Source organism: Camelus bactrianus, chromosome 6, assembly GCF_048773025.1.
Source record: "Camelus bactrianus isolate YW-2024 breed Bactrian camel chromosome 6, ASM4877302v1, whole genome shotgun sequence".
NCBI lineage: Eukaryota > Metazoa > Chordata > Mammalia > Artiodactyla > Camelidae > Camelus > Camelus bactrianus.
In genome coordinates, this window is record NC_133544.1 from 75,830,320 (window position 1) to 75,902,076 (window position 71,757).

General features: G+C 44.3%; 1 protein-coding gene across 3 annotated transcripts; it reads left to right on the forward strand.

Moving 5' to 3' along the window:
- Positions 1 to 14,491: 14,491 nt before the first annotated feature.
- SQOR (sulfide quinone oxidoreductase) lies at positions 14,492 to 56,999 on the forward strand. 3 transcript variants are annotated; one of them, XM_010965267.3, is made up of 10 exons: positions 14,498 to 14,810; positions 33,319 to 33,569; positions 36,084 to 36,254; positions 41,574 to 41,627; positions 44,825 to 45,019; positions 46,592 to 46,801; positions 51,903 to 52,086; positions 54,909 to 54,976; positions 55,260 to 55,438; positions 56,683 to 56,999. In XM_010965267.3, exons 2-10 carry the CDS (start codon positions 33,336 to 33,338, stop codon positions 56,738 to 56,740), a joined length of 1,353 nt encoding a protein of 450 aa, XP_010963569.1. In that variant the 5' UTR covers positions 14,498 to 14,810; positions 33,319 to 33,335; the 3' UTR covers positions 56,741 to 56,999. The 3 variants fall into 3 exon arrangements, with proteins under 3 accessions (XP_074222157.1, XP_010963569.1, XP_045380108.1); XM_045524152.2 differs by lacking the exon at positions 14,498 to 14,810 and adding an exon at positions 28,558 to 28,695; XM_074366056.1 differs by lacking the exon at positions 41,574 to 41,627 and having other exon boundaries at positions 14,492 to 14,810.
- The last annotated feature ends 14,758 nt before the right edge of the window (positions 57,000 to 71,757 follow it).

Genomic DNA, 71,757 nt, shown 5'->3' on the forward strand with positions numbered 1-71,757 from the left:
GTGTGACTTTTATTAGGACTTCGGCAAAGAGAGTCAAGTGTATTGAACACTTGGTAAAGGGACTACTAAGAAACAGAAGTGTATGTATGGACTTGAAGGTTCCTGGCTCTGCTTTGATCACAGACCTTTAAATTTTAAAACGTAGAGGACCTTAGTCCCGTGGTTAATATCATGTACTGAGAAGTCAGACTGCTGTGGTTTACATTTCTGTTTGATTTAGGGCCTTGGACTTACTTAAACCCTGTGTGCCTCTCAGTTTCCTAAACTGTAAGGTTGGGATAAGTGTTTCTGGCTTTATAAGGTTATGAGGTTTTGTGACGTCCATATAAAAGCCCTTAATCAAATAGTAAGAGCTCAAAAAATGTTGGGTGTTACAGTATCTTGAAGTCACATATCTGCGTGTGGTGATGCTTGTTTTGCCCTTTGTGCATGTCTGTTTTTTGCTTACACGGTTTCCTCTTGGATCCTTCGTCCTGTAACATCTTCCTGGTATACATCTATTTCCTCTTTGAAACTTAAATGCTACTTCTTAAGGTTTTTCAAACCACCTCCCAAAGAATTTCTTTAATACATTTGCCTTAACATTTACAATATTGGTTATATGTTCCCATCTTGCAAGGTTAAGGATATTTTTTAGTCACTTTTTTAATACTTCATGCAGTAGTGCCTGGCCTATAAGTTGGTGTGTGGATCAGGGTTCTTCAGAGAAAGGGAACCAAAAGTGTGTGTGTGTGTGTGGAGAGAGAGAGAGAAGGGTGAGGGAGGGAGAGAGGGGGAGAATTTATTTTAAGGAATTGGCTTATGTGATTGTAGGAGCTGACAATTCCAAACTCTGCAGGGCAGGCCAGCAGGCTGGAGAGCCAGGGAAGAGTTGATGTTGCAGCTTGAGTTCAGAGGCATTTGAGGCTGAATTCCCTCTTCCTCAGGAGACCTTAGTCTTTTTTTCTTAAGGGTTTCCACTGATTGGTTGAGGTCCACCCACATTATGGAGGATAATCCTAAAGTTTACTGACTTAAACAGTAGTCTGATCTGAAAAATACCTTCACAGCAACATCTAGACTGATATTTTCCCAAATATCTAGGTACCATGGTCTAGCCATGTTACTTACCACTTAAACTTAACCATCACAGTTAAGACTGAATTGAATCTAGTAGGAGAGAGAGAAACAAAAGTAGCTATGATTAAAAAAAAAAAAAAAAACTGGATTACAAAAATGTCAAATAAGGAATATGACAATAAAAAGATTAAATTCCTGCAATTCAGACATGGCTTGGGAGCCTGTAATCCTTGGATAATCCAAGCCACTGTGTCTATCCCTGATTACATACTCAGTTAGACTGAAAAAAATAGTGATAGCCAGTCCCAAGATCTTAGGAATAAAATGAGCTCAGAGATCATGTGTGTACTGGAGTGTACAAAAATAGATGCCACATCTGTGGTTCAGCTTTATTCCTTCTCTGTCAAGTTTTCTTAAAAACAGCTTCAAGGAAGAGGTGGACAGCTTTATCGCAGGCTCAACATCTTTAACTTCAAACCTGAAGTGCCAAAGGGACCATGCTGCCATCTTGTGGTGCTCTGTTCCCGAGTCCACAGTTCTGGCTTTTGTGCCTCAATTCATTTGGCGAAGTTTGGCCCAAGTGTTTTCAACTACAGTTTTTTTTGGTAAGTCGGGATTTTCTGTGTAGTCTGAACATTTATTTAAACAGTGAGATGTTTGAAAGTGATCTGTGAAACATTTGATGAGGTTTAAAACTACATTTTTCTAACTTTTTGCGTCTTTTAGTTTGATATTGGGCTTGAGGTTTTTTCATTTTTTTTTTTTTCCTTCTCCAATCAAGTAATCTGTCATCATCACTCATGTTCAGAATCCTGTTCTAAGAAAAATATTCCAGGCCAAAGATCTTGCTGTGGTCAAAGGCCCCAGGAGTTCCGTGCTTTTATTCACCTGACCCTCCATATTGGGCCTCTGCTGATAGGATCTGGGGTGAGCATCTGACCCAAGGGCAGCCAGTCCACGGGCCAAGTGGTGAAAAATTAGTTTGGCAGGAAAAACTCTGCCTAGATGGAAGCATAGAGAGTCTCCTTGGCTTAGTCAGTTACTGTCTTGGGACTGTGTATGAGAATATGCACTCGGACAGAATCAGTCTTTTGGTAATTGAGGGAGAAATGAGAAGACACACAGAAGCAGACAGCACAGCTGAGTGTTAAGTGGGGGGAGTAGGGATCCATGAACTTCTACTTCTGAAAGGGGACAAGGTCATAGACCCCTCAGAATGTCTTGGATCCCGAGCAGTTTTCCTGTATAAGGCTCTGTGTGACCTGGGGGCTGGGCTTTTCTTAGGTTTCTGTGGGATTTGATTCCTGGGCCAAGATTCCTGTTTTCCACGGATATTTTATAGTATCACCCTCCCATCCCCTTCTTCCCCCATTTATGAGATAACCTTAACAATTCTCTATTTAATGCAACTTTAAGCATCTAATGTCATTGTCTTTCAGGTTGCTCTAGCATGTTACATTTTTCAAGTGTTTTATTATCTCATTATCTCATTTAATAATAAGGATGCTACTGAGGGGATTGTGTGTTTCCATGCCTGCTAATCCAGGAATTTAAGGAAGAAGACGACACTCACCAGCACCCAAGTGCAGCCTTGCTGGCAGCCATACTCTTGTTCCCATTGCTTGCTGGGGTTTTTCCCTGATTTCGTCCAGTTTCTTTTCTTAGAGTATTTTCATCTCTGGCTGCATTTCTAATACCAGATCTCCTTTCAGCTCATTCCCAAGCCTAAAATTCAGAGCCCCAGCTCTGTTGAGCATCTGTTACATGCCAGGTGCCTTATACATGTCATCTCATAACAGCAACCTTAGGAGTTACCACCCTAACACCACAGCCTTATCACCATTTTATAGGTGAGGGCGTATTACAGATGAGGACAACTGAGACACGTTGAATCTGAGTGACTGCCCAGATCACACAGCTGCAAGTCGGGGAACTGGATTTGATTTTGGGGAAAACTCGAAGCTATCACATTGCTGAGGAATTTTCTTGGGTTGGAGACCTTAGGAACAGAGGTAAGAATAGGCTTAGGAGTCTTATTTTAAATCTTTTGCTAAAAGTCTACAATGGTAGGGAATTATGTGGATACACTATTTCATCTGCCTATTTTTTTAATCCAGTCATAATATTGGAAGAACAGAAGTGGAGGAGACATGAGTGTCCCTGTTGGTAGAGAGCCTAGTGTGAAGAATGCACAGAAGTCGTCTTTGATTTTCCTGCAAGGCTGTTTTAATTCTAGGCTGCTGGTGAAGCTCCACATTTCTCCAACAGAAACAAGCAACAGCGGGACTGAACCTGGGTGGGATGTGGTTCATGAGCCTTTCCTGCTGCTGTTGCAGTAGACAGAAGAAAGACGAAGCTTCTGGGAGAAGTGAACTACCCCAGAAGGGCCAGGACATTCCCCTTACGGCTGTTTTGAGCAGTCTCACCCTCACCCCTACCTCGAGAAAGCTGTCATGGACGTTGCCTTGATGGGCCTGCCTTTCTGGGTCCTCAGCCTACCACTCAGCTCCATCTCTTCTGCACCTTTATAGCTTTGAGGGAAGAACACAGCTAGACTGAGAAGCCAGGTTTTCTTACTGGAGAGCCCTAAGCAATGCAGTTTCCTTAGGATAAACGTGCAGGATCCCTGAGACTCTTCCAGCGTTAGCTTTATGAGACACCTTGCATCCGTGGCTCTCAAGGAGTGTTGATGTCTGGGCTCTTGTTTTCACCCAACAGTGGCGCCAGTCCACCTGCTTGGTGCAGTGGCAGCATCCAAGCAAGAGCGCTCATCTCTGATGAGATGTTTCTAGCCTTTAACTGCCTCACAGCCTGGGCCTCGGAAGGATCCTAAGATTTGTGAGTTTACCCTCTCACAATGGGGGAGTGGGGAAGGGGTTGCTTCTGAATGAGGGCAGATGCTCCTCTCCTGTTGGGACTGAAAGAACAATGGCAAGGGGAGAGGCACACAGGAGTTGCCATGTCTCCCTGTGGTCCTTCCTGAAACCCTTCTCTCCCGAGGGAGGTGTCATTCTGAGCAGCAGCTCTTGCCACCTGACAAGTCAGACCTGTTACAAAATATACAGACTGGCCTTTAAAGCAGGCTGTCACACCTGCCCTGATCTTTGTTCTGGGCTCCTCTTGTCGCCATGAGAGTATGTCTCACACATGTCTAACTCAAGGTACCACCGCTGACCAAGGGCCCCATCTACAGTGCTCTGAGACCTGCCTGCATTTGACTGAGGCACATTTCCCATAGGCTGCTCCCAGCCAGTGGTCTGCACCTGGGAGATGTGGGACTTCTCTGATGTCCACTTTGGCTCACGGACTCCCCATTGGCTTTGATGAAACTCTGAACAGCAGTTCAGGATGCTTCCCCCAAACCTTCCTTTTCTTCTTTTCCAGTGTTTTGTTTTGTTTTGTTTTTAGGTGGGGGTTGGAGGTAATTAGGTTTTTTTATTTAATTATTTTTTAAATGGAGGTACTAGGGATTGAACTCAGGGCCTCGTGCATGCTAGGCATGCACTCTACCAGTGAGCTATACCTTCCCCCTCTCCTTTTCTTCTTCACTCCAGCAGACAGTACAGGAAAGAATAAGGATGTTGAGGAAAGTGGGCATGCTGGGAGGGCTCCTATTATGTAAGCCTGAAGAGGATGCATCCCGTGAGAGGACACACCAGTCACCAAGCTGTCAAAATGCCCTGATGAGAGGGGTACCAACATCACTAAGAAGTCCTGCAGGCCAGGGGTGAAGGAAGGAGAGGCGGTTACAGACTGGACTTACCAGTATCTGCGGGGATGACAGAGTCCAAGAGGTGGCATTTACCTGCCAGAAACGAGGAGGCCCTAATTACCTTACTCATCAAAAGGCAAGAGTTGAGGGCAGGCAGGGGGCTTTACCAGCAGGGGGTTGTGGAAATGGTTCCAGGGGCATGGTGTCGATTTTGCACCTAGGGGCAAAAATCAGACAGTTGACAAGGTTGCTGTTTAGCATCTATAATGGGTCAGGCAACTTTTTAGGTAAAAGGCAGGATAGTAATTATTTTAGGTTTTGTAGGTCACATGCTCTCTGTCACAGCTGCTCACCTCAGCTGTTGTGGCACAAAAGTGGCCATAAACAATGTGTAAACAAATGAATGTAGCTATCTTTTAGTAAAATTTTATTTACAAAGACAAGTGGCTGCCTGGATTTGGCCCATGGGGCCATGCTTGCTGACCTTTTATCTATTAAAAAAACAAAACAAAACAAATTTGGAGCAAGAGGCTGAGGGCAGTCACTTTAATAAAATGTCATGATCTCTTGCTCAGTTCCCAGACTTGAGTCAATTGTCAGATCTAGAACCCAAAGAAGAAGTGTCTAGAGAAGGGACCCTGTGACATTATGGCAAGTACATACCATGACAATTCCTTGTCTTTCCTCAAAGAACTCTATGGCCATTTACTTGAGTGACAATTCACTAGGACTATTGGGCAAAGGTTCTGAGTTGACACTTATACTTGGAGACCCAAAGGAGTGTCCTGGCCCTTCTGTTGGATTGGGGGCCTATGAGGACCAGGTGAAAAATGAGGTTCTGGAAAAAATGCAGCTCACAATGAGCCCACTGGATCCACAGACCCATGCAGTGGTCACACTACCTTTTCCCACCACTGACCCTTCCAACACCATGGGGGTCAGCTGGCAGGGCTGCCTACACTGGGCTTGGACCTGTTGCAACAGTCTTTCCTGCTCCAGCCCCGCTGAACGCTGGCAGCTTCTGTGTCACTCAGTACCTGGGTCAAAGAAACATCCCCAGAGAACACAAAGAGGTCTGCTTGCTTTTTTGTGACAGGGTTGTAAGATGCAGTGCTTTTGTCTTCTACTTTAGAAGGGCCTATCCCCAGAAAATGACTGGACTTCTAAAACTGTCACTGAAATGGCCTGCTTCTGACTCTCCATAGGGTTTATTTCCCTATGGAAAGAAGCACAAGCATCGTATTGAGGACTGTGGCTGACTAGCCCCGTCTTGCTTGTCCTGTCCAATCAGCAAGGTCATCAGTGTAACGGATCAGTGTGATATTCTCCCAGATACCAAGGAGGTCCAGATCTCTCAGATGACAGTATGATAGGAGGTGGGAGAGTTAACAGAACCCTGAGGCAAACTGGAAGTGAGTACTGTCTGTTTTTCCTGCCTACAGAGCCTCAGCCAGCACTTCTTTCTGGAGGCTTAACGAATGTCCAATCCACAGGTATGGAATCCCTTGTAGCAGAGCAGCCCACCAGGGACTCTAACTTCAAATGGAGGGTGTGTGGGAGCGGGTCATGAGCGAGGATCCTCTGGTGCTACGTACCACACCACCCAGAGCTCACTGGCCGTATGGGTTGTTGAGAGGACCTTCTAAAAGCACAACTGATGAACTGGCTCTGAGAAATCTCTCTGAAAGCATGGAGTGCCATCCTTCAGAACCTGGGGTATTTCTTAAATGAGAGACCTGTATGGTGCTGTGTCCTCAGTAGGAAGGATACAAGGGCCTGGAAACCAATGGTAGAAGCAGGAATGGCCTTGTTTCCTGTCATTCCTAATGACCCACTGTGGGGTTTTGTGCCACCTTTCCCTGCACCTCTGGGCTCTGCATGGTTGGAGTTACTGGCCCCCAAAGGGAACACATTCTTGCCCACGGGCACAGTAAAGGTCCTGTTGAACTATAAGGTAAAGCTGCTGATGGGACACTTCGAACTTTTTGTGTCCAGGGAGCAGCAGGCCAGAGAGGAGTTGCCATGCTAGCAGGTGTAACCGACCCTGATTACCTGGAGGAAGGCTGCTTCTACACAGTGGAGCAGGGAGGACTATGAGTGAGACTCCAGTGATTAAGGTGGGCACCTCCTGAACCCTCTTGCCCTGTTATAACTGTGAATAGATGCCTACAGCAACTCGGCCTGAGGAGGGGGTGATTATCAAGGACCCCTCAGGAATAAAGGTTTGGGTCACAGCGCCAGGTCAGCCACTGAGAGCTGCCAAGATGAGAGCTGAGGCCGAAGGGAGTTAGAATGGGCGGTGGTGGGGGAGAGGGGAGACGTGAGTGCAGACTGTGGCCTTGGGCTCAGCTGTAGTGGTCTCGGCAGCCTGTAACTTATCCAGTGACTCCCTCTTCTGAGTCGGCCGCAGGAGGGAAGGCCCACAGGCCCCTGAGGAGCTGCTCCCTGCCCCTGTGTGGAGAAGTAGGTCTACATGGTGCAAGGGGTGACTGTGGTGGACAGGAGACCGTGGCTCCCAGCCCCCAGCATGCGGGGTCTGCTCAGAACCTTTCCTAACTTTGAATCTGATTCCACACCCACCCAGCCAGCAGCACATCTCTTGTGATTCTCTCCTGCCTGCATCCTTCACATCCAAACCAGGGTTTCTTTACTGGGTTGGGGAGAGTAGTGGGACTAGGAGGTGGGGTGGGGAATTTTGGAAATATATGGGGGTGTTTATTTATCAAAAGGATTGGGATAATAATCTATTGGCACTTAGAGGGTGGGAGCCAGCAGTGCTGACATCCTGTGCTGTGTGGATAGTGCCATATACAATTAACTGTCCTGAGTCCTGTGTAATTTTTGGTGTCCCCTTTTTGCCCCCAACATTTAAGTCTGCAAAAAAAAAAAAAAAAGTGGGTTGACTGAAACACATAGAGGACGAAGAACCGAGGGGATAGTGGAGGTGGTGCCTGCAATCCTGGTCTTCTGACCATAGCGTCTGAGTCTACAGCCCGAGAGAACCCAGTAGTAGCAGGGGAGGTGGTACACATGACTCTGGCCTCCTGCCCTCAGCAGTGCCTGCAGCCACAAGCAGCAGCAGTGGGATCTGGGACTCCAGCTCCCTGCTTTACCACCTGCAGTGTTGGACCCTGTGAACTTGACAACACTGGATATGGCAGAGGTACTTGCACGACCCCAGCTCCCCCCTCTCCCAATGGTGACAGAGCCTGTGGCTCAGGGGATCCTGGACGCAACAGAAGAGTCCACCATCCCAGTGCACCGGTCAGCCACACCAGCAACACTGGCAGAAGCAAGGCACCAATGAACTCAGAGGCTCAAGAAGTGATAAGGAGGATGTGGGCCACAGAGGTGGTAGAGGGTGGAAGTACTTATTCTCAAATATAACGAGGCAGTGCAAGGAATAGAAACCAAAAACTTGTGCTATAGCACCACCTACTGGAAAACAAAAGAAAGGCCTCTAATCTCTAACCTGTTGAATTGTTAGAATCAAGCAGAAAAGGTGTTGGCTACTTCAAATACACCCACAGAGAAATAATTCAGGGAGCACCATGAAGAACCACAGTAACACCATACCACAGAAGGAAAATGGCAGTTACCCAGAAACCAAACTTAAAGTCATAGAATGTTGTAATCTAACTGCTAGAATTCAAAATAGCTGTTATGAAGAAACTCAATGAACTATAATAAAACTCAGGCAGTTCAGTGAGCTCAGGAATAAAATTAATGAACAGAAGAAATACTTCAACAAAGAGACTGAAACGCTGAAAGAGAACCAAACAAATCTGGAGCTGAATAGCTCAATGAGATGAAGAATGCATTAGAAAGCATTGGAAATAGAGCAGACATATGGAAGAGAGAATTAGTGACTTTGAAGATGGAAACCTAGAAATGATACTAGTAGAAGAGGAAAGGGAAATGAAATATTTAAAAATGAGGACTTTCTGTGAGAGCTATCTGACTCTTTTAGGAAGAGAAATACTAGGGTAATGTGTCTCTCAGAAAGAAAAGAGAGTGAGAAGGGAGCAGAGAACTTATTTAAAGAAATAATAGCTGAGAACTTCCCAAACCTGGGGAAGGAACTGGATATACAAGCCCATGAAGCTAAGAGAATACCTAATTACCTAAATGCAAAAAGATCTTCTTCAAGACACATTATATGAAAATGGTCAAAAGTCAGTGACAAAGAACAAATTTTAAAGGGAACCAGGGAAAAAAGGATGGTAACCTACAATGGAACCCCATTAGGCTATCAGCACATTTCTCAGCAGAAACTCTACAGGCCAGGAAGGAGTGGAGTGACATAATTAAAATACTGAGAGATTAAAACTGTCATCCAGGAATACTCTATCCAGCAAAGTTATTCAGATATAAAGGAGAAATGCACACTTTCCCAGACAGACAAAAGCTGAGGGAGTTCATTGCCGGTAGACCTTCCTTACAAGAAATGTTGAAAGGAGCTCTTCTACTGGAAACAAAAAGGCAAAAGTACAGAAAACTTCGAGCAAGGTGATAAGTAGACAACCAGAAAATTGCAACTCTCAATCAGAATTTATTATGGCATAAAGGTTAAGGGGGGAGGAAGCAGGAAAAAAAGAACTACAGCTACTTCAATTTTATAACAAACTCACAACATAAAGAGAGAATTTGAGACAACAAAAATAAAAAAGGGGAAGAGGAAAAGGATGGAACTCATATGGGTAAATGAAGATAAGATGCTATCAGCAGAAAAAGGACTATTTTACCCAAGAAACACTTTATACAAACCTCATAGTGACCACAGAACAAAAATCTAGAGCAGAGACATGAAACATAAAAAAAAGAGGAAACTGAGAAAAATATCATAGAAAACCACCAAACTTAAATGGCAGACAGAAACACAAGGAAAAAGAAACCAGAATGAAGCAACCAGAAAACAAAAGATAAAATGGCAGTACTAAGTCTTCATCTATCAATAATCATCCTAAATGTAAATGGACTGAATTCAGAAATCAAAAGACACAGAGTGTCTGGATGGATTAAAAAACAAGATTCAACTATATACTGTCTCTAGGAGACACACCTCAGCTCTTAGGACGAACATAAGGTAAAAATGAAGGAATAGTAGATGATACTCCACGCAAATAGCAGCCAAAAGAAAGTAGGTGTATTCATACTCATATTAGACAAAATAGACTTCAAGGCAAAAAAGCTAAGTGACAAAAATAGGATAAAATGATAAAGGGGAAATTCATCAAGGAGACATAACAGTGATTAATATATATGCATCTAACATAGGAGCACCAAAATATATAAAACAATTATTATCAGACCTAAAGGGAGAAATTGACAATAACACAATAATGGTAAAGGAGTTTAGCCCCCCATTTATATCAATGGATAGGTCGTCCAGACAGAAAGTCAACAAGAAAACAGTGGCCTTAAATGATATATTGGACCAGTTGGATTTGATAGATTTGTACAGAACATTCCATCCACATGCAACAGAATACAGATTCTTCTGGAGTGTGCATGGATCTTTCTCAAGGATAGCCCATACGCTGGTACACAAAACAAGTCTCAAAAAATTTAATAAGACTGAAATTATATCAAGCATCTTATGATCACAATGGTATGAAACTAGAAATCAACTACAAGAATAAAACTGGAAAAAATCACAAATATGTGGGGACTGAACAACATGCTCCTGAACAACTATTGGGTCAATGAAGAAATCGAAGGAGAAATCAAAAATTACTTGAAGACAAATGAAAATGAAAATATGACATACCAAAATCTATAGGATATAGCAAAAGTGGCACTAAGAGAAGTTTTTTAGCAATAAAGGCCTACCTCAAGAAACAAGAAAAGTCTCAAATAAACATTCCAACCTTATACCTAAAGGAACTAGAAAAAGAACAAATGAAGCCCAAAGTTAGTGGAAAGAAGGAAATAATAAAGGTCAGAGCAGAAGTAAATGAAATAGAGACTAAAAAGACAATAGAAAAGCTCAATGGAGCTAAGAGCTGATTCTTCGAAAGATAAACAAAATTGACAAAACTTTAGCTACACACACTAAGAAAAAGAGGGAAGGCTCTGATAAATAAAATCAGAAACTAGAAGGGAGAAATAACAATGGATACCACAGAAATATGAAGGAGTATAAAATACTATTATGAACAGCTATATGCCAACAAATTGGACAACCTAGAAGAAATGGACAATTATTTAGAATCATACAACCTTCCAAGACTGAATCATGAAGACATAAAAAATCTGAATAGACTAGTAACTAGTACAGAGATTGAAATGATCAAAAAGTTCTCACAAGGCAGGAGGGTATAGCTCAAGTTGTAGAGTGGATGCTTAGCATCCACAAGGTCCTGGATTCAATCCCTGGTACCTCCTCTAAAAATAATAGAACTAATTGCCTACCCCTACCAAAAAAAAAAAAAATCTTAATAAAGGTTTTGTATTTCTTAAAAAAAAAAAGAAAAAGAGCTCCCACAAAACAAAAGTCTGGGACCATATGGCATCATAGGTGAATTCTACCAAACATTCAAAGATTAAGTATTCTCAAACTATTCCAAAAAATTGAAGAAGAGGGAATGCTTCCTAGCTCATTTTATGAGGCCAATATCACCCTGATATCAAAACCAGACAAATATGATACACACACACACAAATCACCTGATGATATTCAACATTCACTTATGATAAGAACTCTCAATAAAGTGGGTATAGAAGGAATGTACCTCAACATAATGAAGACCATATATGACAGACTCACAGCTAACATCATACTCAATGGTGAAACACTGAAAGCTATACCTCTAAAATCAGGAGCAAGACAAGGATGCCTACTTTTGCCACTCTATTCAAGATAGTATTGGAAGTCCTAGCCAGAGCAGTTAGCCAAGAAAAAGAAGTAAATTTATCGCTATTTGTAGATGACATGATTTAATATATAGAAAACTCAAAAGATTCCACCAAAAAACTATTAGAAATGATAAAGTTGCAGGATACAAAAATCTGTTGTGTTTCTATATGCTAACAATGAGCTAGCAAAGAGAAATTAATAAACAATCCCATTTATAATCACAACAAAAAGAATAAAATACCTAGGAATAAATTTAACCAAGGAGGTGAAACTACAAGATGTTGTTGAAAGAAATTGAAGAAGACACAAATAAATGGAAAAATATTCCATGCTCATGAATTGGAAGAACTAACATTGTTAAAATGTCCATGTTACCTAAAGCAATTTACAGATTCAGTGCAATCCCTATCAAAATCCCAAGGACTTTTTCACAGTAGCAGAATAAAAAGTGCTAAAATTTGTATAGAACTACATAAAAGATCCTGAAAAGCCAAAGCAATTCTGAGGAAAAAAGAGCAAAGCCAAAGGTATCACATTCCCTGATTTCAAACTGTATTACAAAGCTGCAGTACCAAAATAGCATGATACTGACAGAAAAACAGATACATAGATCAATGGAACAGAATTGAGAGCCAAGAATTAAGCCCACACACATACAGACAATTAATATATGAAAAAGGAGCAAAGAACATACAATGGAGAAAGGATAACTTCTTCAATAAATGGTGTTGAGATAACTGGACAGCCACATGCAAGAAAGAAAAGAAAAGAAAAGGAAAGAAAGAAGGAAGAAAGGAGGGAGGAAGTAAGGAAAGAAGGAAGGAAGGAAAGAAAGGAAGAAAGAAAATAAGAAAAAGAAAGAAGAGAGAGAGAAAAGAGAATAGAAGAAAGAAAAGAAAGAAAGAAACTAGAGCACTATCTCACACCATATACAAAAATCAACTCAAAATGGATTAAAGACAAGTAAGACCTGAAACCATAGAACTATAGGAAAACAGGCAGTATGCTCTTTGACATCGTCTTAGCGTATCTTTCTAGACATGTCTTTTCAGGCAAGGGGAAAAAAAGCAAAAATAAACAAATGGGACTTCATCAAACTAAAAAGGTTCTGCACAGCAAAGGAAACATCAACAAAATGAAAAGAAAACCTACTGAATGGGAGAGGATATTTTCAAATAATATATCCTATAAAAGGTCAATATTCAAAATATGTAAACAATTTGTGCAACTCAACAACAATAAAAAAAAAAAAACCTGATTAAAAAATGGGCAGAGGACCTAAAGAAACATTTTCCAAAGAAGACATACAGATGGCAAGAAGGCACATGAAAAGATGTTAACCATCACAAATTATTAGGAAAACATGAATTAAAACCACTATGAGATATTACCTCATGCCTTTTAGGAAGCTAATATGAAAGAGACATGAAATAAGTATTGGCAAAGATGTGGAGAAAAGGAAACCCTTGTGAACTACTGGTGGGACTGTAAATTGGAGTAGCCCAATGGAAAACAGTATGGATGTTCCTCAAAAAATTAAGAATAGAACTACCATGTGATCCAGTTATCCCACTTCTGTGTATTTATCCAAAGAACATGAAAACATTAATTTGAAAAGATATATGCACCCCTATGTTCATCGCGGCATTATTTACAACAGCCAGATATGGAAACAACCTAAAGTGCTCATGAACAGATGAATGGATAAAGAGGGATATATATATATATATATAAAACGCTATGCTACTCAGCCATAAAAAACTATGAAATCTTGCCATTTGTGACTACATGGATGGACCTTGAAGGTATTATGCTAAGTGAAATAAGTCAGATGGAGAAAGACAAATACTGTATGATTTCACTCATATGTGGAATATAAAAAACAAAATAAATAAGCAAATCAAACAAAAACACTCAAATACAGAGAACAGAGTAGTGGTTACCAGAGGAGAAAGGGTTAGAGGGAGGGCAAAATGGGTAACGAGAACCAAATGTATGCTGACAAATGGAAACTAAATTTTTGGTGGTAAGCACTCTGTAGGGGAATATAGCAGTAGAAATGAAACATATAATGTCATAAACCAACGTTACCTCAATAAAAAATAAATCTACAACAAAAACAAGATCAGGGGGAGGACCCAGAAGTTCATAGACAACTTTATTAGGTTGCTTTCCTGAGCTCTTACCCTCTATGATTGCCTCAGTAAACTTTTGGTTTGTTAGAGTTACTCTTTAAAAACAAAAGACTGTTGACTGAAACAAAAAAATAAAAAAAAATCATTATTCACAAAATGAAATCAGTGAAAAAGAAACGTTAACAATTACATGTTAAAGGGACTTTTTAAAGGAAAGGTTCTAACTCACCTCTGAAGTTATTAACGTTTAAAATTGCAGTAAGACTTTTAGGACACCTTGTATATATTACAAAAAGGCTCTAGATCTGATGTTGTGGAGAACCACCAGCCTACACTTCGCACCTACTTAGAGCATCCAACTGAAAACGTCTGGTCATAAAAGTAGTACTACACGGAGCTGCTCCTGGCCTCCGCCCTGAGGGAAGAGTACTGCTCCAGCGCTGACTGAGACAGTTTGGGGGCTTCTCTGAGCCTCATCAGATAAGGGCTACCTTATCTGTGAAATGAGCACGGAACAGCTGTCTCGATGGTGTGGGGAACCAGATGAGAAGCACAGGGCGCTTGGACGACCCGACGCAAACCGCCAGGGCCCCTATCCACAGCACCACCTTCACCTTCGTCCCTCCCAGTTACGCAACAGTGTAGGCACCCGGGATGAGGGGAGCGACAGGTGGCCTCCGTGCCCTCCGCCGTCTCTCCGAGAGCGGCGGGCCGCACTCCAGGGTGCGCAGGGGGTAGGGGCGACTGTGCCCGGCAGGCAGCGCCCGGGGCCCGCTGGGCCCGCGTCCCTGGCGTCCGCTGCGCGCGCTCAAAGCCCGAGTATTTTCTGCCCTTGGCCTTGGTGCCGGGGCTGCGGCGCCGGGCGGGGCAGCGGCGTGACTTTTCCGGAACTTTCCGGGGGGGTGGGGTGGGGAGGACTTGCTCTCCCCGCCTCCAGCCTCCGCCCGGCGGCCGGGCGGGGCCCCAGCCGAGGCCGTGAACCCGTGGAGGGAGCAGTAGTTTTTGCTGCGCCAACACTGTGGCCGGAGGTTCTGCGCACCTCTGGGTAAGAAGCATCCCGCGGCCGATCTCGGGCCCTTGCCCAGGGGAGGGGGACCGGGTGAGGACAGAGATCACCCCTGAGGCTGGTTGTTGGCCCACCTCTGTCCCAGCAGCCGGGACTGCGCGGCCCCTGTGCGTCCCGTTCCATCCCGCTTCACACTTTCCTTCCCCACTCCGGCATCCTCAGCTCTTTGCTGCCTTTGCTGGAACCCGGGTCCCGGGACTCCTGCTTCCTTCTCAGAGTGTGCAAGGCCTCAGGGTCCTGGAGAGCCCGACCTGCGAGGGGCATTAAAAACCGAAGAATCCGTTGTCTTGTGTATGGGAATTTCTTGATACCTTAGTGTGTGGGAATATATGGCGCTTTCCACTTGTTTACTGTGTCACGCAAAACGGTTCCCAGAGCGCAGTTGGGTGCTCAGCCCCTGCCAGTGGGAGGTGACGTCTGCCCACAGCGGGGCACATTCATCCACCCACGCAGCTTGTGAGACCGAGAGGTGCTCAACTTTAGCTGAACCAGCAGAGGAGAGCATTTAGGGCACATGATGAACAGGAAGTGGTGGAAGGGTAGAAAGGGTCTTCTGCTGGAATTGGGGTCCTCTTTCCTCTTCGTTTCTCTCTTTTAATTATAAAAATCCCAATCTAGCTTCTTACTCAAAGACAGAGCGAGCAGAGCCTCTGGCTTTGCCTGGGCTGCCCATTGCTGTAGGATTCTGACCCGTTTTTTGTGCCATGTACTCCTTTGGCAGTGCTGTGAAGACTAAGGACCCCTTCTCAGTACAATGCTGTTAAAGGTGTAAAATAAAAGGCAGAGTATTATAAAGGAAACCAACTCCAAAACACTTGTCAACATATTGAAAGAATTTATGATGTAATTTTTGGGCCTTCAAAAAAAACGAATGCTGATGGGGATGGTATAGTTTAGGGGTAGAGTGCATGCTTAGCATGCACAAGGTCCTGGGTTCAATCCCCAGTACCTCCTCTGAAGTAAGTAAATAAACCTAATTACCTCCACTTTTTTTTTTTTTTTTTTTGAGAAAAGGAATGCAACAACAGGATCTAGCAGTGGATCTACATTTTGAAGTAGTAATGAATATAAATAGCATTTCCAGATTTAGGAAATACCTGTAATATAAGAAAGTATCTATGATTTCTTTTTGTGACAAAGTCCTAGGTACTGCTAGTACTGCTGGGGTTTATTGCCTGTGTATGTAATTGAAGAGAGTGCTAAATTTCACCTAGAGATTAGTGAAAATAAAGAAGAAAAGTTTTACTTTACATCCAAGTTCATGATTGAGTGGAAAGGGTACTGCCCAGGAAGTCAGGTCACATGGCTTCTGATCTTGACACTTCCATTTACTAGCAGTGTGACCTCGTCTTTTGAACTTCTAGTTTCACTTCATCATTGTACTGTGGAGATAATTGTGCCTTCCCACGTATTTCCAGTGTCTGGCACTGCACCTGGCACAGAGGGATGAAATATTACTTCACCCAAGAGACTGCTAGCGGTTTGCCATATGACTTAAAATTTGGGCTTCTTTTTTCCTACTGGCTGAACAATGTATAAGCACATCTGGAACTAGATTGCTTGAAAGGTCAGTCAAGGCCCATGGATCTGTGTGTGTATAGATGTGTGGCTGGTGTTCTGCCAGAGAAAACAAAATTGTGTTGATAGGAAACCATGATTCCTTTCCCGAACAGTTTCTCCTGCATCTTGCCTGTGTCTAGGCTTGTTAATCTGACGTGATGTAACACAGGAAATGTCTTACAGGGAGTGGCGACAGACCCGTGATGAGGCATTTCTGGACATAATTGCACGTTTCTCTTTCTTCATCTCTTTTCACCTTGCCCTGCCCCACCACCCACTGCATAACTCCTCTCTTACCCTGAAGATTTGGTGAATAGGAGCAGTAGGTAGAAGTTGCTAGAAGCTGCCCAAACTAGACTTGAAGCCAACTAGTTGCTTTTTAATTCCAGCCTTAAAACTCTATGTAGTTCATCAAATGTTGATGGAAATAGGAAGAAGAAAGGTAGATCCAGCTAGCCATCCCTGTGATTTGCTTTGTAAAATTGCTAAATTGAGCAAGAAAGATGGGGAGAGAACTTGGTAAAGAACAGTAAATTTAGAACACACTGGAGCTATCTATGCCCCAGTAACTTGTGGAAGGGCAAATACTGGCATTATGGACTGAATTGTATCCCTTCAAATTCATATGTTGAAGCCCTAATCCTCAAAACCTTAGAATCTGACTATTTGGAGAGAGGGCCAAGGTTAAGTGAGATCATAGGGGTGGGGCCCTAACCCATTATGACTAGTGTCCTTATAAGAAGAGGAAAAGACACCAGGGGTGTGTGCAGAGGCAGGACTGTGCGAGGACATAGCAAGGTGGTGCCCTGCAAGCCAAGGATAGAGGCCTCAGGAGAAACCAAACCTCCTGACGCCTTGATCTTGAACTTCCCGCCTCCAGAACTGTGAGAAAATAAATTCCTGTTGTCTAAGCCACCTAGTCTGTGGTATTTCGTTATGCCAGCCCCATAACTGGTAATATAACTGGGCGTCCTATTCTAAGTCGTGATCTCAAGATGTCCATCACTTTCTCCTAGGACCTCTCTCCCTCTTCTACCCAGGAGACGCCTATACTCTCTTTCTATGGACACTCTTTATAGTCCATGAGATCCTGTCTGAGACCATTAAGGCCTGTTCACCTTCATGATCCTGACTGTTAGGGAAAACAGAACTTGCCATCTTAAGCAGACGACCAGGCCAGCTGCCTGGCCTTGTACAGAGCAGGTCCCTTATAAATGCATGGTGGGTAGTGGGACGACGGTGCTGGTGCTCATCCTTAAGTACCATGGAGCGATTCCTTTCTAGTCATAATGAATTTCCAAGTTTTGACTCTAGCCCAGCCCTCAGGGAGCTTTTATTCTGTACAGCCCTGTCTACAGTAATGGAGAGGACATTTCTATGTCTTTATCTTGTGACCAATCCCTGACTTCTGGAAGGGGGGCTTCAGTAGTGGGGCCTGTGGTGATTTCACCTTGCCATGCTTTCTTTTTGCTTTGGCAACTTGCTCTAAGGCAGCCCATGATGTCTCCATAGGAAAATGATATGTTTTAACAACCATCTTGTTTACAGTCTAGATTGTGAGAGCATCTCAAGGAGCTGCTGTGTTTAAATGTGGTTTTGTGTTTCTGTGAGCTTGTAAATGCTGCTTGAGGTAGGTGAGAGGTCATCCTGTTTTGGGCCACCTAGGTTTGCATGGTCATTGTGAGCCTTTCAAGATGTGGGTGATCAAATCTAAGCTTGCTTTGAGTCATAGAGTAGGAGGGGGCTTTAAAGTCAACTGGACGCATCCACTTACTTTACATTTGTGGAAATGGACTCAAAGTGGTTGTGACTTGCCCACGGCTCCACGATGTCTGTTTCCTCACTTATAAAATGAGGATAGTAATACCAACCTCTCAGGTTGTTGTTAGTACAATGCGTAGCACAATGCCTGTCATCCAGCAAACCTTCAGCTGTTTTTTCCGACGTTTTTATTATGCCTGGGATAGGGCACAGCTGCTGCCCAGTGAATCATGGCCAATCATGGTCCAGGTGTAGGACTCTGGGGACGAGAACGGGAGATATACTTTCCAGTCTGATTATGTTCTAGGCCTGGTTATAAACCTCTGTCAGTCTTTGCTGCAATAATTCAAAGGTCCGACCAATTTAAGGAGTTAGTAGAACAAGTATTCTCATTTGGGTATCTGCTTATGAACTTCCGTTTCCCTTTTGCTCTTATTTAGAGGACCATAGAGTTTTAGAAAAGGAAGGGACCTTTGAAGCTACCCAGTTGAGTCCTTTATTCCATTGATGAAGAAAGTGTGACCTGGAATAGTTAAGGACGAGCCCTACCTGGCACTACCTGGAGTATGGGCCTGGGTCTTCTGACTCCTGACAAGTCCTCAGACGAGGCTTTTGCAGGAGCGGGGAACTGTGTCATTTGGTTAGACGTAGGAGCCTGGCACACCCGCTGCCGTGTCTACTCCTCATGCTGTCCTAACCATTAAAGGATTGAGTTTGGCGTCTCTTCCATCCTGTTCAAACAGTAGATGTATATAACTTGTAATTTAAGAAGCTCTTCTCACTGTGTGAAGACCTCACACCCTGGAGTCCAGGGGACACTATGCTTGACTAATTGGCCAGTCAGTTGTCTCTGTTTATAATGAAACTCCGCTCCTCAGAGTCTTCTTGTATGTGAAACTGAGTGGGGATTCCAGCACTCCTGAGGCTGCTGAGCAATTTTACTGTGATCATTGAATGGGTTCAGGAGACCAAGGTGTAAGCTGGATCCCTGCTGTGTGATGGAAGCCAATTCATTCCACATCGGGCCACGAGGCCTCCCTCTCCAGTGTGCCTTGCTCTGTCTTCTCAGGATGGACACAGACAGGCATATGCAAACGTTGAATAGAAACCTTCAGTACACTTGACTAGAGGCCAACTGTGGATGATGGAGTTGAAGGAGAGCTAAATCGTGATGTTTTAGACACTAGAACGTGAGCGCCCAAGCTCCCACTGGCTAAAGCAGGCGGGGAAACAAGGCACTCTCCCCATAGAATTCGGTCAAAGCCTTTAACTTTCAGTTGAATATTCCAATTGACTGACTTCTTTTTTCCTTTTCTGGAGCCATAATGTGAGAGAATTCTCATTCTGTAAACATAATTTTTGTTTTCTGCTTAGCCGATGTAAGGTTTGGTGCAATTGTCAGCCCCTCCCTCTTATGTGGCTTTCTGGTCATACAATGAGTGTGGGCTAGGGAAACTTGTAGGAAAGGGAGTCACGCCTCATGGACACATTCCCATTAGTAACTCTTAATTAGTAATTCTTTAAAGAACTTGACTACTGTTTGCCCCTAAAGAGTCAGGGAACTAAAGAACCCCAGTGTGGCTCTAATCCCTGAATCACCAGGGAGCTATAGGTGATTGCTTCTGTTTCCTGGATGATTTGCTTCTGGTCCACTCCCACAGTACTGGCTCTGCAGCTTAATATTTAAACAAATATTTGCCACTATAACAGCTCTGGCGATCGAGTTCCAACATGGCCCTGCAGGCCTGAATGAAGATTGCTCCATTTTCTTTGTTTGTTAACAAAACAGTCATCCAGTTCCTGAACATATGCACAATGCCATTACTCCCGGGGAGGCGAGCCAAGAAGAAGGACTCTGCCTGCGTAATCCCTGCAGACGGGCTCATTCTGCTCTCAGAGGGTGTGGTTTCCCTCCCTCTCTCCCTGCTTTGGACCTTTCCTTCACTTTGAGTAACTCCATACTGTTACTTCCACCCTCTCTTCAGTACAGCCACCTGAACAGGGTCCTAGTTCACCATCTTCCTTCTTTATCTCCTATAGCTAATTTGTCACAAAAATTCCTTCAACATGTGTTTTGCATTCACACCTTCACCTCTGTTCTCATCGACTGATCCAGGCCCCCACTGGTGCCTGAATGTCTGAAACAGCCACTTAATGGATCTTCATATTCCTGGTCTCTCCTGTAACAATAGTCAGTTTCTTCTTCATCCCAGGCTCCGCAGTGCTTAGGACAGTGCTTGGCACGTAGTAGACCCGCAAAAAAGCCGAACTCAACTGAATAGCTCTAATTCAGCCTCTCACGCCGCCCCTCTTCCCAGGGAGGGAGGGTCTTCTTCAGTTTCATTGAGAACTTCCAAGGGCTCTCACTGCCTTTTGTGGGGACCACAGCTCACATGCATCCAGGGCTGAGCAGGTGACAAATGATTATCGTGGGCCACGTGGGGCTGGATGAGCTGGAACCTCGTGTGAGGTCTAGCTGGGCAGGGACTGCTCAGCTCCAGCTAAGTGTTGACACATGAGAATGTGGGCTCAGTGTTGTCAGGAAGGCCAACCATCTGGAATTTTTGGGGTGAGATAGCCAAAATTTTTAATGTTGGCACTAATTCAAAATGTAAGCAAAATTTATGAGTTAAACAAAACACTGGTCTGCTCTGGTCTGCATTGTGACCCCAAAATGGGATTACAGTTGTCTAGGGTTAAGCTTCTAAACCGGAATTTTACTTGCATCTGCCCATCCAGTCTTATTTCTCCCTCTTCCCGGTGGACACCAGCGTAGGCTACCTTCCTCCTTGTCCACAGTTATGTGATGCTCATTCTAAGGGATTCTGTTTCTCAAATCTCAAACCTAACTGTCCCAAACTAGCCAGGGCAGGTCCATGTCTAGGCTGCGCTGTTTCTGCCCACCTAATTCCTCTCTCTTAGGTTACCTGAATGTCAACTTTGGCTTTTTTTTTTTTTTTTTCCCTCCCTCCCAGGGGCCCTTCCTACCTCTTATCCAGTCATTCTCTTTCCTCCACCTCGGTCTTATCTGAAGCTTTGTTTGTATTTCTGGTGAGCACACCTAATCACTCACACCTAGACCTCTGCACTAGTTTTCTAACTGACTTCCAGAACTGTTTTTTCTTTCCTCTAGTTTAATCTGCTCCCCGACACTAGATTCATTTTCTCAATGCTGCTCCCTCTGTTCTATCACTTCTTAAAACTTTGATTTTTCAATACAAAGCCTCAGTTTCCTCACATGTAGTCAGGCTGTTATGTTTCTCATCTCAGTATCAGGCACATCTGGTTGGCCTCCCCACCACGTCATTCAAGGGTTTCAGGGAAATAGCTGGCACACTCAAAACAGTGTTATTAGGAAGGGTTTAATGAAATAACTATTTATAGGGTTAAGGCAGCCAACAAGAGTGGTGAAGCAGCTGTGTTGATTTGGGGCCTGAAAAAGCAAGGAGAAGGAGAGATTGCTGGAACCCTGACAAAGAACTGCAGCTGAGGAGAGGGTCACCCCACAGGAGCTGAGGCCTTGGGCTGGAGGAATACAGCACTGCCGGGCTGAGGCTCGGCAGGAAGGGGTCTGGGGAATAAATATCCTAATCTTACTCTTTTCCCATCCTACAGTCTACTGGTGCCTCCCATTGGCTGAATCCACCTGGAAGCCAGAGGACAAGAGAGGCCAGTTAATGCCCGCCTCATAGGTCGGCTCTCAGGGCTCAGAGCAGGACAGAGAAGGCTGGAGAGAGATCTGGAGGGCAGTCACCATCTCTGTCATCTCTCTGATTCCTTTACTCGTGTCATTTACTTGGCGTCCCTTCCCGCAGCATCTCCACTAGTCTAGATACTGCTGATCTTTAACCTCCTGCTCAGATCCTGTCTGTTTCACCAAGCTTTCCTGGATTATTCTTTCTCTCTTCCAGATGCCTACGGTGTTTGGTTCGTATTAATTACATTACACTTTGCTTCTGCTAGTTAAATCTGAGAGCTGGAATATAAACCCAGATTTTTGGAAGCCATCCCCAACTTTTCTTCCACTAATCCAGAGATTTGTCAGTGGTGGAAAATACAGGTATCCTATTGTTGGCAGCTGCACCTGAGGTGGTGGCTAGTGAGTGCTATAACCTTGATAGGCTTCAGGGATCTTCTGCCTGCTACCACCAACCGTGTGGCCCCCAGCTGGGCCCAGGTACTCCACAAGGGTCAGTGGGGATAGACAGGACCAGAGTCTAGAACCAGAGTCTGAAACCACTGAGAGGTTTCAATCCTACTGAGAAAAGAGATGCATCAGAACACCTGCAAATAACAGTGACCTCAAGAAAGTTTCAAGAAGGGCGAGATAGGTACCTTACGACTTATAGCTGGAGGGCTGGAGGGACTAGAGGAGCTGGGACTGGGCTGGACTTGGGGCCACAGCTAAGATGAGGAAACAAAAAGGCATTTCAGGCGGGTAGAGCAGTGAGGGGATGAGGAACTGTATGTACTCCATTCCAGTAGAATCTAAGTTCTGTCAGCACAAGGACCTGGGGTGACACGTTCGCTATTTTTTTCCTGGCGTAATGAAGGGCAGGATCCCAGTAATTGTCTTGATCTACTTGGGCCACTCTAACAAAATCAGTAGTCCTCTCTTTTCCCAAGGTCGCCCAGTGGGTGCCTGAAACCACGCATAGTACTGACCCCTGTAGATACTATGTTTTTTCCTCTGTGTACATACTTGTGATAATGTTTACTTTATAAATTAGGTGCAGTAAGAGATTAACAACAATAACTAATAATAAAATAGAACAATTATAACAATATACTGTAAGGAAAGTTATGTGAATATAGTCTCTTGCTCTTTCAAAAGATCTTAACTGTATGAATTTAATGCCTTTTCCATCCTAAGTAAGCACTTTTCACACACTGGGGCTGTAACTTTTGCAGTTTGAGGTGCAACAGCAAACTAGCACAAATTTCCTTTCCTTCTTCACAATTTCATGGAGAGAAGATTTGTTCTTACCGTAGATCTTAGCAATCTCAGCATATGATTTTTTTTTCCTTATTAAGTCAACTACTTTCACCTTTTCACTTAAAGGAGACACTTTATGGCTTCTCTTTGGCATATCCAAACTGCCAGTATCACCACTCTTGTGCTTTGGGGCTGGTGTTGAGTAAAATAAGGGTGCCTTGAACACAGGCACCACAATAGCAGACAGTTGAGCCGATAATCAGGTAGCTACTAAGTGATTAACAGGCAGGACACTCTGGACAAAGGGAGACTGACGTGGAGCGGGACGGTGAGAGATTGCATCACACCACTCAGAATTGCATGCAATTGAAAACTTATGGGTTGTTTATTTCTGGAATTTTCCATTTAATATTTTCAGACAAGAGTTGACCATGGGTAACTGAAACCATGGAAGGCAAAACTGTGGGTAAGGGAGGACTACTTCTTGCAGACTGAGTGGCTTAGAAACAACAGAAATCTATTTTTCAAAGTTCTGGAGGCTGGAAAATTCAAGATTAAGGTGCCAGCATGGCTGAGTCAGGGCCGATGTCTTCTCCCTGTGTCCTCACCTAGTAGAAGGGGCAAGGGATCTCCCTAGACCCTCATCATCCCTGAGGCTCCACCCTCGTGACCTGATCACTTCGCAAAAGCCCCACCTGCTAATACCCTAAACTTTGGGAGTTAGGATTTCAACATATGAATTTTGAGGGGACACAGACATGCAGACCATAGAATGATGAATGGATTTATTCAATGCCTTTCCATGTCAGATGTGTACACAGTGAGTGAAGGTGGAATTTAATTTATTCAAAAAAATGAATGAGTGTGGAGGAAAACAGAAAGCATTAGGACACATCCCTACTCAGGCTAGAAAGAGAAAGATTTGCACACATCTCACTACCTTTTACATTCCAGTATTTAAATTAGACCTTCTAACATTAAAAAAAAACCCAAACTTTCTCCTGAAATTTGGCTCACCTTACTCTTGGCCCACATTATTGGAAGTTGGCAAGCTCTGCTGTTCTTCCATTGGCACCTAAAGCTACTGTGCTGGGAGTGGGACCAGGACTGGGTGGGGAGACTGCTGTGCGTCAGCACAGGTCCTTGTATATAGTGGGTACTCACTGAGTACTTGTGAAAGCATTCTTAGATACAGCAGATTTGTGACCATGCAGACTTCGTGTAACTCTTTGTTTCCATAAAGATCTACTTGCACATTCAGCATAGCTAAATGTAATTTAATTTGCATACGTTTTGTATAGATATAAATCTGTAAATAAAAGTACAGCTTAGGTGATGTTTTCTGAGCACTTGTGGCTGATGACACTTCCCTTTTATCTAGGGTAAATGGATGAAAGCGATGTAAAAACTTTCCTTGGTGGATTAGATAGCTCAAGCTTCAGTCCAGCAGGAGATAAAGAGTGTGACCAAAGAAAGGAAGGCAGGGTGCTGTATTCTTCAGGAGTAATTTTCCCATTGAAAAATCATACTGTAGCTATGTTATTTAGTTGCAAAATTTGGCCCACTCACTCACCTAATTATAACATTCGACAGTAATATATAATTAAATGGCTTTTTAAATGTCACCTGACAATGAAGCGGATATGTAAGGAGAAGGCGCATAGCACAATTTGTTAAGCATGTGAAATCCTCCAGCAGGCTGAACAGTCAGTGAATGCATCTTAATGTCAGTGTATTAAAATGTACCTGGGGTTTGTTTTCCATCGGGTCTGGTGAGGCCAGCACATCAGGAGATGACAGCCATGAGGGAAGAAGTTTTGACTCCCAGTTTCCTAGGAACAGGAGGCAGGGTACACCACGGAGGGCCACATGGGGAAGCACCTAGGTTGGTCAAGAGGTGAAAAATTAAGGGAAAAGCATGTGCAAAACCTGTAGTGTAGTTTTCGTGAGGCAGGGGGAACAGACCGATCAGGTTTGGGATTGGCTAATTTGAATATTTTAGTGAGCTCTGGGGTATAGGGGCTCTCCTGGTTGTCTGATGTCTGGCCCTGGGATGATTAGGGCAGAGGAATGCTGCCTTCTGGAATGAAGAAGCCAGAGAGAGGAAGTGGTTGAGGTACAGGCTCGGGGTTGGTTGGTTTACTTACCAAAGGTGTGAGTTGTTTACTATCTTTAGGAGTTAGCTAGCCCTGGGAGGGGGAGTCTCTTTAGAATTAACAGAGCCCCAGAAGGCCAAACAATTACGAAATACGGAAATTTAAAAAATGGTTAATACAGTAGGATTTGAAATCTCTCTAGAAAGGTTTCATGAAGTGTCTAATCCAGTGCCATTTGTAAGTGCCACAAATATGCCCACATACTTCCCTTGCATGTACTTCAGATTAAGATGAGATCATTAAGGAGCCAGAGCATTTTTGGGGCAATGTTTGGCATTTTCTTGGCACCCAAAGTGGTGCAAATTCAGTCACAATGATCATTTCCCTTCTGAGATTTTTGCAGATTTGGACCTGCCCTTTTATAGTTTAAGTCAGAGGGTGTGATGGTTAATTTTATGTGTCAGCTTAACTGGGCCATAGGGTGCCCCGACATTACTCTGAGTGTGTGTATGAGGGTGTTCCTGGAGGAATCGGTAGACTGAGTGAAGAAAATTGCCCTCCCCAGTGTGGGTAGCCTCATCCAATCACCTGAGGGTCTGAATAGAAAAAAAAGGGCTGACCCTGCCACAAATAAGAGAGAATCCATCCTGTCTGATGGCCTGGGAGCTGGGACATTAGTTTTCTCCTGCTTTTGTACTGGAACTGAAACAGCTCTTCCTGGCTTTTGGGGCTGCTGTTCCTTTGGACTGAAACTACACCATTGACTCTCCTGGGTCTCCAGCCTGCTGACTGCAGATCTTGGGACTTGTCAGCCTCTATAACCATGTGAGCCAATTTCCAGGAGTGTCCTTTGTAAAATAGGGAAAATTACATTTGCTTTGGTTCCCTCCCTTGCTCTTCTCCATCCCCTCCAGTTGAATCCTGGTTTTGTCCTTTATTGGTTCTTGGCCTTGAGGATATAACCAGTATCCTGGAGCCTCACTTTCTTCAAGTGGCAAAATGGGAACAGAATGTCTACTTCAAGTGCCTAGCACAGTGCCTGGCACATAGGGGTATGGGTTGGGGCAGTGATGAGCCAATTTTACAACAGGGATCAGGATGGAGCTTCAGATGGTCCAGCATAGCCATGTTATGCTAGGAAGGGGTGGGAAGGGCTTTGGTAAAGCTCAGGACTGGTAGAGGGAGGGACTGACCTGTTCAGTGAGTCCCAGACAGGCAGGTGCGCAGAGAGCCCTAGAAGACCGCTGTAAGCACTAGAGGTGGATTTACCCAGAAGCAAATGAAGTTTAAGCTTCAGGGCCTCTCTGGCACAGGACTGTGTGGGTGCAGGGAGTGCCAGGAGTGGAGAGGTAGCCAGGTTCTAACCAGGAAGCATTTCTATGCTGGGATTGCTGACAAGTTGCCTAAGAGAGATCTCGGAAGAGTCCTGAATCACCAAGGATCCAGACATTTATTGTGATTTATTTTCTCATTCAAAATTATTATTAACTATTGTGTCTAATTGTATATTTGTAATTTTGGGTCCCCGGATTGTATAGGCTTCAGTGCCCAGAAAGCCTGAATCTGCCCCTGCCCAGAGGGCTGCCCTTCTGGGAGATGGCGTGTGGGGCCACTTGGGGTTGCAGGGCTCTTCTGCTTTGCCTGGCCCAGCAAAGAGGCCATCCCGAGATCCAGAGCTGGAGGAAGATCAGACTGGGAGCTTCTCCTCCTCTGAATTGCTGCCTCCTGCTAATCCTGCCTTGCTGCTCCAAAGGGCGCTCAGAAAAAGTTGCTGTTCACAGAGAGGTCTCACAGTAGCTCTGGACCCACTGTGGATTTAAGTGACCTTTAGAAAATCACCTCGCCTCTCTGAGCCTCAGTTTCCCCATGTGTAAAGTGGTAGCAGTACCTCCAGTGTGGGCTCATGCGTGGGCCCTGTGAACTGTGAAGCTCTGTGCACGTGGGAGGGAAGAATGATTATGATTGTGTTGCGGTTATTTGTCTGTCTGTTGTCTTGCTCTTACTTGAAATATGCTCAGACCTTACCATTTCAGTGACTAAAGATCAAAGCTAATGTCCACCTTGCACACTGTTTTTTTGATTTTGCGTTTTACAGTTTTATTCATTCATTCATTTTAACTTTTTATTGTGGAAACTTTCCAGCATATACAAAAATACAGATTACCACAAGGAATGTGCATATGTAAGTTGGCTTCAAATTATTATCAACCTGTGGCCAATCTTGTGTCATCTGCTCACCTCCTGTATTTTCAAGCAAATTCCAAATCATTTCAACTGTAAGAATCCCAGTATGTATTTTTAAAATTTAAGAGCTCTTTGAAAAATTACATTAATATTATTATTCTACCTCACCCATCCCCCTCAAAACTTAATTTTTTGCCTTCCTATTTGCTTAGTAAGCTAAAATTTAATACCGTATTTTTCCCTCCCACCCCACTCCACGGGGGATAAGCTACTTTACATTTGAATGTAAATAAAATTCAGCTGGTAGGCATTTCCCTGAATTATCTCACAGGTCTAACACTGTGAGAACTCAATTGAGGAGTCAATTTGAATTAAATTCTGCTGCTTCAGTTAGTGATGTGACCTTAGCAAGTGCTCTAACCTTACACTCCACTTCAGTTTTTGTCTGTAAAATGGGGATACTAACACCTCATTTACAAAGTTACTATAAGGAGTCCCTGAAACAGCGTAAGTACAACTAATAAACAATAAATGTTAGCCATTATTATTATGATAGTTTCTCTCTACTTTTTCTTATCAAATCCTGTCTTCTGGAAGTAATTTGGTTGAGAGATGTAAATAAGTGATGGTAGCCTTGACTGATTTAACTTAAAAGGCCCAGCGAGCCCAAGGGGGAGGAGCTAAAGGAGGAGGCGGAGCCTTCTGGGAGTCTTGCCACCTGGGCACTAGGTGTAAGCCCAACGTGTGCTGTGCGGGCAAAAGGGTCACTTGTGTCTCAGACACTGGGACCCGCAGGGATCCAGACCCTCAGGACATCACAGCTCAGCAAGAGCTTGGCCCTGGAAGCTGGAGGCAGAGGTCAGGTGGGAGGAATGGGGTGGGTGCCGAGAGCCGGAGGCTGTTTGTTTTCCGTTTTCCTTTTTGTCTTTGGAAGTCTGCCAAGGTAGTACATTAAAGGTTGGCCTTGTGGTTATTGAACCCCAAAGCGCAGAGGGCCCAGCCTGGTGTGGGCTTGAGATAAAACAATTCTGACCCATACAAAGACCCACTGTTTCCTCAAGAGCAAAAATAGCTGAAAGATGGACTGTAAGTCTTGTTGGCCTGATGGCTCTCTCATTAAGATGCTCTGAATAATCCTTGCTGAGAGGCCAGCTCTGCTTGAACTCAGCCAAGTGTCCTAGCTGACACCCAGTGAGTGGCATGTCACGTGGCATAAGATTAGGGAGCCTGTGACACTGGCAGACTACACTGCTTGTCCCAGAAGAGCTGATTGTGGAGAGGTGTGGAGTCCCAAAAACCAGGGAGCCCCGAGTCAGCGGCCAGTGATGTGAGTAGATGCCCGGCAGGCTGTCTTAACTTTCAGTCAGCTGGGGTTTTACTTCTCCAGTTAAGCCGCAGATACAGCAAAACATTTATTTTGATTCTTTGAATGAGGCACTCGATTGATTTAGGATTAATTGAGGACTTTTTAATCTAACTTTAAAGCTTGGCATTATTTGACTAGAACATTTGTTAAATGAAATACATTTGTTTCAATTAAATAAATGAGTCACTTGTTAAATGAAAGTTAAATTTGCCTTATTTATTGATTTTTTTAAAAAAGTGTGTGTATGGTCACCTTGTTGGAATGCACAGAGAAAGCAGCGGCATTCTTCTGCATCATTGGTAGTTAATTCTTATTTCTTAACCTAACAGGTGGATGTGTTTCAGGCTACCTTCTAGGGAGACTGAGACTTAGATTTATTCTTTGTGTTTTGTTGACAGAGATTTTCTATTTTTGTTGACTTCAGGGTCAGGTGTGGCTTTTCTTTCCTTTCTTTTTTCATTCTGGTTAAGATTGTGTGACTTGTTTCCTTCAATTGTCTGTTTTTTGATTGTTGCTACAGACTTGGTTTAGGTCAGTGTCAGAAATTTCTCTTGGTTCCCGTGCAATGTTTTCTGACACTGCTTCTAACACCAGATGTATGGTTTTTCTGACACCAATTGGGTGTCCAACAATTCAGTTTTGATGTTCACTTCCAGAGCTACAGATGGGGTCCCAGATGACCCACACTTCTGCCTGACTGGCTGACTATAAATTTTAGGGTGCCAGGATCCCCTCTTAGGTTTGATAATTTGCTAGAATGACACACAGAACTTAGGGAAACACTTTACATATGCTTACCAGTTTCTTGTAGAGTTGATTACAACTCAGGAATGGCCAAATGGGAGAGATGCATGGGTCAAGGTTGGGGGTGGTGCATGGCACAGAGCTTCCGTGGCCTTTCTGGGTGTGTGGTACCACCCTCTCTCCTGGCACTTTAACATGTTCACCAACCCTGAAGCTTTCAGAATCTCATTGTTCAAGAGTTTTTATAGAATTCAATCTCCAGTCCCCCTTGCCTCCCAGAGGCTGGGGGCGGGGCTGAAAATTCCAACCCTCTAATGACATGTTTGGTCTTTCCGGTGATCAGCCCCCATCCTGAAGCTATCTAGGGGTCCCACCCTGAGTCACTTCATTAACATAAACTCCGTTATGGTTGAAAGGGGCTCGTTATTATTATTTGCTATTGAATAACAACTCCTATCACCCAGGAAATACCAAGGGTTTTAAGAGCTTTTTCCCATGAACTATATATATATATATATATATATATATATATATATATATATATATATAGTCTTTATTCAGAGCTGTGGTGTGTATATAAATGTGTGTGTGTGTGTGTGTGTGTGTATACATACAGTTCCAGAGTGGGATGTTGGAAAGTTATGACTATGCATTATTGTCCTGGGTTGTTTCTGGTCTTTGACTTTGTATCACGCCCTTCCTTCTCCACACATAATATTAGATTATAGTTCTGGTTTTTCTGATCCAAAAGTTGGAATGACATTACATTGTTAGAATGAGAATGTTAGTGAGATTTTCAAGTGTTTCGCAACTTGGAACATTTCCTCCAACACATTCTTTTAAGTTCTTGAAATTTTTGTTTACAATTCACAAGTGAAATTTGACTGCAAAGGCCAGAACGTTCTGCTTGATGCCTATTATTAATGAACTTGATAGAACTGGTTCAGAGGACTTTGTGTTTATAAATACTGAATCCAGAAACAGGCTACGGGTAACGGCTGAAATGAAACAGAACTAGCCTTCTTGGCCGAATGAGGGAAATATTTGCAAAAACTCTTCCTCTTTCAAGAGAGGAATCAAGGGAACTAGGAGGTTAAACAGGCTCAGATGATGTGGCTGGAAGTCACAAACTTAGCCAGGCCTCTTTCAAGATCATTGCTTGTTAACTCTTTCTGTGGAGTTAAGATATCATGTCGGGACTATGAAAAAACAGTCTCCCTTTTCTGGCAAGTGAGGAGTTTTGTTGTGATTCTGTCATTCTGTGGACACACAGAAAGGCAGGATGTGATGATGACTATTTACCGTCAGATCATTTCTTTGTCTACCAAACAGCAACATCCTACTTGGTGATTTTCTCCACTCTTCAGTCATTGAAAAACAAACAAATAAAAAACCCAACCAACCAAACAAAATCAAATTGAGTGATTCTTAAAATTTAAAGTTCACTAAAGAAGACTTGAGAAAAGTACACACAAAGAAGAGGAAAAAATCCATCACAGCACAACATTGCTAATATTTAGGTGTCTGTACCGTGAAAAAATGGTTCCCCTTTTCTGGGAAGTGTGGAAAATACACCTGGGTTTTTTTCAGGTAATGTTACTGTATGAGCATTGTTTTGTTGCTGATAAAGATCACAGATACAGTAGATGAAGTGGTTTAAAGTTGAGGCTCTGGCACTAAGGTGCCTTGGTTCAAACGACAGTCTACCACCTGTGTGCTCCCTGCCTCAGTTTTATCATCTGCAAAATGGCGCTGATAATGACAGCCAACTTACAAGGGAAATACTTATGTGAAGGACTTAGCACATATTTGTTATTATCATAAAACAGATTTTATTATTATAACATTAATGTATATAGTAGAAATTTTATAGATATGGAAAAGCAGCAGAAATAAAAATCATCCATTATTCTAAAACCCAGAGAAAACCACTTACCCAGTGTTAACATTTTACTATCTTTTTTAAAAAAATGCAATTTTCTCTTACATAGTTGAGCTCATAGTGTATTTCCAATCTATATCCTGATAACATAAGCATTTTATATGTTCTTTGTAAACATAATTGTAAAAGACTACATAGGTCATCTTGTGTAACCATACTTCACTTAACCTTTCGCCAAGGTTTTGACATGGAGGTGGCTATCCCTGCCCATCCCCTGCCCCACCATATTCAATATGAGTGATCATAAGTTAGCCCTGGTCAGAGCGTTTGGAGCCTGAGCCTTCCATGGCCAGTGTGGCGCCTGCAGTTTGTTTGTTCTATAACCAGGACAGAATCAGATCCAATCCACAAACCAGTTAACTCAGCGTTGACCGTATTATGAATGAATCTGTGAGATACATCATTGTAAAGGCTTGTTGTCCTCCATAGTAGGGCTTATTTCCTTAGACCAGAGTCCCAGAAATGGGTCAATGGGTGATAAATGTTTTTGATAAGGGTCATACTGATTTAACCTTGTGGCGACAGTGTATGAGCCTGCCCCACTTTCTGTAGCTCCCATGCCCCCTGCCCCTCCCCCAGCTTCTTAGATCTGAAATATTGAGGAAATTGTCAGGGGTGCCAAGACACTGGAAGAGAGTTAATCCTAATTAAAATCAGCACTCTGGCTCCTCCTTCTCTCGCCCAGTGACTTCTCTTCCTTCAGGGCCCTTCCTTCTGCCTATCATAGCCTGTTTCCCTCTTTGCTTCATCCAGTCCCCTCGTGTAGCCCTCCTCTTCTCCAGCAGAGGGGAACTCATATAATTAAGTCGTCCCCACTGAGAAGTTAGTGCCCTTAGCAGCTTGAAGTGTTATCCCCTAGCTTGCATTTTAATAAAGGGTTCCTGGAGCATTGTTGAACCCAAAGGACTGAGCTTGATGGTGGAATCTGGGACACTGTAATACACAGGGAGGGAGATATTTTGAGTCTGGGCCCCTCACATTTTACAATAGTTGATGTCCAAGATGCGGGGTCCATTCTGTGAATGGGGTGATGCCAAGGCCAGTTTCTGAGACTCCTGCATTTCCTTACTGCCAAAGCACTGACTGCTCAGAGCAGAAACATCTTTTCCTAAAGGTAGAGTGTGTCTCTTGGAGAAACTATTAAAAGGAGATTATCTACTTAACTGGATATAATAAAAGACTGGTCAGCAGATTCTTTACATAAAATATAACTTTGTGATACCAGGCAGGGCTCCTTTTATGGCTTTTTAATCACATGGTTAAAACTGCCAAAGGTGTGGCAGGCCTTTGCTTTTATGTCTGTAGCCAGGACTTGATTGAATTGCATGTCCCTGGGCAAGCAGATCGAGGTACTTCTGAGGCCCTGATTACCTGGGCCTGAACTCTGAGTTACAGAAGGTGGCTTTCTTGCTGGACTGTTTCTATTTCAGCAAGGTCTTAGGTGCCCTTTGTGGCGAGGGATTGTGGACTCATTCATCTTTGATGGATTGAAAAGCCAAAGAAGGAGCTGAGGAGTGTGTCTGAGAGAAGAATGGGCCACAGCGGGATCCCCTCACTGATGCCCTAGATTTAGGGATGGACAAGGATAGGTCCAAGCACTTTATGGGAACTTAAAAGGTGGGGCTGACCTGGTTCAAACAAAAAGTCCGTGATGTCCTGAAAGGAGGAGGAAAGGGAGAAACGGAAAGCTTAGCCAATTGTTAGCTGTTGGTGGAACATTCCCCAGGAGACATTTGACCACAACATGGGGGCCAGGGGTTGGGGGGTAGGTGGTCTTGAAATGGTGGGAACCAACTAGAGCCGGCCAGATGCTGGCCAACCCCTTCCTCTGTGAAAGAAAATGCTTTGGTCCCGTTGTGGTTCCTTTCTGACCCGTAGCCTTCTCTGTTCCTTGCTAGCCTGATCCAGCCTGAAGATGACCCCACTGGCTGCGGTGATGTCCGGCTCCCGCACCCGGCTCTTTGCCTGCTTCCTCAGGCTGGGCGCTCAGCAGACCAGCCCACTTCAGCTGCACACAGGGGCCGGCCTTGCAGCCAAGAACTACTATGAGGTGCTGGTGCTGGGTGGGGGCAGTGGTGGCATCACCATGGCCGCCCGCATGAAGAGGAGGGTGGGCGCAGAGAATGTGGCCATCGTTGAGCCCAGCGAGGTAAGTCTCCCCCTTTTGCGTGCGTGTGTATGTGTGTGTGTGTGTTGTGCATTGTGCATGTGTGGGTTAGGGGTAGGGTGGGGGTGACTGTCAGGCACTGAGCCATCATGTTCCCAGGTTAGTGCTTCTCTTTCTGGGCATAAAAAGTGGGCCGTCTGAAAGAACTGGGAGAAGGTGCGGGGAGGGAGAGAGCAAGGACAGATCTTTTGGCTTCTTGTGTTCTCTGTTTTAGTTTCTTAGGGCTGCCATAACAAATTACCATAGGTGAGGTGGCTTAAAATAGCAGATAATTTATTCTCTCGCAGTTCTGGAGTTTAGAAGTCCAACACGAAAGTGTTAGCAGGGCCATGCTCCCTCTGAAGGCTGTGCAGGGGAGGGGAATCTGTCCCATGCCTGTCCCCTAGCTTCTGGTGGTTGTGTATAGTCCTCGGTGTTCCTTGGCTGCTGGTTCATCACTGCAGTCTCTGCCTCCATTTCCATGTGGCCTTCTCTCTGTGTGTCTCATGTCTTCACCTGACCTTCTTATATAAGGACACCAGTCATTGGATTAGACATGAGAGACAGTCTAATGGATGACGTTAGAGAGTCAAGGACACTCTAGTCCAGTAAGACCCCATCGTAACTTGATTATATCTGCAAAGACCCTGTTTCCAAGTAAGGTCACGTTCACAGGTCCCGGCATGAGGACGTCAGCATCTTTTTTGGAGAGAGACCATTTAACTCACATCACCCTCCACCTTCAGTCTCATGTCCAGAGGAAAGTCTGGGGCCATTGCACTTCCCTTTCCCTGTTCCGTTCTGGAGAAAGGGTGATGAGTTATGGGACTGGGGGGGGCCTCCAAAAAAGTGTTAGTGGGTTTGATAAATTTAAGTGCAAGGGATTATAAACAGAATATATAGCAGAAAAGGTAGCAGACATCAGGCGGGAAATTGGAAAGTGTTTATAAGGCACTATCATGAAAAACATTTTAAGACTGTCCAAAAGCTTCAGAAAAATAGTCAAGATTTTTGGCAGTTTGCCTAATGTTTCCTAAGGGATTGGATGTACACCAGCTGGGAGCTGTATCCTTGGAGGGGAAAAAGCAAAGTGGATCTGGTGCCTATTTGGTGGAGAGGGTAGAGCAAGGAAGGCACACTCCTTTTCAGGAGGTCTTCCCTGCACCAGATGAGGCTGCCCAGGGCTCCTTGCAACCTCCGACTGGTGTGGTGTGATCTGTGGGGAGAGTAGAGGGCCCTGCCTGTCACTTTACTTTTTAAAGTAACTTTAATTCAGGGGCAGCATTTTAAATGGCAGTGGTCTTAGAGCTGTATCCAGTGGCCTCTGGTGGATTGTAGCTAACCCACAGAAGTTCTCCCCGTGGGGCTGCTCTCTGTAATGAGACAGGCTCCTCCAAGGCACTGGACGCAGTTCAGGAGGCCAGGATGGAGTCTGTGCTGCCCTGTGAGGAAGTGCAGGATGGGGGTTCTTGAAGGAGCTGCCAGTGACTCAGACGTTTGGCGCTTTCTCTCCTGTGTCTGGTTTAGTGATTGCTGGAGCTCGAGCTTGCTTTGTAGTCTTAAAAAAAAATCGGAGCTTGTGTTTTCGTTCCCTTTTCTGTTCAAGATGAACTTGAAATTCTTGAGCCCTCACAGCTGGAGACGTCTGCCCTCCTCCTCTTTGATCACACACATTATGGCTGTCGGGAGATTGCAAAGCCGTCCCTTATATCCTTGTCACTCTCTGGGGGTGTCGGCAGTTCTGTTTGGCCGGTTTGAGATATCTTGGCGAGATTGAGATCTCTTGGTCCCCTAGGCTACTCTGTGATTGAATTGGAATTTTCAGAGGCCATTAAATCAGTCTACCCTCTGGCCCCCAAGCCTAGAACTTTCACAGCTAATTGAGATCAAGAGTGGACCATCTGAACGAAGAAAGCTGCAGAAAATTGTGGAAATTTGGGCATAATGGGGTAGGATCTGATGCCTCCTTGCTTTGGGTATTAAACCTCTGAGAAAGGAGAAGAGGGGAACTAGGGCTCATATGGAACGTCTGCAGTCCTCCCCATGGGCTTGGGAGCCACGGTTGGAGGTTAAGTTTCGAGCATCCTCAAAAATGGCTGTCAACTTTTCATACTCACCGTAGTCCCCGCAAACTCCCGAGGAACCATATTTAGGCTGCTGGGCTTAATTTTCTTTATATCTATGCACATAAATGTATTTATAATATGTGTATATATGCATGTATATATACCATGTATATGTTAAACACCAAATCTATTTTCAGCAATAAATAATACAGTGCTCACTAAAAACAGTGTATGGATTTTTTCACCAAACTTGACTGCTCTTCAGAGCTTAACATAGTAGAAGACACCAATGGAGTCACTGGGGGGAAGACTAACCTTCTGGAGACTTTTGTATATGATGCTCCAAGGGTCAGGAGGGAGTAACTGAGAGAATCTAGTTCACGTACTTTTAGCTATGACCCTTTTGATCAGCTTCTCATTGAAATGAATCTCCAAATACTTTGTTTCTCAGAGACATTTCTACCAGCCAATCTGGACCCTGGTGGGTGCTGGTGCCAAGCAGTTATCCTCATCTGGCCGCCCCACAGCGAGTGTCATTCCATCGGGTGTGGAATGGATCAAAGACAGAGTGGCTGATCTGAACCCAGACAAGAACTGCATCCACACAGACAGCGGCAAGGAGGTAACCACTGGGGTCCTTTGGCTTTTGTTAATCTGAGGGCTTGTATTGAATGCACAGCCATTGTCAAACTGGACGGCTTCATGGGGAGAGGGTGGTGTATGTGCACATGTGCTGGACACTGCATGACATGGGAGGGGCTGTGGTGAGTGGAGGGTGGGATGGATGGAAGGATGGAGTGATGCTAAATTAATCGATAAACAATGAAGACAAGAATTTGTTGAACACCATTGCTTACCCTATTGCTTGGTACAGTATCTCGTGCCTGAATTTTTATTGAACAAATACCACTGCTATGTGCTACTTATATATGTTAAAATACCAGGTACTTCCCTCCTTTTTCTTTTGAAGCAGACCTCTTCTCCACCTGACAACTGGCCCTGCAGAGGAGGGGGATGTTGGAAAGCATCCATCCCAGTCACTCTAGGGGGCGCTCTGCCAGAGTTGTAAGGGAACCAGGTGACCGTGGTTGGTGTCTGGGCCAAGAACTGCTGCTGCTGCAGCTTGAGGCTCATAATTGCTCAGCACCATTTGGGAGTCTCCTCCCACCCCCACCATCCAGGGATCGAAGCTTTTCAGAAACCGTAGTGTTTGACTGAGGGGATGAGGGCAGGATGGTGAGAAGACAGGCTCAGAAGGCATCAGCAGCGTCTTGTCCCCTGATATGCTGCTGAGCACGGGACGGCCCTCGTGCTGCACCTGGCCTGTTCCCGGCTCCCGTGGTTCTTGGGCCCTCGGGTGTTCTTGGTCTTAATACCCTGACCCGTCTCCCCCATATTGGGCACTCCGGCATTGTCACATAACTGTGGAACTGAGAGTTGGTGGGGATCCAACCTTGCCCTAAGCAGGAACCACTGGCTGCAGGCATCTTCAGCCTTCCTTTAGTCATGGATCTTTCTGAGCAGGGATCTTAGCCTGCTCTAGAAAAATGCTTATATATCCTAATTTAATTTCAAGGAGTTTAGAGATTCTTTGTAGCCTTTCCCTGAACCTTGGTCAAGATTTCTGCCTACCTTCTGGCCGGTCTTCCTTCCTTCCTTTCCCCCCCCCCTCCTTCCCTTCCTTCCTGCCTGCCTCCCTTTCTCAATATTTATTAAGCACCTACTAAAGCCTAGGTATAATTTTAGGGATATACAAGTGAACAAAAATAGGCAAAAATCCTTATTGTCCTGGATTTTATATTCTAAGGGAGGAGGAGACACAATAAACAGACATAATAAGTGGTTATATAGTGTGTTAGAAGGTGATGAATATTAATTTAAAAAAATAGAGCTAAGTTACTGGGATTGGGGCATGTGAGGGTAGGGGGTTGGATTTAAAATGGGGGAGTATTTGTGTATCCAAGAGCCAAGGACATCTCTGACAAGTCATCCCTCTTCATTTTTTTAGACAGACAGGTTATGTGAGAGTTCTGCCTTTAATAAGTCAGAATCCACTTTCCTGTAGCCTCTTTTTTTTTTTTTTGCTTTTTCTTGGGCCTCCAGGAGTGCTTTTGGCCATAATACCTGTCTTGTTCCTTATTCTTGCTACAGCGTGGGAGAGAATGCCTTCTCTCTTTTCTGAGGAGAAACCTTCCAACTATTTGAAGATGGCTCTTACAGTCTGTCCTTAGTCTTCTCTTCATGTTGACTTGTCCCCCTGTCCCTACTTTCCTCATATTTCATGGTCTCCAGTCCCCTCCCTACCCCCTTTACCCTGCTTTGGACGTCATCTGGCTTGTTAGTGCCCCCAGGATCTGTGGCCCCAAGAGGTGCCTGGAAGAGTAGCCAGTGCTACAGAACCACCCTGAATAGAGTGGGACCATTCTCTCCCACAACTGGGTATAGTCCAAGCAGCATTTGCCAAGCGACAACGATCATAATGCTGATTCGTGCTGGGCCAGAGGTCAGTTCAAACCACTGGGCCTTTTTTTCACATGATCCACTGTCAAGTCAGTCATCCCCCATCCTAAAATATATACATACTTATTTATTTACATTAAATTTTAAAATATATCTTATTTTCCCCCTGTTGACAAACTTCCTTATTTCCCTGTATCTTCAGGAAAGCAGGCTGAATCAAACACAAAATGGTTCTCAATTCACAACTCTGAGCTTTGGGGCTCATTTCCCTTGCCTGTCTGCTGCCAGCTCACAGGGCCAGCAGACTTGTATCCTAAAATACACATCACCCCTTTGTGCAGCAGTGCTTGCCTCCTAGTCAGATCCCTTTGCATTACAGGAATTGCTCAGAGTCCTTATGGTTGGGTTTGTGTACGTCTTAAGAACCACAAACTTCTGTCATCTCTTGAGACTGAAAGGCACTGGTAGGTTTTCTCACTTCTGAGCCCTGCGTAGACATCTAAGGCCTAGACCTTTGGGATAGCTGTAGTGTCTTGTTTTAGGGCTGAGAAAGAAGTTGGTAAAGCTAGTAAGACTTTCGTCCAGGATATTTTAAACAGAAGTCTTCCATAGCCAGATATCAGAAACCTACATATAATGTCTCATCTTGTTGGTTTTTCCCAACTTGCCTGGATCTTTTGGATCTGTGATTCTGACACCCGATTAGCAATTTTTCCTAGCCATTTTCCATGATGGCTTCATTTAAGTTCAAGGTTTTAATTATTTAACATGTCCCTAGACAACTTTTTCTAGCTTATGTAAATCAATCAGTATCTTTTGAAGATAATTCAAAAATTTACCAAATCTTTCCATTCTTTGTTTACACTTTCCAATCCTGTTTACAGTGTGAAAGGCTGAGTTGAAGGTACTGCTGAAATCCAGACTCAATGTGTCTCTGACTCTTCCTGACCCAGGAGTCTGTTTGTCTGGAATGTGTCCCACAGGCCCTGTATAGACTGGTCCTTGCTCCTTCTCAAGTCTTAACCTGGTTATATTCTCTTCCTTGTTCCTACTCCAGCACACTGAGCTCTCATTTCATCAAATACCTTGGTCTCCTTCTTCCCCAGGACATTTGCACATGCCATTTCCACCTCTTCCCCTAGCTAACTCCTACTCATCTTTAGCTTAGATATGACCTCTTCAGGCAACCTTTCCCTGACCTACCAGACTAGTTAGGTTCCCCCTTGATGTCCCATCACAGCATTCTGTGGTTCAGTAATTGTTTGTATGATTATCTGATAATGCCTGTCTTGCCCAGTAGACTGAGTTCTGGAGAAGTAGGAACTGGGTCTTTCTTGTTCAGTGTTGTAGATCCAGGAGCTGGCACAATATCTGTCACATAGAAGGTGTTCAGTAAATCTTTGTGATCCAGTTGTGTCTCAGTTTCTTCATTTATAAAACTATGCTACTAATAATACCTACTTCATTGGGTTGTTGTGAGGATTAAATGAATTAAAACATGTAAAACATTCAGAACAGTGCCTTGTACAAAGTGAGCACTCAAGAAATGTTGCTGTTATTATTTTTTAATGAATACATGGGAAAAAAAGGAAAAGAAAGTATTTATTGAGTATCCACTCCAGCCAGCAGAGGTTTGTGATCTGTGAATCCATGTTGTTGCTCTTCTTGTTCTAAAATTTTAAGACACATCTATTTAGTAGATGTGCCTGGAATTTCAAAATGGATAAACATCCTGTTTACTAAGCCATTAGTGTCAGAATTTACCTCCCTCACCCCTATATAAAATGAGAACACTTGCCCATATTTAGGTTTCTGGCAAGGTCTGCACTGTTCTCTGAAATTGCTCAAAAATTTTGTCTACAAGTTTTTGCAGTTCCTTAGAGTTAAGGTCATCTGGCCTGGAAGCTTAAACTCATTCAAAAGGCTTGAGGCTTTCTTTTTGTCCTTTGCTACTTTAGGGTTTATTCTTCCTCAATGATTTTTAAAAAAATGATCTTAAGCTTAATCTGTTACTTGTTCTTAAAAATAATCAATATTATGCTCTAACAGAGCCATCAAGGCATACGCAAACCCAAGGCTTTTCTTGTTGACAATGTTCGTATGTTTTACCTGTAGAACATCGCCTCCGGGCCCCATGCTGTCTCTGACCTCACATCCTGAAGACTCAACACTGTTCACTCAGCCATTTAATGAGCCCAGTACACTTTTCTACAGAATAAGAAATTTAAGGGCACCTAGTCTCTATGGGGAGGCAAATCATACAGAAGATGTATATATTATCTGTCCACTTTGATAAACTATTTTTCACATTAACTGAAATCAACCATCCACCTATCCTTTCATCCAACAAATATTAGTGAGTTCCTCTCTTGAATCTAGTGACTGCCAGATCCTAGGACTATGAGGAATAAGACATCACCTTTATCCTCTGGGAGTGTTTGACGTAGTGGGGGAGGGCTTTGCTACTTTATAACCCGACAAGTGATATAAAGCATTGTGTACATTGTGCTAAGGGAGCTCCCGGGAGGGGCCAGCAGGGAGGGGGACTGAGTCATGGGGAGGCCTTGTTGTGGAGGTGACCTTGGAGCTGAGTCTCCTGGGTCCCAGGGCAGGACCTCTTCAGCGACTTGCCCCCATCAGCTCCCCAGGCCAAGCCAAGCACTCTCAGGTCTTAGAGTCCCCTCTCTCCCAGGGTGGTCTGCCCTGCTCACCGCTCTGCATCTTTGTCTGGTACAAGACTGTGGCAGTCACCCGCTGTGGTTCTGGACTCGAGGTGTTCACTGCAATCATTCTCCAGTTTTCTAGGCAAATTTTTTTACTTTACATCCTTCTTGTTTATACTTTCATTCAACTTGTCTTCCTTCCTGGTCCCAAACCCACATTTCCATCACAATAAATATGGGTATTTTTGCCCTTAGCATGAATAAACACAATGCCTGTATTTAAAGAGGGGAGTTTTAAATTCCAAACAGATCATTGAGTAAGATCAGGTAGCTTACATCACATCCTTCTCAGTGACCCTCAAAAGAGCCACTTTTCAGTTAAGATATTGATCCAATCCATACAACAGTTTAGATTTGCTTGGGATTCACACATTACCCCACAGATTTTAAAGAAGGTTGGTGGTTTTAAGATTAGAAAGCCATCCTCCCACCCTTCAACATGAAAAAGTGTTAACACAGGCACTGCGCAAATAACTGGGGCCTCTGCTGTTGTCCTCTGTCTGAAAAACAGGCATCTCACGCTCCCAGGGGCCAGGCAGGTGATGGAGTATTTGTGGAGCGGGGAGGTGTGAGGTGGGCAAGATGGGGACCTGGAGCCTGGGTCCCTGCCTGCTGCCCTGCTCACTACCCTCAGCCCCAAGTCAGTCACGTCAAAAAAGGGAAACACAATGTTGGCCACACACTTCTGGGGTCTGAGTCAGCCCTCAGGCTGCCACTTTTTGGGTCCTGGTCTAAAATGTCATTGTTTTGTATTGCAGATCTCCTATAAATATCTTATCATTGCTCTCGGAATCCAGCTGGACTATGAGAAGGTACTGTTTTAAACTTCCGTGGTACACTGGCCTACTTAAGCCAAGATCAAAACTACAGTTAGTTGCTTTATATTCTCTTTGACAGGAAAGTGTATTAAGAAATCCTCTTCTAGGTTTTTCTTAGCAGCCTTTTTGTGGTTTTAAAAAAGTCTTCTCTAAGAGTCTGTCACTGATAATGATACGGTCTAGCTTTAAACTTTAATCAGAATTCTGCACACTGATGGCCTGATGGTAATTCTTTCAAAACAGCAGCCTTTTCCACACTTAAAAGAAAAACTAGCTTTCTGTGTAGGACTGAGTTGACTGTATTACAGATTAAATTTTCCTTTGAAAGTAAGATCTGGCTTATAAATTCCTAAGCAGACTTTAAGGGTAGAATACCCACAGTTAGTTTATCAGTCCCTGGAAGGATGTCTGAGTTCTGTTGCATAGAGGCTGGGTGTTTTGGTATGGAGTGGCTGATACAATATAAAGGCTACCCTAGGGGTTCCTTAGACATCCCTCTTCAGTGAGCTAGGGAGCCAGATGCCCTCTGACAACTGTGAGATTCAAATTTAATTTTCTAAAACATAATGGAGTAAGTTAGTAATTGTGATTTCCAGAAACTTGTTGGGGAAGGTGGATAAACAGTTGGAGCACAGAAAAGCAAAGTGATGACCAGGTCACAAGTTTCAGGAATGTGGTCCAGGCGAAGGCCTATCTGAGTTGGATCAGTTAGGTCTTTGAAGTGTGTTTCTTGGTAAAAAACCAGAATCATGACATGTCCAAGGTAGGGGTAGTGAAAAAGACCTGGGATGTGTTCTGTGACAGTCCAGAGAAGCCATGAATTGGTGTGAAGATGTCATGAGTTTGGCGCCATGGTCGTGAGTCTCAGAGCAACCAGCTATGGAGCAGACTCCACGGACAAAGATGCCACTTACAGTTTCTGGGAGGTCCTTGCTTCTCAGAAGCCACGCCAGTGTTGACTTAGCAAGGAGAGCCCATCTCCATGGTCCTGTCTTCCTGGCAGCCCTGTGCCATGTGAGGAGGACTGTGTGAAGAGATCAGTGCTGAGAGGTCTTCACAGCTTCTTGCAGTAAAGCAAGAAACAACAGTATTTAAAAGTAGCTGTTCCTATGGGGTCTCTCCTCTGTGCCAGGGACCATGCTAGGAATCTCATGTTGACTTCTCACAGCTACTTGTGAAGTAGGTATTTTTATCTCCTCTTAGTAGTTAAGGAAACTGAGGCTACAAGAATGTGAGTAACGTTACCAGGGCTACTGTGTTACTTGGCGCTCTTTGCAGATGGTAGAAAACTGCTCAAGTTAGTGCAAACAAAACGGGGATTTATTCAATGAGGATACCAAGGTGTGTGGATCTCAAGGGCAGGAAGGTAGCTGGGCCTCCGGAAGGGCTGGATCTCTGATCTGGGTTCTGTTGGAGCCGAGGCAGCCTCTCTGAGCTGCCTCTGCCTGTTTCTCCCACCAGCTCCAGGTAGGCTGTGCCGCACGGCGCCCTGCTCACTGTCTGCTCAGTGCGACAGGACAGTCCACAGCTCCCACCCTACAGCCTATTGCTGTGCAGCCAAAGTGCGGGGTCGGTTCTCATCTCTTTCTCAGACTCTCCCTGCCCCTTCGGATTCAGAGTTCCCAGGGAAGCAACTTGGACTCAATGGGGGGTCATCACCCATCTCCCTAAAAGGAACTTTTTGTCACCTTTTTCCCTTAACAACAACTTCTTCAGACTAGATAAAAATAATGAAAACAGTAAGAGATCAGCTGTTTAGCTCTTGGAAGGTGACTTTCGCTTTGGGAGCCGGGAAGCACGGCGGTCCTGTGGGGGGAGCCCTCGGCAGCGGTCAGGGGCCTCGGTGACTAGAAGGTGGTAGGTGGCTCTCTCACGCTTGCTCTTCTCCAGTTTGCTCATCTATGTCTATGGACCGGCAATGCTTCCCTCCCTCAGCGGGGTGTCACGAGCATAGTGAATCCCAGCACAGACGCAGAACTGCAGGAACGTTACAGTGCGGGGCGGCTTTATAATAGTGGCTATTATTGTTGTGACTACTCATATCACAGCTACTTAAACTGTAGCAGGAGATCTAGTCCGTTATCAGAGGACTAGTTGCTGTTTGATGTGAGTATAATGGGGGAGACCGTAGGACTCTGTTTCCTCGGGACCTGAGGGATAGGTGTAGGGTGACTCTGCAGGTGGGCGCCCCACAGCCTGAGAACAGCCCGGGGGGGTTCTGAAGGACCAGCCCATCTTGGTGATTTTACGATGGTTCCCTGCTCATGCCTGAGTCCCTTTACTCGCCCTGCGCCATCCTCATTGTGCTGTATGAACCTTCCAGCATTTAAGGCAAGGGCCCAATTACCCTTCCTGGCAGGACTACACTGAATACACGTATGGAGCAGTCACCACGTACGTGTCATTTTTCCAGTCACTTTACACACGTGGTCTCCTTTGCTCCTGCCAGGAGTCCCATGAAGCAGTTCCTTTTATCCCCGTTTTACAGGTGATGCACATAAGCTGCTCAGTATGCGACAGGGTCACCTGGATGGCCTGTGGGAGCAGACTTCTGGGCTTGTCCCCAAGTTTCTGGTTCAGTAGGTTTAGGGTGGGGCCTGATAATTTGGATTTCTAGCAAATCCCCAGCTGGTGCCGTTCTGGGGACTGTACTTTGAGACCCACCAGCTGAGCTATTGGGTAATTTACCCAGGGTCACACCACTCCTAAGTAGAAACACCAGGTCTCAAGCCAGGTCTGTGGGGTTCCCAAGTCCATGCTTTTAATTACCTGCCTTTACCAAGAGCTTGATCTATGCAGCCTAATACAGGGTAATTAAAGTTTGTTATTACTGACAGTATGGCTCTTGGTCCTGCCTGTCATTCTTCTTCCTAGTAAGGCAGCTGGTTCTCCAAGAAGGAGGTACGACTGGCTTCTTGTCCTCACTCAGATGGTGGGATATGTTCAAATCCTGGTCTTCAGGCCAGGGAGGCCGAGATGTTCTGCGGATTGACAGGGGACTCCAGGCATCCAGCTCTGGTCTTGGCAGACCCCTCATCCACCTGCCTGCTCCACTGTGTGTGAGTCCTGGGGGCTAATAATTGTGCTGAAATATTTGACAGGTTGTAGAATTGACAGAGAACTAGGACCCGAAACATGGACTCTGTTTACACTTTTGTTAAAAAATAATTTCTTTGTGTGCTTTGTTGCAGATTAAAGGCCTCCCTGAAGGTTTTGCCCATCCCAAAATAGGGTCCAATTATTCAGTCAAGACGGTAGAGAAGACGTGGAAAGCTCTACAGGACTTCAAGGAAGGCAATGCCATCTTTACCTTCCCCAATACTCCAGTAAAGTGTGCCGGGGCCCCACAGAAGATCATGTATTTATCCGAAGCCTACTTCAGGAAGGTATGCTTCCTTTGCAGGGGCAGAGGTAAGGGGAGCAGATGGCAGAATCATCAGTTCAGTGACTGCCAGAATTCCCTTTTTATCCATGTCAATACCTTTTTTATTTCTCAATTTTTATTACAAACATACAGAATCATATAATTAGAAATTGGTAAAATAGAAGATAGGAAGAAGTCACTCATAGTCCAGTTGCTTTGGCATAGCTGCCGTCACCAATTTGACATGTCCTTCCACTATTCCCCTGTACGTGTGTTTTAAAACGTAATTATAATTATGCTGTAATACAAATTTTGGATGTATTACGGGATATTAAATAGTCTTTGTAACATACTTTTAAATGTGTGTATCAAAGACCACTGGGGAGATGTGTTAGATTGTTTAAGTATTTCTATGGAGTTACACAGTTGCACGTTTTTCATTTTTATATGTAATAATACCCTCAGCTGCTCCGACTCAAGTTCAATGTTATGAATATTTTCTGGCTCTTGATGACAATCCTAAAGGCAAAAAATGTTCACGTAGAACTTCAGACCTTAGTGGCAAGAGGTATTTGGGTGGGGACGCTTTCTCAGCATTCCTCAGACACCCTCAGGCGTGCACAGCTCAGCCGGGAAGCTGCTTTCGCCCTCCTGCCCTTGTGTGGGATGTTGCAGTTGGTTTACAAAGCGTGCTTTGGTGGGAGACAGTGGCAGAATTCAAAGCAGCCTGTAGTTCTGTAAAGGGACAGGTGTGCAGAGGGGAGGGGGAGGGGGGCTGAAGAGGTGTTGAATGGATGCTCGGAGCTGGCACTGGGAGGGCCTTCACCTGGGTCATGTAGACCGGCCCCAGCCCTGGCGGGGAGAGTCGAGGAACAGGTCCACCATTGCTGCTGTTTCTAAGAAAGGTCATTCCGGGTCATGAGAATTCTGGGTTTGCACAGCCTTTTGAGGTTCTTGCCTACTCAGCTTCTTTCAAATAGTGCGATCCAGGTAAGCACATCCTAAAAGGAGCTGAACAGAGGAATAGAGTAAGAGACTAGCTTTCTTCCCTCCCAGAATTCTCTTTTGTGTAACATCTCCCAAGTCTTAGATGGCCTGAGACGACGTTTCTCTTTCAGGTGCCATGAGATCCTAGGCACCTGGGAGAAGACTGGCCTCTCTGAGACACATGAACAATAGTACAGTGTACGAGCCAAAGGGAGGGGAACTTTGTTTTGTTCACTTCTGTCCCCTCAGCACCTAGAACAGTACCCGGACTCCGGACTTCATTAACTATTTATTGAGTGAATCAACAAATGAATATATGAATAAACAATTCAATTCTGTCTTCTCTTGGATTTGACCTTTGTCTCTGGCCCTCGCTGAACGGTACCCACCTCCACCCCTGACTCAAGTGTGCGCTTAGTTGCTGTGTCACTGACGGAAGATCAGAAGGAGGAGTGGATTGGTCCACATCCCACCACACCAGTGCACAGTGATGGAGAAAGCTGGCGAGGTCTCTTCTGAGGGTTTTAATTCTTGTTTAGGTTTAAAAAAAAAAGTGGCTGGAGCAATGCTTTGATGTTGGTTGTTTCTATCCTTTCCTTTTGCTCAGGTCGGGAAGCGATCCAAGGCCAATATCATTTTCAACACTTCTCTTGGGGCAATTTTTGGGGTCAAGAAGTATGCAGATGCCCTGCAGGAGATCATCCAGGAGAGGAACCTCACCGTTAACTACAAGCAGAACCTCGTTGAAGTCCGAGCTGATAAACAAGAGGCTGTTTTTGAGAATCTGAACAACCCTGGAGAGACTCAAGTGATATCAGTGAGTGTTGAGGTTAAGCGGTCAGCTGAGCAGTGACTCAAATGCAGGTGGCAGGGAGGCTGCCACTTCCTTATGCATTGTCATCATCATGTGCTTTTGGAGGCTGGTTACAGTGAGCATCTTAGGGCTGTGATAGGCGAGAAGGTAACCAAAATGAATGGGGAAGAGAAAGAGATGAGGTTGTGTCTATGGGAGATGAGGAGGGTTCACCTTCTAGTACCAAGTGAATTTTTATTCTCTTTTGTGTCTACTTGGCGCTGAGTCACTTGAAGCAGCTGAAAACATTTCACAGCTTCAGTTAAAGCCTGGAGTTTGGGAAGGGCTCCTTAAATGCAGGACTTGGGGCTTGTCTCAGTTTATGGTTTGTGAGAATCAGCGCTGCTTGTGGGTGGTTCAAGAAGGATGGGTGTCTTTCACTTGTGGAAGAGGCTGTCTTCAGACACCTTTCACCTGTGCATCAAAGGAGATGCTTAGAAATCTGTGAAAGATCCGGCTGAGCCACACCCTGTTTGAAAAGAGCTTGCCTTTGTGTATGGGTTTGGCTTCTATGTGTCTGTTTCTTCTTCTGTGAAGGGGGAAAAGTACATCAACAGCAAGATGTAAAGGCATCTGGAGAAGGTGCACAGAGGCATCGTTTGTTTATGTCATTCTGGCAAGGGCTGTTAGCAGTGAGAAAACAAGACACAGTTGCATTTGATTCATTCAGCATTTTTAGAGGAATGAAGGATTCCGTAAAAAGAAATTTTGAATTGAACCAAAGACTAATTTTCTAAACATCTTAACATCATATTTTAAGCTTTTTACTGCAAGCTCTTTCTGCAGTGTATCGCACACATCTTTCCTTTCTTAAATGGTGTGTAATGACAATCATTTAAAATGTTGCTAATGACTCAAGGTCATAGTTTAAAAAACTTTTATTTGGAGATAATCTCAAACTTAGAGAAGTTGCAAAAATAAAAAGAGTTAAAATAAAACTGTATATAGACCTTCCCTAGATTCTCTTACAGAATTTTACCTCATTTGCTTTTTCATCGATCTCATTTTCTGTTTCTCTCTTTCTCTCTCTCTCTATAAATATAATGTAATGTAATATAATATATTTTCCCTAAAGCATTTAAAAGTGAGTTATACACATCATACATCAAGGCCCTTCACCTCTAAATAGTCCACTGTAAATGTCCCAAGAGATAGGAGTATTCTCTTACAGAACCACAGTACAGTTACCGACCCTGGAAATTGAGCATGGGCACAATATTGTGGTCTACGACTTTGTGTTCTAGTTTTGTTGATGGAGAGGCAGCATTTGTACCGCTTTCCCCTCTAGGACAGAAGCCGGTCTACAGGCAAGTATTGCATTTAATTTTCGGGTCTCTTTAGCTGAAGGTTTCCACAGCCTTTCTTTGTCTTCCATGACTCTGACATTTTGGCGTAATACAGCTCCCCTCCCCACAACTTTTATTTCTTAACAGAATGTTCCTCATTTTGGGTTTGTCTGTGTTTTCTTGTGATGAGTGTCAGACTGTGCTTTTTAGACTAAACTACCATGTCAGTGACGTGTCCGTCCAGGGCATCACGTGGGAAAGCACACAGTGTTCGTCTGCCCCTCATTGATGGTGTTCATTTTGATCACCAGTTAAAATATGGTTCAGTTTCTCCGCTGTATAGTTACTATTCTTTTACCTCCTTGCTGCTAAGGAGTTGGAGTGGGGGTACTTCAAGACCGTGCAGATACCCTACTCCCTACTCATTTAAGTTTCCCACTAGACAACATCCATTAATGATTTTTGTCTAATCTGGTCCTTACTATGATGGTTGTAAAATGATGATTTTCCAGTTCAGCATTTTCACCACGTTTATTGGTAGACTCTTGGCATCCTGTCAGCAAAAAGCCATCTCTTCTCAATTAATTATTAGTATGAACTCATGAATTTCTATTCCTCCCCCGCCACCCCCACCGTGGTTTATATTTTCCTTAATTATTTTGGTGCTCAAGTTGTCCCAGATTTGATCAGTAGGGGCCCTTTCAGGATGGCTCCCATGACCCTGTGACATGTTTCCATCACATCTTTGAGCACTTCTTGCTTTCTGGTGTCACAGGATGTCCCAGGCTCATAATTTTGAATAGCTCTTACATAGGGCCTAGTGGGCTGTTAAAGGCTAGTTATCACCTTATAAAATGGGCTCAAACTACTCTGTTTTTTTTTTTTTTAACATTTTTTATTGATTTATAATCATTTTACAATGTTGTATCAAATTGCAGTGTAGAGCACAATTTTTCAGTTATACATGAACTTTATTTAATTTCGTGGGCATCCTCTTTGTAGTTTTCCAGTTTTCTTCTTTCCTGGCTGTCAGGCAGTTGAAGGCATGTTTGGAAGGTCCCTTCAGCTCTTTTAAACTGCTGCTTATTATTTTTTTTACTGGCTGGGAAATGAAATAGCCAATTGTTAAATTCTAAGTAAAGTTAGAGCAAATGGGCTGTGTGTGAGGGCCCACAGCCTCCTATTTATGAGCGGAGTGTGTGAGCCTGCATGCCCGAAGATAATTTTGTTATTTGGTTCTTTTTACTTTGGTTCTCAGCTGTGCTGTGGGTAGTTGAGGCTGCAGATGGAGACTTGGATAAGTAAATGGTTATTGTTCTTCTAAAAGGTTTATAAGGAAAGAAGATTGTGTCTATTTTGGAGTGTATGATTTCAGGTCAGATTTTCTTCCCAGACCCAGTTCTACTCTTCAACATACAAGTTTCAAAAAATCTATCAAAAGTCTTTAGAGCAGTGGCCCTCAGCCCTGGCTGCACACTGCAATGACCTGGAGAGCTTTTAAAACGTGCTGATGCCTGAGTCTAACCCCTAGAGATTTTGATTAATTGGTCTGGGGTGTGGACTGAGGATTGGGAGTTTCAAAAATGCCCCTAATGGTTCCCATGTGTAACCGGGATTGAGAACCACCACGGTAAAGAATTAAATGTACCCCAAAGCCTGTAGTCTCTGATCCTTCACAGAGAGCTTGTGAACTGGTCCAAGTCGCTATGTTTTTAAAAATCTAAACTTGCTCTATGTCACAGAGTCCTAGAACTGGATGGGATTTTGGAGATTGTCTAGTGCAGCGCATTTCTTTCTAGATAAGGAGGGGTGAAGCGGCTTGTCCAGGTTGCAGCATTCCATTCTTCATTGTAAATGAACCTGTTGCTTCAAGCCAGAGCTGCTAAGACTGTCATCTGTAGGTTTCATGTCTCAGAATCACTAGGGGTTTTGTTAAAGTGTGGATTCCTGTGCTTCTCTCAGACCTACTGGATTGGAATCTTAGGGCCCAGGAACCTGCGTTTTCCACAAATCTCCCAGATGCTGCTTATGAACATTCAAGTTTGAAAATCATCATTCTGAGTAGGTTATTTATGCTACTGAAGGAGAACCAAGTTATTTATCAGATTCAGATTATGGAACTAATGGGTAAAGACCAAGCTACAACTAAATGCCAATGTTATTTTCAATAAATCTGTAGCACGGACCCTAGTGTTTCTTCTGCTCAAGTCGAATTCCATGCCCTTATGATTATGTGGAAATGTTTAACTTACCTTCTAGAAGAGATGTGGGAAATTCATGTGTATTTGTGAAATTCAAGCACGTTAACAGATAGAGATGACTGGTAAGAGTAAGCCCCCAGCTAAAAAAAGTGGTTCCGGTTAACTGCAGAGATACAGACGTGGCCTTCGTAAGTTGGTGGGTCATGACTGTTGCCCATCCCACCCACAGTCCTGCAGACACGTGCTCAGTCTCTGTGTTTATTAACAGACCCAGCCTCAGGGACCCACGCCCCTGAAGAACCATCCAGAGTACCTCACAGAGGAGCGCTCCCATTTGCCAGACTCTTTCTCTCTTATGGTTAATTAAGTTTATGATTATCTGAGAGTGGGAATAAATACAACCCACCTTCCTGACTCCCTCTGCCATTAATGACTGCCATGCCCCGGTGAGGGCACGGGCCTCCTTAGGGAAACCCAGGGCAGGTGACTCTCACAAGGGTAGGATTGTCTGAAGCTGTGAAAGTTTTCACCATAATGAGTGTTCTGTGAACATTTAAATCAATTTGAAATTGCAATATGGAGTTTATTAAAACTACCTAAAAGAATAAACTTTCTTTATAAATAAAAGAATATTCTATGTAAATAGATAAGCAAGATTATACTGTATAGTACAGGGAAATATACACAAGATCTTATGGTAGCTCACAGAGAAAAAAATGTGATAATGAATATATATATATATTCATGTATAACTGAAAAATTGTGCTCTATACTGGAATTTGACACAACATTGCAAAATTATTATAAATCAATAAAAAATGTTAAAGGTGAAAAAAAAAGAATATTCTATGTAAAGAATAAAAGGGTAAATGAGAAAATATTACGTAAACAAACAGAAGAGTTAAATGAGCCGTCAAGATTGGTCAGGTCCGTGCCCTGTTGCCTTGATAGAGGTTTTGGAAAGAAAAGTCCACCCCACCTTCTACTCAGTTCAGTAAACCCAAGGCTGAAGCCGACCCCTCCTTCTCCAAAGTGCTAGCCGATATTCTTACTGTCCTTTTTTTTTTTTTTCATCTTAAATTGGTGTTTTGACGGTTTTTCTTTATGTATTTGGAGAGTTGCCCCATATCTGGGAACAGTGCTCCCTTACCAGCTTCTCACATGGCTTTTTACAAGTTTCAGGGACTCTGAGCACCTCTTTGCAGTCTTTACAAGTAGCGCTGAGGGTCAGGGAGAGAGCAACTGAGATACACCACCCACTTTGTTTTAGTGATGATAGAGACATCAGTGTGTTCTTTTAGAAAGTGAGGTTCGCTGCAGTATTTCGGATTCCCCATGCCTCCTGCCATAGGGATCCCGTGGTCTTTGCGGGAAGACCATGTCCCTTATTTTATCACCACATTGCATGGGAGCACGTAAGATCTTGGAGAGGGTGTGGATCAGTGTGAACACCAATTGTACAGTGTTCCGAGCAGCCGCGGGACAGTGTGTGGGTGAGGGAGATGGGGCGGGACCGGGGTGGGGGTGCTACAGAGATCATGGAAGAAGCACAAATTGGGCTGCTCTCCTTTTCTGTAGTATGAGATGCTTCACGTTACACCACCAATGAGCTCACCAGATGTCCTCAAGACGAGTCCCGTGGCTGATGCTGCCGGCTGGGTGGACGTCGACAAAGACACTCTGCAGCACAAGCGGTACCCGAACGTGTTTGGGATCGGGGACTGCACCAACCTGCCAACGTCAAAGACCGCCGCCGCTGTGGGTAAGATAGCGAGCCATGTTTCCAACCCACTCAAGATGATGTCACCCTAAGGCACCATCAAAACAAAAACAAAAGCTGGGCACAAATGGCATTTCATCATATGTTCATTATATTAATGAAGATATATTTCATTGTCTTCATTAATAACAAAGAAACTTGTGTGGCCTAAAAATGACTTTGGGCTCCCAGCCACAGAAGCACGTCGTCGGTGAACCTAGTGTTGAATGCTTTGCATGAGAGTAACGTGACCTCATCTGCCCTTTCTCCGCCCGAGGGGTAGTTTTCAGGGGAGGGGGCATTAGAGTGAAGGACTGCTCTTCCAGCTCTCTGGACTTCTGTCACTTCTCATACTGCCATGATCACCTCCCTGGCCTTCTTTGCCCCTCATGCCGGGCAGGCTGATTATTTTCCCTCTGCCTGAAATACCGTAAAACACTGTAAAACTAGGGAAGCATTTGTTTGCCCAGGAAACACATGCAAGTCAATGAAAGCTTGTGGACCAGAAAATTGTTCTGTTAAGACAGATACAGTGGAGAGTGCCCTGATTGGTGCACGATTAAGGCCTCAGCCTGGAAAACTAAATCCTTCTCCTCAGTGTTCTGCTCTAGCAGTGATGGGGAGAATTGCCTTTTAGATTCTGTTCTCTGTAGACAGGCACTGTCTTCTCTAGAAGCTATAAAACATGAACCTCCCTGCTGGTGGGTATGGTAGCCTTCTGTGTGAATTACGCACCTGCCGAACATGTTGTGTTAATTTTGCTGACTACTTCAACCTAAGAGGGACTTCCTAGGAAACCACTGAATGTCTTTTTCATTATTAATAGTCATTCCCCCCAATTTTTTATTTCAAAAATCTCAAAGCTGTGAAAAATTTGAAAGAAAGTCCAGTGAAAGCCTGTATGCCCTTCAGGTATTAGTCAGTTATTAATATTTTATGATCAATATAATACTTAACCAATAAATCAGTATTTTGCTTGATCCCTCTATGCACATTTTTTGGTTGAATCATTCAAAAGTAAGTTTTGACATTATGATACTTCACCCTCAAATATTTCAACCTGTATCTCCTAAGTAAAAGGACTTTCTCCTCTATACCGACAAGGCCATTATCATGCTCAAGAAACTGAGCATTGTATTATAAAATCATCTCATATACCATCCGGTTTGAATTTCTCTAGCTTTCTTAAGAATGTCCCTTGTAATTTTCCCTCCTTACCTCCCCCACCCCATCCCCCTTAAATCCACGAGCCAATCAAGGGCCACACTCTGTACTCTGCATTGGTTGTCGTGTCTCTTTGGTTTTCTTTAATCTGAAACAGGCCTCTGACATTTGTTTTTTTACTTTCATGACATTGGCATTTTGAAGAGTCCAGGCTGGTTATCTTACAGACTATCCACAGTTTAGAGTTGTCCAGTGGTTTTCTTATGATCAGATTCAGGTTTTACGTTTTGGCAAGACCCTCCATAGCGAGGCTGTGTGCCTCCCACTGTGTCATCTCAGGAGCCTGCCCTGTTGGTTTGTCTTGTCCTTGGTGAGGGTAGATTTCATCACTGGGTCAAGGGGTGCCCATTGGTTCGCTCCACTGTGAATATCCTTTCTCTTTGGGATTCATAGGTAGAGTGTGGGGGAGATACTTTGTTTTGTATTTTGTTTGTTTTATGAGGGGGAAGTAATTAGGTTTATTTATTTATATTGGGAGGAGGTACTGGGGATTGAACCCAGAACCTCGTGCATGCTAAGCATGCACTCTGCCACTTGAGCTATACCTTCCCCGCTGGGGGAGATACGTTGAATTTACATTTCTCTTAACATAAGCCTGATGAATTTGGAAATACCTGTGATCTATGTGGTGCCCAGATTACCCAACTTCTGGCCACTGCAAATACACATACACTTTATTCAGTGTTCCAAATAGAAAATATTAAGTATGATTAAACAAAAAGTGGTAAGTGAAAAGTCTTGATCCCAGCCCTGCCTTCCATTTGCTCAGCTTCTAACCCCCCTCCAGCCAGAGAGCATTCCTATTGTTTTTACATGTTTAAAAATTCTTTAAGTTTAATTTTATTACTATTTTTTACAACCTATATTCCATTGTATTGTTGCTCCAGAATTTATTTAATTAATCAACAACTTATACGTATATCGTTTGCAGCTCAGTTTTATTTCAAACAGTACTGCAGTGAATGCTCTTCTTTGTACGTCATTTCTTTTGACCTGTGTGAAAGTCTCTTTGCTCTTCTCTATAAGGGTGTCTATTTAACAGGAGTCCTAGCTTTCCCCAGGTGGATCTGCACTTATCACTAGGTTCGCCTCTCCAGGTCCTCTGAGGATCCCTAGGCAATGCTTACACAAGTGCCACAAATCCATCCTTGGCTTTACTTGCCACCAGCCATGTGTCTTACCTCAGTCCAGACCACCATGGGGCTACTTATCTAGGCTGTCTGAAGCAGGTCACAGGGACATCCCAGATACTGGACGCACAGACCAGGCTGACACCCATCGGCCCCTAGGAGGAGGGGGAGTGGCGTTGGGGTAGAGCCACACTCAAGAGTCCTCTTGTTTAAAATTGCTGGCCTTTCTGTTGGAGGCAGCTGGCTCTTCAGTTTCAAACTTACGAGATATCTGTGTGGGCCTTTGGTGACCTGAAGAATCCCTGTTGGTAGCCAGCACTTCGGGTGGTAAGAAGAGTTGTGTTCTGGTTACATTCTAGAGGGATGGGGAATGGAGCCTTCTTAACTTGTTCACATTAAAGTTGTTTGCAAATTAGTTTCATGGAAAATCTAGAAGCTTATGTTTTTCTGACTTTTCCATTTCTCATATAGCTGCCCAGTCAGGGATCCTGGACAGGACAATTTCTCTGATCATGAAGAATCAAACACCAGTGAAGAAGGTTTGTATACCTTGTAAGAATCACTGTCTCCTTTTACCATCTCCCATTCTGCACAAAAACAGTGTTTTCCCATAATTTTGTTGCTTTCTTAGTTTCTCTAATATGGGCACTTCAGGGTTTGCCTTTCATATATTTTTTGTTATATAATTTCTATTTTTCACTATAGAAAAAATTAGAATATACAAAAAATAGCAACTGCTCAGAGTAGATAATAAATTCTAAAGTGTCGAGGTAGCACCATGAAAAAAGCCACTTTGTAACTCTGTCTCACGGACAATTTTAGTACGATGGCTACACATCGTGTCCACTGGTGACGGGCTACAACCGTGTGATTCTTGCGGAGTTCGACTACAATGCTCAGCCCCTGGAAACCTTCCCCTTTGACCAGGGCAAAGAGAGACTCTCCATGTACCTCATGAAGGCTGACATGATGCCCATCCTGTATTGGAACTTGATGCTAAGGTGAGTGCATCGCCCGGGAGAGAGGCACACCTGTTAGCAGGTGGCACGGACTTGTGCGGGGTACTTGTTTCAAGGAGGCCCTCCAGCTTCAGGAGATAAGCCCAAAGCAGGACTGGTGAGAGGGGCCCACCTGGCTGTGCCATTCTCAGGGATCAGTGATGGCAGCCTGAGAAGGGTTCTGGAGCCTCAGCCAGACGTCGCGAGAATGAGGCTGCCCTGGCTGAGGGAGGGGAGCTCTAGCCCAGCTCCCACCCCTTGGCGGGTGCAGCCTCTTCTCTTCACTACTGACAGTGAGCAAGTCCTCTGTCTTCTGTGTTCTGGCTCTCTCTTGCTGCTGGGTAAATCATCGTCATCATATTAAATCACTTTGACATGTCAAGTACTTTATCATCTGCTACCTTACTTTTGTTTTATTATGTTATAGGAAAAAGAAAAGATAGTGATTAAGAGCATAAGCTTTGGAGTCAGACCTGTGTTTGAGTCACGTGTCTGCCGTTTGTTGGCTGTGTGTCCTAGGGCAAGTTGCTTAAACTCTCTGTGTTTAAGTTTCTTATCTGCAAAATGAAAGTCCCGTTGCCTTCCTTACAGGATGGGGATGAATGAGACAATACACAAGGAGACAGTTACACAGTAGTCATTAAGTGAATAGAGTTACAAAATTACTAATTCTTCTTTGTTGCAAAGAAAAATCTCATTTGACTTTCCCAAGCCCTTTGAGAAAAGTAAGTCAAAATATCAATACCAGTGTTTTTCAGCTAGCAATTATTTTGCTCCCCAGGGGACATTGGACAATATCTGGAGATATATTTTGTTGTCACAACTGGAGGGGATGCTCCTGGCATCTAGTGAGCAGAGGCCACAGATGCTGCTAAGCAGGGCAGCCCCCACAACAAAGAAGTATCCGGTCCAAAATGTCTGTAGGGCTGAGGTTGAGAAACCCTGACCTATACTTAGTTTATGAGCAAATGCAAGTAGAGAGGATGGCACTTTGCATGCAGTAGAGGCTTCGTCCAGGTTTGCTGAATTGAGCCAGCATGTTCAGGCTCACATAGCAAGTCAGTGTCAAAGCCAGGACTCGAAGCAGGTTACCCGCTCCTAGTCACGGGCTCTTTCTACCTCACTAGACGTATCTTGCTCTATGGCCTGAGAAGCATTCTCTGTGAGCAGCCTGGCTTCCCTTTTAACATCCTGCTGGCTGGAGTCTTTTCTGATGCAAACATGTTTTCTGTGTCACATCTTAACAGGGGCTACTGGGGAGGACCAGCCTTCCTGAGGAAATTGTTCCATCTGGGTATGAGCTAAGGATGGCTCAAACCCGGCTCTCCTTGGATGGCTTCTGGACCAGAATCGCAGCCACTGATTGACCGAGAGCAGCGTGAAGAACTCAAAGCGTAACCCTGTGAAGAATCCACTGCTGGGTGATGGTGACCCAATGCCTCCCTTTTCAGTACCTCTGCACGGCCTCCATGCGGGCTGCCCAGGAGGAGCTTGAGTCTTTGGAAACATGCAGATGAAAGAATAGACATATATTTTTTAAATAAAAGCTTGCCATTGACTGAGACTCTATGAGAAAATATTATCTTGACTAGTGGCATGAAAAGTTACAGCCCTTGGGAGAAAAAGATGGTGGTAGGGGGATAGCTCACCAGTCATCTACTTTGAGTATTCCACTGGGAACTGGCATAATTTTGGTGAAAACCAGAGTCTGTCTGGATTTGCAGAAAACAAGAGTCATTCCAGGGAGAATATTATTCCAAACAGTGTCTGTGACAGCCCTGAACGTATGCTTTGGGGGCACCGTGGACTGAGAGCCCAGCTGCTGCCCCTCTGTTTCACCACTATGCTCATGCTGAGGCCCTGTCTCCTCCCCGCTGTGACTGACACTGTGGGGAACTCGTGCTGGCCCATTCCTGTAGGATGCGGAGCTCCTCTGCCTGGCAACTTTGGCCCCAGGATTCCACATCAGCCTGGTTAAAACCTTCTGAAAAGTGCATCCCATGTGAGATGGTTCTCCCCACCCCCCAGCCCTCCCCTGTTACTTCCCTTCCTCCCTCCCCATTCCTCCCCTGCCCGCTTTCCCAGGTATCCCTCCCACATCATGGTCTGAAAGCCTCCCTGCCCTCTCCTGTTCCTTCTCCTTTAGCCCTGACAGACGTTTCCCCCACTAAATCTCTCGTAAATCCAATTCTCCCATGGCCCTTGCTTTAGCAGAGAATGTACCTACAGTGAGGATGGCACTGATTCAGTTCCAGTTTTGGCCAGTAAAATTTTGAAGGCGCTCGCATTGGAAATATTGCAGAAGTGTAGTTCCAGTTTACTTGAAGTTCAGCAATGGCTTCAAAATCATTTGTTTCCAGGTTATTCGGAAGCTTATAGTTTCAATTCAATCTGGAATTTGAAAGCTTTGCATATTTTATATTTACTTATTAACCCCACCGACGGGCAATGCCTTCGATTTTTTGGATCTGTTTTATTAAAAAAAATTTTTTTAAATGGAGGACTGGGGATTGAACCCAGGACCTTGTGCATGCTAAGCATGTGCTCTACCACTGAGCTATTATCACCGCACTGCTGCCTGTCACTGCAGTGCCTTAGATTTTTATAACAGTTCTAACCTAAACAGTTACCTAGTTTATGTAATAGTGTTACCTAGGATTGCCAAGTCTCTCTGCTTTCCTAAAGTTCCCCATGATTCTAGAGACTCTGCTCACGAATTCATTCATTCATTCAGTCAGCAAGAATTTACTGAGCATCTCCTAGCTGCCAAGCACTGTCCTGGCCCAGGGGATGCATCGGTGAACCAGACAGGTAAGGGCCCTGCCACATTTTGTGGCTCCTGTGATAGTTTCCGCTCCTTTCCCTGGGATGCCAGGGAGCTTGCTGAGTGAGGCCTTGGTTTGATTTGGAAAGATTTTCTTCGGTGGCGCATGTTGTGAGGAGGAACAGGGTAGCATCCTAGCAGCAGACCCCTAATCTGGCAGTAGAAGTGGGAGATGTTTTCCGAATGACCTGTTTAACATGTTATTCTGGCATAGCTCTTCACAGCGCCCCCTTTCCCTCTCCACATGTTCCGTTTGGACAATAGATTTTATTGACCCCTGCAGTGATCACTCACCTCTCCCACCCCCACCTTCTTTCTAGAATAGGAGAACCCTGCTCCAGAAGATGGCACTGTCTTTCACTATGTGGTGCTGGTGAAACCAGCGGAGGTGGGGTTCATCTGCCCTGTTCTTGGGGTCCCTGGGCCTTGGCAGAGTTCCTGCCTGAGACAGCTGCAGCCGGGTCCTAGGGGGCTGCTGAGTCCGGGGAGCTGGGGGCTCTTCATCCTGAATGATCGTTCTCTGCAAAGTCGAAGGAGTCCTGGGAATAAACAGACATGACTGTTTCCCGAAATGTGGACAAAAATGCATTTTCAAAGAGTGAGGCTGTGATTCTGGGAAAGGCTGAGGCTCCGGGTTGAGTCACTTTGAAATCCCTCACCGGGTGCGCTGGAGCCTCCTGGGCCTGCTTATGGTCGTGCATTCTGAATAAACCTCCGAGCTTCAGGAAATTGCTTCGGTTCGCATTATGCTGGGCAGAATTTATTGCCAAGGCTGCAGGGAGCCGTAGCCACTATTGGCCAGTCCACTGGTCTCCAGCTTTCATTCCTTGGAGTTGGGAAAGATCAGAAATGTGCTGAATTACAGAAAATTTTGACCTTTGAAACCATATCCTCTTAAACATAATTGTGGGGTTGGCCAAGGGAGAGGCCTTCCTCTGGGACTGCCTGTGCTTATCAGGGTCAGCGATAGGAAAGGGGGCGGGGTGAGAGCAGGGCAGGGTGGTGGTCTCTCCCAAGGGGATGCCCGGGGTGTGGTGAGGTTGCAGGCTTGCAGGTCCCAACCTCCAGAGGGCTCCAGACTCCAGAAGTGACCCAGCGCTAGGACTGCAGATTCGGGAAGTCCCTCCTCGCCCCTGCCCCTTGTCCCCAGAGCTTCTTCCCTCTAAATTTCTGCCTTGGTGTCAGCTCTGGGTGAGCTGTGGGTATAGTAATAACAGAGCTGGGCAGCCTTAGGGACCACCGAGATACAGGGAGGGAAGTGAGACTTAAGGGGGCAGGGGGGACACAGGGTTTCAGATTTAGTCTTTTTTTTTTTTTTGGTATTAAAAACATTTATAGTTTTTTCTTTTTGAATGTCTAAATTTTGTAGAGAGCAGAGACCAACAAAAGGAATAAAAATCACTCCAAATCCATCATCCAGTTGTAACAACTAAGAACATCTTGGTGCCTCTCTCTCTATTGTCCTAATATGACTATTACATATAAGTTACTGAAAACAAATAGGATCAGATGGTAAGTGCTGTTTTATGACCTGTGTTTTATACTTAATGTGTGTTGCAGATCCAGTGGTTGGTTATAGAGAGTTGGAGGAGATCAGTTAGTAATTAATCAAGCTACACAGATCCTTGTGCTGGTTGATAAAACTGCTAATGAATTAATGTACCAAATATACATCATGTGCCTAGAACGGTATTGGTATATGGTCAGCACTAGATGCTTTTGCCACATAATCCTCACACAATCCTACTAATAGAACGATCAGACCTGGAACATTGTTCCTTTTTAGGAAGGTGGATTTGTAATGCAACATTTTAGAGTAGCTCCTCTGACCGTCACCACAATCAACTCCAGTCTGGTTTTCAAGCAAACTCCCCCTTCATGCCCTAAGACCACAGATGAAACTTTCGTTCAGGACAGGCTCAATGAGATCATTTCAGGGAGGGAAGGAACAAGGGCAATGCTTTGGAGAAGATGAGGCTTTCTGAAAGGATTAATGAAAACCGAGTCTCTCTGGTTAGGTTAACTGCCAAGTTGCTAAGGAGATTGCTTGTCTACATGCTGGAGAAAGTCAAGGATAATACTTCGTAACAGATAGGTAGAGAGGACACAAGAGACCCTTGGGAAAGTTGGATGGTGAAATATTGAACAATTTTCTCCCCCAATATTGATTTTTTAAAAGTAACTTCCCTGGAGTAGTGCATGCTGTGAACAGCCCTAAATTAAGTTATAACTTTCCATGCATGCAATAAAATTCCTGTAATTGCATCCCTCCGTGGCCCCATACAACTTGGGGCCACTCCCCAGCCTACAGTGGGACACAGGTACAGAAAGGCAGGGACTCTGGTGCTGTCCTGGCAGAAGCTGGGTTCAGATCCTCTCGAGGGACAGCTGGACAGAACACAGGATTTGCAGCCACAGATTGGGATTCAGGTCCTGGCTCTCCCACTGACTAGTGCCTCACTACGTCCCACTCAAGAATTTTAATCACCACTTTGTCACCTGTAGAGCAGGTAATAATCCCTACTTCGCAGAGTTAATGTAAGCACTAAATGAATCGAGGTACAGCTCTCAGCAGTTTGGCACATAGACTGTAGCTATTACTGTTGTCATTAACTCCTGGAGTTGAATGAAGCGCTCAGAAATACAGCTTCCCCTTAGACTAGCAATTCCTGCCTGTCTGGGAGAAACGGGGTCATGACAGGGGCTTCCAACATCCTTGTTCTAACAAGGCGGATGGATTCTGTTACTAGACACTACCATGGCTTCTGGCCTCGTTTTTGACAGACTTTCAGAGCTGAGGAATTGCCAGCGTGACGGATTAGCCCGTGAAGGGCAGTGGCTAAGAACTCAGCCTGCCTGGGTTTGAATCTCACATCTGCCTCCTACTGGCCGTAGGACCTAGGGGAGTGGCTGAAACTCTCTGGGCCCCTGGCTACTTTAGATCACAGATGGCCCTTTGTATTCAGTCTCCCTTGCGCTCCATCAGTCCCTCTCTCTAGGGTGTACAAATACATATGATAGGCATATGCCACTGGATAGACTGCCGGTTATAGGGGTTCATTGACTGCAAGAATTCATTAGCAATTGCTCCCACAAACATTTTTGGGGCATCTAATCTACACAAGGCCCTGGGGATTCAGAGATGAAAGCTTTGTCCTCAGTGAGCTCTGCTGGATTCTTTATGTGAACTGCCAAAATTAGATGTCCCGTCTGTACGTGCTCAAGCATTCAGAATGTGCCGCTGACTTACACCAGGCATTTGGGGAAAATATCCAGAAGAAGGCAAAGTTTAAATTGAGTCCCTGTCTTAGCCAAGACTCATTTGGTTCCAAGAGATAGAAATCCAACCCAAACAAGCCTAAGCAAAACAGGGGAGCTTATTGGCTCATGTGACCAGGAAATTCAGGTGTAGACTTCAGGCTTGGCTGGATCTAGGAGCCGAATAAGATAATCAAGATGCTCTCTCTTTTTATCTCAGTTCTCCTAATTCTCCTCCCCTCTGAGTCATGCTCTGTGACAGACAGGCTTTCTCACTGTGCCAAGGAACAGGGCTACATGCATGTCCCCCTGGCTTGGCTTCCACAGAGGAAAAAACTTTGCTTTCTAAATGTCCATAGACCTGTTCTAGGAAGATTACGAATATCAGCTGATAAACAAATAAATGTGTTTCCCCTAACTGAATGAGTGCTTTTTGGCTCAGTCCCTAAAACAGTATGACCTAGGACAGCATTAAGTTCTCAATAAATATTTTTTAATTGAACTAACCAGGTAAATTTTGGCCACGTGCCCAATTCATATCTAGGGGAGTGGGGTTTGCTACCAAAAGAAGGAGATTGGTAGACAAGTGCTCTGAGCACTTCAAACCATGATCACTGCTATGATCCTGAAACATGAGGAAGGTCTGGCCAGGAGCAGAGAAGAGGAAACTTCGCAGGCATGGGGAATAGGATGTGTAAAGGGACTCAGGGGGAGGATTTGGGGAGTATGGGTAATTTGGAATGGATGAGAAGGCTATTGCACAACAGGAAGACAGGGTGGAAAATGGGCTTGAAGGCTCTTGGGCTGGGTTCTCTGGTGTTGCTTTTTGTCCCTTCAACCCCGTTCCCTGCTCTCTCTGCATCCTGCTCTCTGCCCCGGGAGGTGTGAATGTTCTCCTCCTCTGCTTCTGGTTGGGTTTGGCCAGTGGGGGTTGGTAGGGGATGGGAGGGAGGGAGGACAGTAAGTTTGGGACAGTAATTCCTCTGGCTCCCTCCCTGTGGGGCTGTCTTGGCCTCATGATGAGGTAAGAACAGAACTTGAGAGAAAGAGTTTATAAACTTTTATAGCAATTTGACAGATTTTATATCTGTTATCTGCTGAATCTGATAATAAAAAAATTGAGCTTGTATTTTATGTGTGTTTTCAAATTTCATTTTTTTCTAATTTTTTTTTATTGTATTTTACAAGAGCACTAGTCTGAGAGGAATTAGATTTAAAAAAAAAATCAAACAAAATGAAAACAAAGCCCACAAGTCTGGTCTTTCAGCACAGATGGCTGGGGAACCCCTGCTCTCCTTTTGGGTTCTGATGACCTCTCCCTGCACCCACCCCAATGGACACAAGGGTGGAAACAGCTCCTTGGCTACGAACTACGAGGGAGTGCACTGTGCCTGCGGTTTCCGTAACCTGGCCTGCCTTTGTCAATAAGCCCATCTTGAATTATCCTGACTCCTCTGTGTCATCTGTGTCCTGCTGGGACCCTGACGGACACAAGATAACCTAAAAGGGGTGCAGAGCCATTGAAGGAGTTTACCTGTGAATGACAGTAGACTCTAGAAGCATGGGTGAGCCAAGGATGGAAGAGAAGACTCCGGATGGACTGACCAAGGCCAGGGCCAACTAGCTGCAGCAAGGGATCTGGGGGCTTGAATTACGGCACTGAGGAAGGAGAGGAGAGGAAAAATTCCTGTTTGGATACTGTATCAATCAGGCAAACAGAAGCCACTATATATACATAGCTCAAGCAGAAAGGGAATTAAAAATTGTTGCGAGGTTGGCACACTATGATCTGTAAGCCAAATTCAGCCTACTGCCTGTTTTTATTTTTTTAATTTTTACTTTTTAAATTTTATTATTAAAAAAATTGGGGGGGATGGGAATTAGGTTTATTTATTTTTTTAATGGATGTATTGGGGATTGACTCCAGGACCTTGTGCACGCTAAGTGTGCGCTCTACCACTGAGCTATATCCTCTTGCCTGCCTGTTTTTATAAAGTTTTATTGGAACACAGTGGTGCTACTCCGTTTCTGTATTGGTTAGGGCTGCTTTTGCACTACAATGGCGGAGTTGAGCAGTTGTGACGGACAGTCATGTGGCCCTCAGAGGCTAAAACATTTACTACCTGGACCTTTACAGAACATTTTACCAAATCCCGGAACACTGGGAAATTATTTCGAAAAGAACACCAGGAATGGCTGGGGAAGCAAACCTCGTGGACAAGTACTGCCGGTTTTCAGGGATCAAGAGGCTGCAGAAATTGCAGGAATACTGGCCCCACTGATCCTAGCATTTGCCCCATCCAAGCAGGTGACCGCCTGCAAGCTGATGCAAGGCTCATGTCTGCAGACGGAAACGCCGGCCATCGCCAAGGGAAAGGGCTTCTTCTCTTCCGGCTTCAATCTGGTGCGAGTGCGCCTCCTTCACTGGCCGACTCTAGGTGAAACCAGTTGTCTTTTCCCAGCTTTCTTCCTTGCTACAGAGGTGAGTATAGGAGGGACAGGGACACACAAACCCAGGGCTTCAGACGGCTGCAGTGGGAGGGGATAGTGAGGCTTGGGTGACTGTGATGGATGACAGTGCCGCCCCGGAGAGGGAGAGGAGCAGGGAGAAGATTCTGGACAGGAAGGGAGGCTCTGCCAGCAAGTTAGATTCCCAAACCCCTGCCAGCTGTGGAGTCGCAGCCATCTTCCACAATAAGGTTTTACTCAGACACCTTTATTCAGTGATATTCATGGAGAGAAACTTAAAGTAGTTTTGACATAAGAAAAGCCTGTGATGAACATATCTTTCCAAGCTTACAGGTCAAAACAATTATAAGTATTCATTTTAAAGGAGACCTTCCAGAAGTTGGAAAACGCTGGCAATCTCTTTGGTCCCAGGGCCCTGTTGACACTTGTAGTCCTGTGAATGGCAGAGAGGTCTGAAGCAAAGAGCATACTGGAGGGAGAGGTGGTGAGAGGCAGAGAGTGGAGAGGAGAGAAAAAGTTGCACTTGGATGGGCCCCATTAAACAGGTCACCAAATCCCTGTATGGGGCAATGGGAGGACAAGGGGAAAGGGACAACTGCTGACCAACTTTTGGCTTCTGCCCCCACCTGTTTACTGTCTCAGTGGTCAGTCAGGGCCCTTCCACCCAGAGTAGATGTCCTACTGTTGACTGGGGACCATCCCCTGAAATTTCACAAGATTGTGGCAGAAAACTCTCCCCATCTTATTTCTTCCTTATCTGAGCAAATGGAGGCCTTTTCCGTCCAGCAAAGCTGATTTTGTGAGCTTATTTCCTCGAAATTGGTAACGGTCCAGCTTGTAAGTCTATCCACACATCCTATTAACCCACCGTATATCTGACTAATTAGTGCTTGTCTTCTAAATGAGTAATGCCTTCTTACGGTTTTATGTGCAAATACAATACTGTAGGTGCTAAAACATCAATAACTGTACAAACAACACAGTAATTCAAATGGTTGTGATTAAAATGAAACTTTTAGAATCCAATTTATAACCCTGGAAAATGGCCATTATTTTTGATTAGGAAATGATGTGTTCATTGTCAAAAGTTCCACAAGGTTTTCAAGATCACAAAGCAAATGAGCAGCAGAACTGGGATTTGAATCTCAGTCTATTCTCACAGTGTCTTAGAAAAATTGTTATCAGGATTACTTTGGAAGGCTCCTCTCAGTTCAGTGCTGTCATATTTCTGCTCAGGAGTAAAAGAGAAAAGAGAAATGCATTAGTCCAAGTTCTCTTATTTGCCAGGCAGCAAAAAAGCAATTTATTGGCTTATATACTACAAGTTTGGGAAGGAGATCAGGCATGGCTGGATCCAGAAGCTCAATTTCTTCCTCTCTTGTTCTTGCCCCACCTTGCTTTGTGTTGGTTTCTTCCTCAGGTCACCACTTCACATGCTGACAAAGTAGCCCTAGGCAGAGTCAGGCTTACCTGGTCTTTAGAGCCCGCAGTCTCTCTTTCCTGGTTGTTACAATGGCAAAAATCTGGGAAAAGATTTGATGGTCCAAGTTGAGTTTGTGACTTTGGTTGAACCAACCATGGGCCCACTCTTGCAGGAGAGGATTGGGTCAGCCCTGTAGGAGCCAGTTGGACTGAGAATGGGGTGGTGGTGGTGATTCTCCAGTGCGATGTTGGGGTTAAAAACGTCTTTTTACCACAAGAGTAAGAAGGTTGACCCATCCTACCTTCTACATTATCAACATTAATCTAGTTACGCATTTATTCATTCTTTAGCCGGCTACTGGAGGTCCTCAGGTGACTAAATTGGGTTGCGCCTTGGAGGAGCTTAGACTCTAACCGAGGCTGCGCGCTCAGGCAGGGTCCTCCTGCGCACGCGCAAAGCAGCCTCCTGACTAGCAAGGGGAACTGGAGCTCCTCTGGTGCCTGCTGACACCGGGGATTCCTGTCAGGACCTGCCAGCAAGGGCCCTTCCAGCTTCCCAGGGCCTCGCAGTGTGCTTTGTGACAGAGCCAGTCAAGTACTGGAGAGGGGCGCCGACGGGCAGAGCGCGCCTGGCTGGGTCCTGGAGCCGGGCTGTGGGCGCCCCCTGCGGGAGAGCTGGAGCAACTGGAGATCTTCTTTTACAAACTGGGCCTAGAAACATTTGGTTTGACGTAAGGCTAGGCTGTGTGTGTGTGTGTGTGTTTACCACCTGCAGCGGATTAACTGGCAGCCAGGTCAGCGCTGAGGAAAGGAGCCCAAGCTCCGCATCACGGGGAGCGCCTGCCCGTCCGTCCAGCCACGTTTCGCACCGCCCCAGAGCGCACAGGGGCGGCGCCGCGCTCCCTTTCCCAGCCGTTTCCGGACAGGTGAGTTCGTTCAGCCATAATCATAGTCACAGTCGTAAGCAAAACGGTTAAGTGCTACAATTTTGAATTCTTTGAGGCGGACACCCGGCTAGAGACTTTGCATCCAATCTCTTGTTTAATCTTCATGGTCACCATAGGGGAGGGCATTTTACTTGTGTTTGACAAAGGACTGAGGCTTAAAGAAAAGTAACTGGCCCAACTTGCATTGGTGAGGAAGCGACAAGGCCAGGCCAGCGTCACAAGAGGGTGCGCCTCCTTTTTCTATATTGTCCTATGAGTCTTGCTTTTCCTTGGGGAAAACCCACATTGTATTTTCCAGCTTTTTTTTTTTTTTTTTTTTTGGTATATATATATATTTATTTATTGAAGTATAGTCAGTTTACAATGTTCTGTCAATTTGTGGTGTACAGCACAATGCTCCAGTCATATAGGAACATACATATATTCATTTTCACATTCTTTTTCACCATTAGTTACTACAAGATATTGAATATAGTTCTCTGTAATAAATATACAGTATGAACGTCTTGTTTATCGGATTTTGTGAGAATCCTGTATTTTGAAGCTAGAGACACTCTGCCAGAGTTTAGAAGGTGTTCTATGTGATTCAGTGGGTTTATAGATATAATTCTTGGTGTATTTGTGGGAGAGGGTGAGCTGTGAGTCTCTCTACTCCGCCATGTTGGCACCTCCCCTCCCACATTGTATTCTGACAAATGTAAAAAGCCACATAGACACCTTTGTGTGTGTGTGTGTGTGTGTGTGTGTATGTATTTGTTTACTTATTTTAGGAAGTGGATGGCTAGGGGCTGTAGGTAGGATGAGCACATTTCTGGAATTGCAAATTATGCTGTATCTGGTGTGGCAGAGCCAAAATTTTTGAGTTTAGGGGTTTTGTACAATCTGGGATGTTGGTCATCAATACCATATGGGGTGACACTGTAAAGCTATGAGAGGCCTTCGTGAGTTATGGCTGTCAGTTCACATCATGTGCATGTGGATGCAAGTTCACACTTACCTAGAGCTTCCTCTCAGGCTGGTCCTGGGTTCTTGCTCTGATGATGCTCACGATTAAAGTCTAGAGCAGCTGCTTTCCTTTGCCTAAGGTAATCTAAAGGCACCAGGCTTCTTCTTTTTTTTTTTTTTTTTTCCCATTTCCTTCTCCCAGTTTCCCCTTGCCCCCTACTCTTGGTCTGATTGAGGGCTCTGCATGTCTAAATTCTACTTACTGTGTGCAGAGGAGAACATTGGTATTGGACTAGGCCATTTCTGTTTGCAAGTAACTACTCTAGTTTCTTTAATCAATTAAATCAATTGATTTAAAGTGATAATTTTTAGAAGTGATATTTTAAGGAAGTTTGTATCCAGTGATTCCTCCCATCAGACTTTAGGCTTCTGGAGGGCAAAGACCTATTTGTTTTATGCATTGAAACCTTACTATGTACCTGTGTTGGATCTTGATATCTGTGATTCCAAAATCTGGTGGTACATTGCAATCAGATTTTTTTTTCTTTTTTGGGGGTGGAGGGAATTAGGTTTATTTATTTATTTACTTTTTAGTGACAGGTCTAGGGATTGATCCCCCCCCCACTTTTTTTCTTTTTAATGCCTTTGCTTAGGGATTTTGTCTAGATCATGTTGGGTTGAAGCCTGGCAATCTGTGTTACACGAACAGGTAGCCCCCGTCCGTGTGGCATCTACCTCTGCTACACTGATATCTCCCCCAGCTCTTATCATGGCTTCATGGGGTGGAGTGGGGATTCCCAAGACACTGGGAGAAGAGCTTGGGTCTGTTGGCGGGGGTTGAAATGGACTGCTTCCGCACTACTGCCCTACTCAGGAGTGGCCATAAGGACTGTAATGAGGGAAATACTCTTAATGGGCAGCGCTGTGAGCGGTTCACTTGTTTGTCCACTTTGCATGGAGGAAGAGGTGGCCCAAAGTAGTTTCCATGGACTCCTGGGCTGCAGTGAATAATTTGGTTAGTCAACTGGAAGGAGCAGGAATGGAAGATCCAAGAGTAGGAGTCTGGGGAAGAAGCCTGTGGGAGTGGGCGGATCTTTATGTTGACCATCAATACTCAGCAGAGGGATGACTCAACAGCTAGGTAGACAAAATGATGAGTCTGGTAGATGTCTGTCAGCCTCTGTTCTTGATTACGCCTGTGCTCACATGGGGCAACAGGCCCACGGATGGAGGAGCTACTGAAGCAGGGAGGAGGCTCTGCATGGGTTCTCTCTGACCAGAGCAGGCCTGGTTAACGTCACTTCTGAGTACCTGATGTGTGAGTGGCAGACACAAAAGATGAGCCCTTGATATGGTACCACTTCATAAGAAGTCCAGCCGCCCCTTTGTTGGCAAGTTGATGACATCAGGCCTTTATCACCCTCTAGGGGACAGTGGTTCATCTTTTTTGGAATTGATCCCCCCAGATATTGATGCCTTTCCTGTGCGTCCACTGCTATCACCCAAGGGTTCACAGAGTGCCTGCTTGCTGACATGGGATCCCACACAACAGCTTTTCAGGCCAGAGGCCTGATAATATAGTGGAGCCAGTGTGATAATGCGCAGATGAGCACAAAATCTTCCGAGCCTACCATATGCCACGTCACCTGGAAGCAAAATAGAAGGTTGGCAAGGCCTGTGGGGCCTTCACCCCTCAGCTGGAATCAGCTGGCTATAGACATCCTTGAGATAGGGCTTCCGAGGCACCCGGGGCCGCTGGGTGCTGATGTTTCCACAGAGGAGGCCAGAGGCCTGATGGTAGGAGTGCAGGCCTGGGAGGGTGTGTTCAGGCGGACACTGAGTGTCTAGGAGCGGGGGCAACAGGAGAGCTTAATGGGGGCAGAAGAGGGTGGCAAACAACCAAACAAAACCCGGAAACCGGTCTCTGGATTCCCTCTTTGGTGGTTCTGAGCAGTGACTCTGAGGGAGGACTTGGAAATCTGTACTTTTAAAAAGCTCTTAGCTATTGTAAACAGTGCTGCTGTGAACATTGGGGTGCATGTATCTTTTTGAATTAGAGTTCCCTCTGGATATATGCCCAGGAGTAGGATTGCTGAATCATATGGTAAGTCTATTTTTACTTTTTGGAAGAATCTCCATACTGTTTTCCACAGTGGCTGCACTAAACTGCATTCCCACCAGCAGTGTAGGAAGGTTCCCTTTTCTCCACAGCCTCTCCAGCGTTTATCGATCGTGGACTTTTGAATGATGGCCATTCTAACTGGTGTGAGGTGATAGCTCATTGTAGTTTTGATTTGCATTTCTCTGGTAATTAGTGATACTGAGCATTTTTTCATATGTCTATTGGCCATTTGTATGTCTTCATTGGAGAAATGCTTGTTTAGGTCTTTTGCCCATTTTTGGATTGGGTTGTTTGTTTTTTATTATTAAGTTGTATGAGCTGCTTATGTATTCTGGAAATTAAACCTTTGTCAATTGTATCCTTTGCAAATATTTTCTCCCATTCTGTAGGTTCTTTTTGTTTTGCTTATGATTTCCTTTGCTGTGCAAAAGCATTTAAGTTTAATTAGGTCCCATTTGTTTATTTTTGCTTTTATTTCTATTGGCTGAGTAGACTGCCCTAGGAGAACATTGCTAAGATACATGTCAGAGAATGTTTTGCCTATGTTTTCTTCTAAGAGGTTTATAGTGTCTTGTCTTAGGTTTAAGTCTTTAAGCCATTTTGAATTTATCTTTGTGTATGATGTAAGGGAGTATTCTAACTTCATTGATTTACATGCTGCTGTCCAGTTTTCCCAACACCATTTGCTGAAGAGACTGTCTTTTCTCCATTGTATGTTCTTGCCTCCTTTGTTGAAGAGCAATTGACCAAAAGTCTGTGTGTTTATTTCTCGGCTCTCTATTCTGTTCCATTGATCTATATATCTGTTTTTGTGCCAATACCATGCTATTTTGATTACTGTAGCTTCATAGTATTGCTTTGCCCATTTTTAAATTATTTGTTTTTTTTCCTATTGAGTTGTATAAGTTCTTTATATATTTTGGATATTAATCCCTTATCAGATATATGGTTTACTAAATATTTTTATCCATTGATTATGTTGTCTTTTCACTTAGTTGATGGTTTCTTTCACTGTCAGAAGCCTTATTTTGATGTAGTTCCACTCGTTAATTTTTAATTTTGTTGCTTGTGCTTTAGGTGTCGTATCCAAAAAATCATTACCAAGACCCATGAGAAGGAGCTTTATTCCTGTGTTTTCTTCGGGAGTTTCATGGTTTCAGGTCTTACATTTAAGTCTTTAATACATTTGAGTTAATTTTTGTGAGTGGTGTAAGATATGGGCCCAGCTTTATTGACATGTGAATATCCAATTATCCCAGCATTATTTATGGAAGAGACTGTTTCTTCTCCATCGAGTATTCTTGGCTTCCATGTCAAATATTAGTTAATCATATATGCGTCGGTTTATTTCTGGGCTCTCAATTCTGTGCTGTTGGTTTATTTTTATGACAGTACCATACTGTTTTGATGTCTACAACTTACAGTTTAACCTGAAATCAGGAAGTGTGATACCTCCTGCCGTGTTTTTCTTTCTCAGGATGTCTTTGGTGCTTCAGGGTCTTTTGTGGTTCCATATAAATTGAGGAGTGCTTTTCAATTTCTATAAAAATTGCCATTGTGATGTTGATAGGAATTGCATTGATTCCTTATTTTCTAATACAACAGGATATTTCAGACTCATCTTATGCTGTGCTCATTTATTTATATCGTTAAGGCTTGATAGATCACCATTTTATTCAATGGTTGTAACTCATCACTATCGTTATTTATTTTAAAGTAACTTCTCCTTTCATCTCTCTCCCCTGAAATTCATCCTATCCTTCCACCAGATTAATTTTCTAAAATCTATCTTAGGTAAGCTACTGTCGTTTTTTGATCAAGCTGAAGCTTTGAAGTAGGAAGAAAAAAACCCCTAGCTTCTCACTTGTCGTTCAAGACACCCCACACTCTGTCCTCGTCGTTTCAGGAATTAGTGGGAAGATAATTGTAGCAACCCTTTCCAGAACTCTCAGCTATGACTACATCCTCATCCAGCTCTGTAGGTTTAAGGACTTCTGCTAGGGTTTTATTTTCTAAATTTCAGAGATGGCGGATGATTGACTGGCTGTTTCACATCAGATCTCAATGTCAGCTGGTCCTGATGGTTATTTCTGATTGATTTTATTCCTTGGTGAGTTCTTACAACAGATACTAGAAAAAAAATCGTATTAGAATTCAACGCTATTAGCCTAAAGCCAGCAAATAGACAAGCCTGTAATCAGTCAGCCCAATCTTCTCCCTGTTATCAAACTTGTCTCTTTTTTCCACCCCCAAATAAACATAATATCTGCCGAGTCTGAAGTTTGGGTTAGATTCTTTCTCCCTGTGCAGGTTCCTGAAGGATTTTCCCAGGATT

Bases quoted from the DNA above. Each gene is read 5' to 3' on its own strand.
- SQOR (XM_010965267.3), top strand. From the start codon at position 33,336: ATGACCCCACTGGCTGCGGTGATGTCCGGCTCCCGCACCCGGCTCTTT. The intron at 41,628-44,824 runs GTACTGTTTTAA...GCTTTGTTGCAG, and splicing joins TCCAGCTGGACTATGAGAAG to ATTAAAGGCCTCCCTGAAGG. The intron at 55,439-56,682 runs GTGAGTGCATCG...ACATCTTAACAG, and splicing joins TATTGGAACTTGATGCTAAG to GGGCTACTGGGGAGGACCAG.